This window comes from Hyla sarda, chromosome 1 (genome assembly GCF_029499605.1).
Source record: "Hyla sarda isolate aHylSar1 chromosome 1, aHylSar1.hap1, whole genome shotgun sequence".
In the NCBI taxonomy this organism is placed as follows: domain Eukaryota; kingdom Metazoa; phylum Chordata; class Amphibia; order Anura; family Hylidae; genus Hyla; species Hyla sarda.
Window position 1 is genome coordinate 94,814,834 of NC_079189.1, and position 72,089 is coordinate 94,886,922.

The window sequence follows — 72,089 nt, forward strand, 5'->3', positions numbered from 1 at the left end:
CAGAGAGTACGTTGTGTGGCAGATTTATATTCAGAGAGTACGGTGTGTGGCAGATTTATATTCAGAGAGTACTGTGTGGGGTAGTATTATATTCAGAGAGTACGGTGTGTGGCAGATTTATATTCAGAGAGTACAGTGTGTGGCAGATTTATATTCAGGGGTACAGTATGTGGCAGATTTATATTCAGGGGTACAGTATGTGGCAGATTTATATTCAGAGGGTACAGTATGTGGCAGATTTATATTCAGAGGGTAAAGTGTGTGTGCAAAGTGTGTGTATTCAAAGAGTGCAGTGTATAGTAGTATTATATTTAGTGTCTGGCAGGTTTATAATAATTATTGTTTTTATATAGAGGATCAGAATGTGCTGACATAGTGAGGAGCCATCTGAGCATCACATTCTGCAGAGAGAAGATTCAGCTGGAACAAGTCCTGGTGGTATGTACCATCTGAATTAGATAAGGGAAGACTATAGACAAGACGTCACCTGTAGTCACTGATATCATTGTACATTCTCCTCACTATGTCCTATCAGAGCTATAGTCACTTGTATGTTCTACAGTTATGATGAGTGAAACTACAACTCCCAGCATGTCCTCACTGAAAAGGGCATGTTGGGAGTTGTAGATATGCAACAGCGGGCATGTGGCATTTTTATGCTAGGGTGCCCCCAGCATTTGCTAAATGACATCTCCCATCATTCAGTGTAGGTGTGGAGCATTAGGTGGGATTTTGTTGGAATAGGAGCAGGGCAGTGGTGTGACCAAGGGCAGGAGTCTTGCTTCTTCTCAGGTGCCCTGAGAGTTGTCAGTCCGCACCTGGAGAGCGCCAGCATTGTTATAAAATTATATTAAAAAATACTGAATTTTGTAGGGGCTTTTATGGCGGCTGTAGTTTTTTTTTCTTTTTTTCTTTTCTTGTTCATTGGGGGGTAGCATTTTACTCTTGGACCCAGGCAGCACAATGCCTTGGGCCAGCCCTGCTCAGGAGCAACGGAGCGTCACATAATTAAATAAAAGAATACAAAATAAATAAAAGAAGACTGAGGATGAGGTTCGGGAGGGGAGGCTGGGGAGAGTAAAAATACAAAGATGGGGTGCAGGGGGGGGAAGCTATCAGAAGGTTGGGGGGTGAGGGTGAGGAGTCTGAGGAGGGGGAGGGGTTGTATATGTATGATTGATAAGGGGGGGAGACGCTGGGGGTTGTTACAGAGTTATCACTGTGTTATCTGCAGTGTTACATAGGACTGCAGGTCACATTTACTACATTATCTGTACTCAGAGAGTTATCACTGTGTTATCTGTGGTGTTACATAGGACTGCAGGTAACATCTGCTACATTATCTGTACTCAGAGAGTTATCACTGTGTTATCTGTGGTGTTACATAGGACTGCAGGTAACATCTGCTACATTATCTGTACTCGCGTGTGGGAGTTCTGGTGGCCGGGGGTGGAGGGTGGGGGTCGACGCGCCAAAATGGAGTTTCGCTTGTGTTGGCAGAAATAATTGCACCGGCCCTGATAGGGGCGGACCTGGATGCAAGCATTACACTTGCCTCCGCCACCACAAATACCCTACAGCAGTGTTTCCTAAACGGGGTTCCTCCAGCTGTTGCAAAACTCCCAGCATGCCTGGACAGTCAGTTTTGCAACAGCTGGAGGCTACGTTTTGGAAACATTGCCGTACAAGACGTTTTAAATTTTTATGGTGGGGGGGTACTATGTAAGGGTGTAAATATGTAGTATTTTACTCTTTATTTTGTGTAGTGTAGTGTAGTTTTTTTAACTTCACACAGGCGGGGGTTCACAGTGAGTTTCACAGTGGAAAATTTGCTGCAGCTCAAACTTGTAGGGGAAAACTTACTGTAAACCCCCGCCCATGTGAATGTACCCTTGGGGGGAGGGTTGCACAAATCTCTCCAGCTGTTGCAAAGCTACAACTCTCGGCATGGGCTGACAGACCGTACATGCTGGGAGTTATAGTTTTGCCACAGCTGGAGGCACACTGGTGGGGAAGCCCTGAGTTAGGTTCTGTTACCTAACTCAGTGTTTCCTCACCAGTGTGTCTCCAGCTGTGGCAAAACTACAACCACCAGCATGCACTGATAGCCGAAGGGCATGCTGGGAGTTGAAGTTATGCAACAGCTGAGGCACGCAACTACAACTCCCAGCATGCCGAGACAGCTGTTTGCTGTTTGTGCATGCTGGGAGTTGTAGTTATGCAAGATCTGGAGGGCCACAGTTTAGAGACCACTGCAAAGTGATCTCCAAACTATGGCCCTCCAAATGTTGCAAAACTACAAATCCAAGCATACCCAGACAGCAAACAGCTGCCTGGGCATGCTGGGAGTTGTAGTTTACCAAGATCTGGATGGCCATAGTTTAGGGATTCTAAACTGTGGTCCTTCAGATCTCCAGGCCACTTACTCAGATCGCCGCAGGTGAATTTCTGCGCCACCTTTGCCATGATGTCAGGATCATTGCCGCCATATTACGTCATCATTGCCACCAGGATCAGGTAAGACGCTCCTCCTACCATTCCCCTGCTCTGCTCAGACACCCATGGGTGGGCAGAGCCAGGGAACTGAACATTAACCCCCCACCCCCTTCTGCGATTAGTCGTTTCTGACCGATCAATCACATGGATAGGAGGGATGGCACCCCTGCCACCTCACTCCTATCCCTTGAGGATGATCACCCTTATTTTCCGGGTCACCGGACACCCGTATGACCCGGAATCACTGCAAATCGCTGGTCTTAATTGACCGGCGATTTGCGTCGATCGCCGACATGGGGGGGGGGGGGGTTGGTTCACGTCCTGAACAGGTTAAATGTCTGCCAAAAATAATGCGGACATGACCATATTTCCTTGTTTCTGCCTTTCTTTCTTATTCACTCCCATTATCATTTAAACATTGGCCCTCATTTACTATTCTAAACCCGACCTCTTCTGTCGGGTTTTTTTGGCGCATCTTTGTCTGCGCCATGTCGCAGATATCATGCGCCAGTCTGCGACACTATGCAACATTTTTTCCCGACGGACCCGATGTGGATTCTCCCAAACCCGAAAAAGGGGCGTAACCCGACATTTCTGAGCTTTCCCACGTATTTATTAAGGTTTCCAACCCGAATTTGTTGAATTGTTGTGGATTTTTTCCCGACAGCTCAGAGGAGTTGGAAACCAAAACCTACAAAACCCACGTGCGACAAACAGGATGCGACATAATAATAAATACCAGGGGAAAAAAGCAGTCGGGTAAGAAAGCAACATAGACTTACAACCCGATTTTCTTAGTAAATGAGGGCCATTGTGTGACAACCTGTAATACAGAAGCTATAGTAATACATAGGCCCAGATTTATTAAACTATGTGAGAAAAAAAGTGGAGAGATTTTTCCACAACAACCAATCAAAGCTCAGCTAATGAGCCCTGGTAAAGTGAAAACTGAGCTGTGATTGGTTGCTGTGGGAAAATCACTCCACTTTTTCTCTCACACAGTTTGATAAATCTGGACCTATATATAATGTATATTTACCTCATAATGGCCAGTAAATATTCAGCCAGGCAAGTAGACTCCCTGATATATAAGTATGTAAGTGAACTGTATACAGTGTATCAGCTGTATATGCTACCATCTATCTGTCTGTATATTCACTGTGTGTAAGGAGAATTCAGCAACTCAGCATGCCTGACCAGAAGAGGAAAACAGCATGCAGGACATATTCCATGGCAACAAAGCAAAAAACAAGAAATTAGTAGGGTCGCCTTTCCAGAATGATCGATTTCTAATAATTACTATTTGCAAATAATTTAATTTGACAAAATGCATCAGTTTAGACCAATTTATCTTCATGGTAAAACAATGGTGTAAGCGCAGGAAAAAAAACAGACACAGGAAGGAGAGGAGGAGGTGCAATGGGTCTTTACTGGGAGACTTGCAAAACTTCCAAAGCAATACAGCCTTTGTTGAAGTCCCATTCCTGGCGGCGTAGAAAGGATTACTCATGTTCAAGAGAGGTTCTGGTACCAAGAGTCTGTCACGAGTCGCTGAATTTTTCTGTCTTTTACTACCCTGAGGGGACCTTATAGAAAATACAAGAAAGTCCTCACTTATGTTACGTGGTCCGGCATTGCAATTTATGATGTGTAGCTTGGAAGGTACCAGTCCCCTGACCTGGCCATAGGCCTACAGTGGATCTAAGAATATTTGCTATGGAGCCCTTGCTCAGCGATTCTCTCCTCAGACTGGTCTAGAAAAGTAGTAAGGTTAATAAGGTGATGCCTTCCCTGAGAGTCTCGACTAGGTTCAAGCTTTAGGACTGTTGTTACTCTTACATAGAAGCCAAAGGCCTCACACTGTCCTGGGTTACAATGGTCTGTATTGGCTTAATTCTAGGGGTAACACCTAGCAGTACTTCATCTTTCCCTCACTCGTACAGAAAGACTAAAACTTTACTGAGTGAGCATACAGGTGAAACTCAAAACATTTTAATAATAGAGTTTTTATTTCAGTAATGCAACTTAAAAGGTGAAACTAATAAATGAGATAGACTCATTACATGCAAAGCAAGATAGTTCAAGCTGTGATTTGTCATAATTGTGATGATTATGGCTTACAGACTTCACGCCCCCTCCCATAGACTTGCATTGAGGGGGCGGGGTGTGACATCATGAGGGGGTGGGGCTATGATGTCACGAGCTCTTGGCGCTGGCTCCAGCTTTCGAAACAGTTTGGTCCAAAAGCTGAGCAGCGGAGTACCCCTTTGAGTCCAGGGTCAATGCATCCGTCTACCAGGAGATTTTGGAACACATCATGCTTCCTTCCGCAGACGAGTTGCATTACTGAAATGAACTTTTGCACAATATTCTAATTTTTCTAGTTTCACCTGTATAGTGGATAATTATCAGTCTCCTTCCTATAATAGAAACTTTTTTGTAACATACAATGAGAGCAATACAAGAAGATGGTAGTGTTGCCTACATTTTGAGGCTTAGTGTGTGTATGGTAACCATTTGCTGCTCGCCATGAATACTGATACAGTTAATAAAAAGTGCATAATGACAGAAAATACATTTGTTTGGCATATAAGCATGTAAAATACACGAGTGGACAGGAACCATCTACACTCCAGCCGCCAAATTGTGCTCTGGGACATCGTACTGTTGGAAACAAATATATAAATTTGGACCAATGTGTTAATTTTATTTAAGGTTCATTGTGCATTAAAGGGGGTATCATGTTCTGAAAAATGTATGCCCTATCCACAAAATAGGGGAGAAGTGTCTGATTGTGGTGGGGTTCTTGCACTGGAACCCCCACAATCTCCAGAATGGGCCCAGGTCTCCCCACTTAGCCCTCTGGCCCCCACCTTCTGAGACATACTAGTCTCAGCAGTGACATGTCTCAGAAGGTGGCGACTGAATTGCTTAGCAGGTAGAGCCGGTCCCGTACTGGAGAGCAGACACTTATCCCCTATCCTGTAGATAGGGGATACTTTTTTTAATAGCTGGATAACCTATTTACATGTATGTGTACATACAAGTTTTTATTTAATGTTTTAGTACCTTTCAACAATAAAAGCTTTAGTTGTGGGGTCACTTTTATTTTCCTGAATCTGACACCCTTAAACTTTTTCATGGCCAATTGAAGGCTTGCTTTCTTGCAGGATGAGTAGTATATTTTACTGGTACCATTTTGAGGTTATATAATTTATAAATACATTTTTGAGAGGAGGGAATCAGAAGAAACAGGAAATCTGTAATCTCTATACAATGTAAATGAAAATTTAATATTTATAATAGTGTATATGTATATATATATATATATATATATATATATATATATATATACGGGATGAGTATTTAACTCAGGGAGAGTTCACCACTCCTGGTGTGACGGAGCTTTCAAGGGCCACTAAGCACTCCGCAGGCATTCTGGGTAGGGGTGTTACGCCGAGTGCTCCGGGTCCCCGCTCCTCCCCGGAGCGCTCGCAACATCCTCGCTACGGCAGCGCCCCGGTCAGATCCACTGACCGGGTGCGCTGCGATACCGCCTCCAGCCGGGATGCGATTCGCGATGCGGGTGGCGCCCGCTCGCGATGCGCACCCCGGCTTCCGTACCTGACTCGCTCTCCGTCGGTCCTGTCCCGGCGCGCGCGGCCCCGCTCCCTAGGGCGCGCGCGCGCCGGATCTCTGCGATTTAAAGGGCCACTGCGCCACTGATTGGCGCAGTGGTTCCAATTAGTGTGTTCACCTGTGCACTCCCTATGTATACCTCACTTCCCCTGCACTCCCTCGCCGGATCTTGTTGCCCTTGTGCCTAGTGAAAGCGTTCCCTTGTGTGTTCCTAGCCTGTGTTCCAGACCTCCTGCCGTTGCCCCTGACTACGATCCTTGCTGCCCGCCCCGACCTTCTGCTACGTCCGACCTTGCTTCTGTCTACTCCCTTGTACCGCGCCTATCTTCAGCAGTCAGAGAGGTTGAGCCGTTGCTAGTGGATACGACCTGGTCACTACCGCCGCAGCAAGACCAACCCGCTTTGCGGCGGGCTCTGGTGAACACCAGTAGTGACTTAGAACCGGTCCACTAGCACGGTCCACGCCAATCCCTCTCTGGCACAGAGGATCCACCTCCTGCCAGCCGGCATCGTGACAGTAGATCCGGCCATGGATCCCGCTGAAGTTCCTCTGCCAGTTATCGCCGACCTCACCGCGGTGGTCGCCCAGCAGTCACAACAGATAGCGCAACAAGGCCATCAGCTGTCTCAACTGACCGTGATGCTTCAGCAGCTACTACCACAGCTTCAGCAATCATCTCCTCCGCCAGCTCCTGCACCTCCTCCGCAGCGAGTGGCCGCTTCCAGCCTACGACTATCCTTGCCGGATAAATTTGATGGGGACTCTAAGTTTTGCCGTGGCTTTCTTTCTCAATGTTCCCTGCACTTGGAGATGATGTCGGACCAGTTTCCTACTGAAAGGTCTAAGGTGGCTTTCGTAGTCAGCCTTCTGTCTGGAAAAGCTCTGTCATGGGCCACACCGCTCTGGGACCGCAATGACCCCGTCACTGCCTCTGTACACTCCTTCTTCTCGGAAATTCGAAGTGTCTTTGAGGAACCTGCTGGAGCCTCTTCTGCTGAGACTGCCCTGCTGAACCTGGTCCAGGGTAATTCTTCCGTTGGCGAGTACGCCATACAATTCCGTACTCTTGCTTCTGAACTATCCTGGAATAATGAGGCCCTCTGCGCGACCTTTAAAAAAGGCCTATCCAGCAACATTAAAGATGTTCTGGCCGCACGAGAAATTCCTGCTAACCTACATGAACTCATTCATCTAGCCTCTCGCATTGACATGCGTTTTTCCGAAAGGCGTCAGGAGCTCCGGCAGGATATGGACTTTGTTCGCACGAGGCGTTTTTTCTCCCCGGCTCCTCTCTCATCTGGTCCTCTGCAATCCGTTCCTGTGCCTCCCGCCGTGGAGGCTATGCAAGTTGACCGGTCTCGCCTGACACCTCAAGAGAGGACACGACGCCGCATGGAGAATCTCTGCCTGTACTGTGCCGGTACCGAACACTTCCTGAAGGATTGTCCTATCCGTCCTCCCCGCCTGGAAAGACGTACGCTGACTCTGCACAAAGGTGAAACAGTCCTTGATGTCAACTCTGCTTCTCCACGTCTTACTGTGCCTGTGCGGATATCTGCCTCTACCTTCTCCTTCTCCACTAAGGCCTTCTTGGATTCCGGATCTGCAGGAAACTTTATTTTGGCCTCTCTCATCAACAAGTTCAGCATCCCAGTGACCAGTCTCGCCAGACCCCTCTACATCAATTGCGTTAACAATGAAAGATTGGACTGTGCCGTGCGTTACCGCACGGAACCCCTCCTAATGTGCATCGGACCTCATCACGAAAAAATTGAGTTTTTGGTCCTCTCCAATTGCACTTCCGAAATTCTCCTTGGACTACCATGGCTTCAACGCCATTCCCCAACCCTTGATTGGTCCACAGGAGAGATCAAGAGCTGGGGTACCTCTTGTTTCAAAGACTGCCTTAAACCGGTTCCCAATACTCTCTGCCGTGACCCTGTGGTTCCCCCTGTAACCGGTCTCCCTAAGGTCTATATGGACTATGCTGACGTATTTTGCAAAAAACAAGCTGAGACTTTACCTCCTCACAGACCTTATGACTGTCCTATTGACCTCCTCCCGGGCACTACTCCACCCCGGGGCAGAATTTATCCTCTGTCCGCCCCTGAGACTCTTGCTATGTCCGAGTACATCCAGGAAAATTTAAAAAAGGGGTTTATCCGCAAATCCTCCTCTCCTGCCGGAGCTGGATTTTTCTTTGTGTCCAAAAAAGATGGCTCCCTACGTCCTTGCATTGACTACCGCGGACTTAAAAAAATCACGGTAAAGAACCGCTACCCCCTACCTCTTATCTCTGAACTCTTTGATCGCCTCCAAGGTGCCCACATCTTTACCAAACTGGACTTAAGAGGTGCTTATAATCTCATCCGCATCAGGGAGGGGGACGAATGGAAAACGGCATTTAACACTAGAGATGGACACTTTGAGTATCTGGTCATGCCCTTTGGCCTGTGCAACGCCCCTGCCGTCTTCCAAGACTTTGTTAATGAAATTTTTCGTGATCTCTTATATTCCTGTGTTGTTGTGTATCTGGACGATATTCTGATTTTTTCTGCCAACCTAGAAGAACACCGCCAGCATGTCCGCATGGTTCTTCAGAGACTTCGTGACAATCAACTTTATGCCAAAATGGAGAAATGTCTGTTTGAATGTCAATCTCTTCCTTTCCTAGGAAACTTGGTCTCTGGCCAGGGACTACAAATGGACCCAGATAAACTCTCTGCCGTCTTAGATTGGCCACGCCCCTCCGGACTCCGAGCTATCCAACGTTTTTTGGGGTTCGCCAATTATTACAGACAATTTATTCCACATTTTTCCACCATTGTGGCTCCTATCGTGGCTTTAACCAAGAAGAATGCCAATCCTAAGTCATGGCCTCCTCAAGCGGAAGACGCCTTTAAACGGCTCAAGTCTGCCTTTTCTTCTGCTCCCGTGCTCTCCAGACCTGACCCATCTAAACCCTTCCTATTGGAGGTTGATGCCTCCTCAGTGGGAGCTGGAGCGGTTCTTCTACAAAAAAATTCTTCCGGGCATGCTGTTACTTGTGTTTTTTTTTCTAGGACCTTCTCTCCGGCGGAGAGGAACTACTCCATCGGGGATCGAGAGCTACTGGCCATTAAATTAGCACTTGAGGAATGGAGGCATCTGCTGGAGGGATCAAAATTTCCAGTTATTATTTACACCGATCACAAGAATCTCTCCTATCTCCAGTCTGCCCAACGGCTGAATCCTCGCCAGGCCAGGTGGTCTCTGTTCTTTGCCCGGTTTAATTTTGAAATTCACTTTCGCCCTGCCGACAAGAACATTAGGGCCGATGCTCTTTCATGTTCCTCGGATGCCTCGGAAGTAGAGCTCTCTCCGCAACACATCATTCCTCCTGACTGCCTGATCTCCACTTCTCCAGCCTCCATCAGGCAAACTCCTCCAGGGAAGACCTTCGTCTCTCCACGCCAACGCCTCGGAATCCTCAAATGGGGTCACTCCTCCCATCTCGCAGGCCATGCGGGCATCAAGAAATCCTTGCAACTCATCTCTCGTTTCTATTGGTGGCCGACTCTGGAGACGGATGTTGTTGATTTTGTGCGGGCCTGCACTGTCTGTGCCCGGGATAAGACTCCTCGCCAGAAGCCTGCTGGTCTCCTTCATCCTCTGCCTGTCCCCGAACAGCCTTGGTCTCTGATTGGTATGGACTTTATTACAGACTTACCCCCATCCCGTGGCAACACTGTGGTTTGGGTGGTCGTTGATCGATTTTCCAAGATGGCACATTTTATTCCTCTTCCTGGTCTTCCTTCAGCGCCTCAGTTGGCAAAACAATTTTTTGTACACATTTTTCGTCTTCACGGGTTGCCCACGCAGATCGTCTCGGATAGAGGCGTCCAATTCATGTCAAAATTCTGGAGGGCTCTCTGTAAACAACTCAAGATTAAATTAAACTTTTCTTCTGCTTATCATCCTCAATCCAATGGGCAAGTAGAAAGAATTAACCAGGTCCTGGGTGATTACTTACGGCATTTTGTTTCCTCCCGCCAGGATGACTGGGCAGATCTTCTACCATGGGCCGAATTCTCGTACAACTTCAGAGTCTCTGAATCTTCTTCCAAATCCCCATTTTTCGTGGTGTACGGCCGTCACCCTCTTCCCCCCCTCCCTACTCCCTTGCCCTCTGGTTTGCCCGCTGTGGATGAAATAACTCGTGATCTTTCCACCATCTGGAAAGAGACCCAAAATTCTCTCTTACAGGCTTCATCGCGCATGAAAAAGTTTGCCGATAAGAAAAGAAAAGCTCCCCCCATTTTTTCTCCCGGAGACAAGGTATGGCTCTCCGCTAAATATGTCCGCTTCCGTGTTCCCAGCTACAAATTGGGACCACGCTACCTTGGTCCTTTCAAAATCTTGTGCCAAATTAATCCTGTCTCTTACAAACTTCTTCTTCCTCCTTCTCTTCGTATTCCTAATGCCTTTCACGTCTCTCTTCTTAAACCACTCATCATCAACCGTTTCTCTCCCAAACTTATTTCTCCTACTCCTGTCTCTGGTTCTTCGGACATCTTTTCCGTAAAGGAGATACTGGCCTCCAAAAAGGTCAGAGGAAAAACTTTTTTTCTGGTTGACTGGGAGGGCTGTGGTCCTGAAGAGAGATCCTGGGAACCTGAGGACAATATCCTAGATAAAAGTCTGGTCCTCAGGTTCTCAGGCTCTAAGAAGAGGGGGAGACCCAAGGGGGGGGGGGGTACTGTTACGCCGAGCGCTCCGGGTCCCCGCTCCTCCCCGGAGCGCTCGCAACATCCTCGCTACGGCAGCGCCCCGGTCAGATCCACTGACCGGGTGCGCTGCGATACCGCCTCCAGCCGGGATGCGATTCGCGATGCGGGTGGCGCCCGCTCGCGATGCGCACCCCGGCTTCCGTACCTGACTCGCTCTCCGTCGGTCCTGTCCCGGCGCGCGCGGCCCTGCTCCCTAGGGCGCGCGCGCGCCGGATCTCTGCGATTTAAAGGGCCACTGCGCCACTGATTGGCGCAGTGGTTCCAATTAGTGTGTTCACCTGTGCACTCCCTATGTATACCTCACTTCCCCTGCACTCCCTCGCCGGATCTTGTTGCCCTTGTGCCTAGTGAAAGCGTTCCCTTGTGTGTTCCTAGCCTGTGTTCCAGACCTCCTGCCGTTGCCCCTGACTACGATCCTTGCTGCCCGCCCCGACCTTCTGCTACGTCCGACCTTGCTTCTGTCTACTCCCTTGTACCGCGCCTATCTTCAGCAGTCAGAGAGGTTGAGCCGTTGCTAGTGGATACGACCTGGTCACTACCGCCGCAGCAAGACCAACCCGCTTTGCGGCGGGCTCTGGTGAACACCAGTAGTGACTTAGAACCGGTCCACTAGCACGGTCCACGCCAATCCCTCTCTGGCACAGAGGATCCACCTCCTGCCAGCCGGCATCGTGACAAGGGGAATATGCAAACCAGCTCATATCATCACCTTTTCAGGCGATGTTCCCTGATAAAAGCTTAGCTCCAGTTACGGAATATAAAAAGCTAATCGGGATTAATGCCAAGCCAGAACTCTCTCTCTCTCTCTCCAGAAGGAAAGAGCACCCATCTGCAGACAGCTGTTTCTGCAGATGGATTCTCTTTCCTTCTGGAGAGAGAGAGAGAGTTCTGGCTTGGTATTAATCCCGATTAGCTTTTTTATATTCCGTAACTGGAGCTAAGCTGATACCAGGGAACATCGCCTGAAAAGGTGATGTAATGAGCTGATTTGCATATTCCCCTACCCAGAATGCCTGCGGAGTGCTTAGTGGCCCTTGAAAGCTCCGTCACACCAGGAGTGGTGAACTCTCCCTGAGTTAAATACTCATCCCGTTTAGGAGAGGGAGAGGGAGAGAACAGCAACAGGAGAATACAGCAGCACACTGCTACCACAAAGATATAGATACAACATGAGTATATAGATAGAACATGAAAAGCTATACAGCTGTAGTGCAATAGATGAAAATATGAAACTATGAAATTATGAGGTACTTAGCTTGCAAATTTGGCGGCCAAATAGAGTGGACCGTCCCACCACGGTAAGGTGACCTCATTCTGGGACGGACCCTACACTATGAATATGCCTCTGTGTGAACAGTACAGCAGGCATTGCAAGGTCTGAAACATCCAAGGCACCTTATATACACCTAATAGAGGTGGGTTGGGTGCAAGACTTTCATATTTTCATCTATTGCACTACAGCTGTATAGCTTTTCATGTTCTATCTATATACTCATGTTTTATCTATATACTCATGTTGTATCTACATCTTTGTGCTAGCAGTGTGCTGCTGTATTCTTCTGTTGCTGTATATTTAGCCCAGCAGCCTGCACCTGTAAGCCAGGTCTTTACAATAGTTTGGAATCAATAGTGCTGGCCAACTTATTCTTTGGTTGTATTACACATACGGGGGAGTGGCTACCTTCATGTTGGCTCTTGCACCCCACCCACCTCTATTAGGTGTATATAAGGTGCCTTGGTTGTTTCAGACTTTGCAATGCCTGCTGAACTGTTCACACAGAGGCATATTCATAGTGTAGGGTCCGTCCCAAAATGAGGTCACCTTACCGTGGTGGGACGGTCCACGCTATTTGGCCGCCAAATTTGCAAGCTAAGTACCTCATAATTTCATAGTTTCATATTTTCATCTTGCACTACAGCTGTATAGCTTTTCATGTTCTATCTATATACTCATGTTGTATCTATATCTTTGTGCTAGCAGTGTGCTTCTGTATTCTCCTGTTGCTATATATATATATATATATATATATATATATATATACATTTTTTTTTTCTTTAGAAACTGCATTTATTTTTATATCCTAATAGTGAACTTGAAGATGAAATCAACTAGACATAAAATAATACTTTGGAGTCCTCATTGTTACTGATAACTGATCTCCTATTTCAGCCAGAGTTTATTTCAGCTGAGCAGCGATGCAAGCTCCCAGTGATGGATATATTTGTAGTTGAGCAGGGTTAAAGGGGTACTCCACCCCTTGACATCTTATCCCCTATCCAAAGGATAGGGGATAAGATGTCTATTCGTGGGGGTCCCACTGCTGGGTTCCTCTGCGATCTCCCTGCTGCAACTGGTGTTCATTTAGAGCATCGGGTGTAGTGCCGGAGGCTTGTGACATCACGGCCACGCCCGCTCGTAATGACAAAGCCACCCCAGTCAATTCAAGTCTATGGGAGGGGGCGTGACGGATGTCACGCCCCCTCCCATAGGATTGCATTGAGGGGGCATGGCCGTGACATAACGAGCAGGCTGAGGTTGTGACGTCACAAGCCTCCGCCCCACATTGCCAGTTATCCGGCATGGAGCGAAGTTCACTCCGTGCATCAGATGTCTGGGGTGCCACAGCCGAGATCGTGGGGGTCCCCAGTGACAGGACCCCCGCGATCAGACATCTTATCCCCTATCCTTTGTCTAGGGGCTGAGAACCCCTTTAAGATTGAGTGGGGTAAAGATATCTATATAAAAATGACATGAGATAGGTGTACTTTCCATTGCAGCATGACCTCACTAAGACATGTGGGCTATGGTCTTGAGCTCTTGTTATTAGTTATACAAGTCAAATTAAATCCATTGGCCGTTACTATTGGGCATATTGAAGGTTACATAACGTAGGTGTGGTGTGGTGTGGTGTGAAAACCATAAATCGTTCATATTTATGAATTTTGACAAGTTCTCACGGGTTGCCTTTAGTTTTGGATTTACACCTCATTTAAACTATGTAGCCTCTAAACTTGTACACGAGACAGAAAGCACCTTGAAGCCTCTAAATGTTGAAATTTTCTGTGAAAAGCTGTAAATAGTTCAAGTGTTCACACACAGGTTCAGCAGACGAAATATCGCAGCTTCAGGCAAATAAACCATCCTATATTATCCTGACACATATTAGGCCAGACAGAAGCAGGAAGTTGTGGGCCTGGCCTGTGGCCCTTAGGCATTTCTTCACACTTTTCCACTTTTAAGTGCATATTTAGTTCTGTTCCCTAATAAACCATTTTGCTTGCAGTGTTTCCATTTCAACATGGAACAAGTTCTAAAGTCTGTGAGAATCATTTTATATGTAAGTAAAGCAACAATTAGTTGATCTACAGACAGTATCTCACTTTGTGGCCGGACCATCAAAGTGTCTTCTATACACAGTAGTATCACGACTTGCAAAACAAAAAGATCACAGGAAATGCAACATCAGCTGGGAAATAAAAAGATCACAGGAAATACAAGAGCTGGGAAATACAAAGTACATGTGATAACATTGTTGCTAGATACTATAGTCACCAATCCTTGTCCATTAAGAAATAGTGGAAATGACTTGCCGAAGTCTACTGTATATAGTGTACATTGAGTCTGCTATGCAAGATCAAAGAGGTTTATTTTTTTTCTAAGTCCTTTTTCGGAGACAGTCCTGGCACCTGCTAGTATCTAAACATGCTCCAAAAGCAACTTTTCGCAACTATCCAGGAGCAATTTGGTGACGAACAATGCTGCGTTCAGCATGATGGAGCACCATGTCATAAGGTAAAAGTATTAAAGAGCTATTATAGGATTATTTTTTTTTGACTGTGCTACAGGGGCTGTAAAGTTAGTGTAGTTCATAATATAGTGTCAGTACCTGTGTTTCATGGTGGTCTAACAATTCTTCTGTGATTTTTGCCCCAATGATTATTTTTAACACCATACAAAATGACTGTCATCTCAGGTTTTCCCAGATTGCAGTGCAGCTTGAGACATTACATCACTATTCAGGTGCTCAGAGGAAGCTTATCTTTGCTTCAATGGGTGGAGCGATCGCTGGGTGTGATGGAGATCATTCTACAAGAATGGTAGTTTTGCAACAGCTGCAGGTACCCTGGTCAGAAAACACTGGTCTATTGCATGGAAAGGATCCCAGGTGTGTTTCAAGTGGTGGGGAGGCTGGTGTGCGGGAGGGAGAAAAGTGACCGCACACTTACAAACAAGGAATCATGGGACTTGCAGTTTGAGGGAATCAACTCCAACAGCAAATAGCCAGTTAAAAAAAAAAAGATCTCAGCATTATGGTAATCTCACAACATAGCCATTTAGCCCGAAGACAAGCACAAATCCTTCCTAAGCATGTCCATTACTGTCTGGCGGGTACATACTAGAATCACCTTATGGTGGAAAACCCTTTAACAAAGTGGCTCGGTGAACAAAACATTGAAAGTTTGGGTTCATGTCCAGGAAACTCCCCAGATCTAACTGAAAACCTGTGGTCAATCCTCAAAAGCAACTGGACAACAACAAGAAAGTACAAAAAGAAAGTTCATAGAAAGTAAGTTAAAGGTATTCTGCATGTTTCTCACAAAGCTATGACAGTAATCATTGCAATCTTTAAGAAAAAGCCTGGAGAAGTATGAGATGATATTACATCCTCTTGCCCGGTCACTAGAGGGTACTTTGTTAGCTTGTGGTTACAAGCTTCTCTGTATAACCCACACTTCAAGGGCAAATATTTTCTGCTGGGAAAATACATGTAAATTCTTTCTCAAGCCAGAAGAACAGTAAACTAGACTACCTTGGGGTTACCAGTTCACCTTATTGCTTTACACATAGAATTTCTTTCTCTCTCATGTCATGTAAGGGCATATTTTGGCTGAGTTTACAAATTTAAAACCTACATAAAACCTCAAACAATGTAAAAGAAACACATTCACATGAATAACATTTCCACTATGCTTGAACTCACCAGTAAAGTTACTGTTTGTTCTTAAATTGTTCCCTTCAGGATTATTTTATATTATTTATAGAAGCATTTACATATTTGTTGATTTTTACACGATTGTAATGCAAAATTAAATAATGGTACTTGTAACAGCCGCCATATTAGCTATTCTTTAATTTTCTCAGAAAGAGATGTACATTAGTAACTAAGGAGTGATTGACTGAATATTTTACAGTTCTTTAAATGGTCACTGTCATTTCAAACAACTTCCCTCCATATGATAGCCTATGTGATTCCTAACATTTTTGTACATAACTTGTAACAAAATTAACTCATTATCCCAGAAAAAAAGCCCTAGGGTGAAAACAAATCATCCGGCACCACATGTGGCCCAAATGCGTCAGTCAAGCATGAGTTTGCTGATAAACCCATGCAGTGATCAGCTGCCACATTTTGGCCACATACAGCACTGGACCATTTGTTGTTACTCCTAAAGTACTGGCCACTAAGTGTCTCACATCCCTGAAATCTGCTCTTCACTGTCTGTTGTTAGGGGAATTCTTCTTCTAATAACAGACAGACCAGGATGGATCACAGAGAGTGGAGGCAGAACTTAGCTGTTGCTAAGTGCAGGAGAGAAGAGAAGCAAGCCTGTGCTGTGTATCTGCCTTCTGTGAGCCTGTCTCCATCTTTAAGAGGGTAGACACTTTCACTGAACTGTAAATCAAGGCTTTCTACTCATCACAGCAGCAGCAATTCAGTGCTGAGTGTAACCTCTTTCTTGCTGTGCTGCTTTGTTCTTTCATTTCTGCTGCACTTTACAAAGCCAAAGCATCAGTGGCTCCCTTTTTCCTCCCCATGCTATCTATTGTAGTGTACTGTAAATTTTCCCACAGCAAAGTGCCACCCGGTTCAGTCCAGAGCACTTTCACCAACACTTTGTGATGACATAGCAGAGAGGGGAAGGTGCTGTTCTGAGAAATAGCTGTGCACCATTGAGGGGACAGCTTAATCTAACAAAACTATGTAAATGTTTAGAAACAACTTTACAAACTATTTATTTGTGGTAGTTTTGACTGTAATGAGTGGATCTGGTTCTGGCAAAAGTGTTAATTTCAACGCATAGCTGATGCATCCTGCGTTGCTGTTATGATGCCTGGGCCAATCAGGGGGCTTGGACGATGGGCCAATTACACCTGGCTTTCTTAAGTAGGATATTTATACTGATCCAGTTTATTACTTCTTGCCTGTGTTTTAGTTCTTTCTGTACTAGCTCATGAATTGCTACTTTCTTGATCCATCCTGTGTATTTTGACCCTTGGCTAAGTGACCCAACATGTCTTCTGTTTTCCATATTTGTACTGCTAGTACTCTAGGTTTGGATTCGGCCTGAATATATATATATATTTTGCCTTTTTCTTATTGCAAGTAATGAGATTTTTTTGACCATATGATTCAAGGATTTCCACATACACACACGTATCCATATATACATATCTGTTATTCTGCACTACACTATGTAAAGACTCGCTTAATTCTTTTCAGCCCCAGGCCCTTTAAAGTTCACATTTTCTCTAACGCTCACATATACTATGTGTATGTATGTATGAGAATGGCAACATACTTAATCTGCCATTGTTATTCTGAACTGTGATATAAAGCCTCCAGCAGAATAAATACAACATAAGGACACATTAATTACATTATATCACAATAACTTCTGTGGAACAGCGCTATGTTTCTATCTGATGCATATACTTCTCCTCCTATTTTTATGCAATGTAGCCCAAGTAGGTACTGAATCACTATATAAATGTGGTGTGCTGCATATATAAATCCCAGATCAATACACAGTTGCTCACATTGAATGCTTGACATTATGTTTAGTTGCAGTTGCAAAACTGCCAAATGCAGATATAGATTTAAAAGGAATCGGAAATATAAAGGATGGATCCACTTCGTGCTTTGGCCTAGTGTGCAGTGTGTGTTTCCAGCCTGGGGATGCTTACAGTACAGATGTCATTATACCCTAATAGTAGTGTGCAGTTAATTCTCTCAACATGACAAATGTCTTTATTGTCTTTACCTGTAGAAGTTAGTATGTGAGGGCCTTCATTACATGGTGAACGCTATGGATAGAATATTTCTGGAATCCGCTATGATTTATGGCTCTCCATGTAGGCGTGCTCTCATTTATGCAAATGGTGAGGAATTCACAAGTGAGCACTAGAAGTGAGCTGGCCATAGACATGATAATGATTTTTGAAGATACCACCAATACCGTTCCCCTATGACCATAATGATTGAATCTGATATGATCAAGCAAAATGCCTTAAAACTGTAAGAACATTCTTACGTACATTGGCCGACATTTATCATTGTGTTTAGACTCTTTTTTTGTGTCTACAAAAGGCGCAAAAAAGCGCAAGCAGGGTTTATTTGCGCCTTTTTAGCACCTTTTGGTTCACACATTTCTGCTGATTTGGAGTTGCAATCCACTGATTTTGGCAATACATATGATATGGAAGGGTATTATGAACTGCGCCTTTTTGTGAAAAGGCGCAAAAAAGGTGCAAAGCCACTGAAAAGTCTCTAAAACTACACCAGCCCAGACTTAGCTTAGCTTTTTGGTGTATGTGAAGAGAGAAATTTCAGAAAATGTGACCTGCACAAAATTTACCAAATGCACTGTGACCATTTAATAAATCTGGTGCTCCTACAAATTACCAGCTCACAAAAAAAAAAAGTGTAAAAAATGCTTCACTTACACTACAAGGATAAATGCTGGCCATTATGTCTAATATGTTTTAACTCTATTAATGATCATCATTGGATAATCGTGACGTGTTGCTAGTTATGAGCTAGGAGTCACTTATATGTACAATGGACGGAATGTCCACAAACTCTGTGTATCAGCTCAATTACAGGGTCGTCCAGGAGTAGAAAAAAATCACTTTTTTTTCCTAAGCAACCATTCAGTCTCCTTCTTTTGAATGGGATGAGTTCAGGAATCAAGTCCTGGAAAAAAAAAGTAAAGGAACTCACCCATGATTTCCACTCAAAGGCTGGTCCTGCAGGACTCCTCCTGCTAATGGGAATGGTGTTCCTGTAGTAGAGAAAGTGCAGGAACTCAGTTCCCATGCGTACCTGCAGGACTTGACCCCTGGATGAGTTGCAATACCAGACATAGCCCATGGAAAGAGGTAGTGCTGTTTATAGGAAAAGAAGAATCATTTTAACCCCTAGATGATCCAGGGTGCATTTACTGTATTTGAAGTCAACTTAACTAAATAAGTAAACAAAGCACCAAATCCACAGCAAACCTGTGAATTTGAGTGTATCCAGCCAGAAAAGTGCCTTCATTGCCCGTCCGATCACAGTGCAACTTATATAATACTGGAGCAGTGTCAGAAATGAATAGTGTGCTGTGATTGGTTGCTTTGGGCAACAAAGATAGTTTTTGGCTAGTCAGGGCCCAATGGTTCCGATTTTTTTGATAATTGAAAGAATTGTGTGTGTATTTGTGAGTGTGTGTGTGTGTGTGTTAGAGAGGAGGGGGTGGTCGACAAAGAAAATCTAACTATAAGGGCTGGTTCGCACTGTGGGAAACCAAGGTGTAATCCACAAAGAATTCAGAATGGGTTCTGCTTTTTCATCATACTCCCATTAACTTTAATAGGATTTTACTACTCGCAAGACCCAGAGCCGTACAATGTAATAGCCCAAAGTCTTGCATTGGGTGCAGTTTCACAGGTGACATTTCTGGACAGAGGGCTTATAAGATTTGACTGTTCCGGCCGTAACAGCACCTCAGAACAAGTATTTAGAGTGAGCATTAAAAGAAAACATGGATACACATTCCTATCGTGCTACAGGCTGCACAATTGTTAAAAATAAAAAAATATGGGGTTTGGGCTTTAACGCAGTTCCTCTTACATCTTATGTTTGTCTTAGGCAGTGATGGGCTCAAAGGTAAATTTAGGCTTCCTCTGGGGGTACTTCTCTCATTGGGCCCCCTAGGAAATGAGATGCCTGGGCAACTGCACTGTTTGTAATCCCCTAAATTTATCCCTGAGATCTATTTCATGCCACCTTCTCAGACTCGGAAAAGCCGGCAGGGTAAAAACGATCTCATTTGTACCACCAGCAAATATCTTTGCAACCAAACAGCATCATAAAAGCTACACAAACCTGCACTTAAAGCTTTTTAACCTGCTTGACAATCTCAGAAAGTACAACAGAATAGTGGTTATGGCCCTGACAGAGTCATATACAATGGCACGTCTATGATGTTGCCAATTAAAAACAAAAAAAATGAGCTGTGATGATATCTGTGTTAAGTGTTAACAAGTTACAACTCATTGTATGGAGATTAGGCTTATTGATCTGTTCATTTATGGCACATCAGTAAAAAGGATTCCTCAGACCAGACCACGCATGACAGCCTGTCAGCTACGTCTACTGATGGACCAATATAGCATGGTGCGTAAATATCCATGTAGATGCTGTCAACATCTGACAACTATGGAGATGTTTGACGGACTACTGATGTTCTATCATACAGATCCTGTGTCTTTCAGATATATTAGCAGAATGAGAAATAATGGTTGTGAGAAGCTTTTAAAAGGCAGGGATTGTAGATTTGTACAGTCTGGCTTCAGCTAGAGAGATGCATTTATTTATGTATTATTTAAAATAAATGAATGAATAAATGAATGAATAAATATAAAAATAAATACATAAATAACTAAATTGAGTAGTAATTATAATAGTAATAGCATTTCTAAAAAATAGCCTTGCATTAAGGGAACCTATCACTACATTTTGGGACACTAAACTACCAGCATGTCCTTATGCAGCTGGGATATATTGTTCTAAAAATGGCTTATATCAAATCTTCCCATTACTCCAATCTTATAGCTTTTTACATTTATTTTACTAGTGAGGAGCCCTGGACTCATATCCAGCGGCTTAGGGGGTATGTGCATTGCACCAATGAAGCTGTGGATGGTACACCTCAGTGAAGCGAGGTTTACACTGCTGAGTTATATCTCATGAAGCCATCTCCATGAAATTAATTGTTAAACGTAGGGATAATCAATACCATTTTTTTAAGACAAAATATGCATAGCGATATGCCCCTAGTAGTTAGGTAGGGAATCCTCCTCTATTAGGTAGAAGCCTGTATTAGGTAGGTAGATAGGGAATCCCCCTATTAGGCTGAAGCCCCCAGAAGGTAGGTAATACTCCCCTATTAGCTAGAAGCCCCCAATAAGAAGGTAGGGAATCCCCCCTATTAGGTTGAATTCCCCAGTAGGTAGGTAGGGAATCCCCCTATAAGGTGGCAACCCCCAGTAGGTAGGTAGGGAATCCCCCTATAAGGTAACAGCCCCCAGAACATAGGTAGGGGGGAAAATCCCCTATTAGGTAGAAGCCCTCAGTAGGTAGGTAAGTAGGGAATCTCCCTATTAGGTAAAAGCCCCAAGTAGGTAGGGAATCCCCCCTTTTAGGTAAAATAAGCGGAGGAGACATCCGCCACTTCCTCTGCTAGGCGGGCAAATAGTGATGAGGAGAGTGACGTGGGAGGTGGTGTTAGCAGCGTTCAGGGTCCTGAAGCAGACACTGTTGAGGGACCTGAGGAGGACATCAGTGAAGTGCAGACACTTGTTGATGATGATGATGATGATGATGATGATGATGATGAAGCTGATCGCAATTGGAAGCCGGGCGCAGAAGGGGCTTCATCGTCATCAGGAGAAGAGGGTTGCAGGCTGCCTGGGAGGCAGCAGCTGAGCCAGCAAGGTGGTAGCATGGTTGTCAGTCAGCATGGTGGCAGAAGTGGAAATTCTGGAGCCAAACGTGCTTGGGGGAGACCACCTGTTTCGCGGCAGCCTACCTTCCCGGGAGGTAGTGGAACAGGGGTTCCTGGAGACGGCGGCAGTAGCAGTCAATTAGTGCGGACTTTTGGTGGGAAAATCAGCTACTCAGCGGTGTGGCAGTTTTTCATCAAGCGTCCAGAGGAGGTTAACATAGACACATGCTAGATGTGTTGGCAGAAGGTGAAGCGTGGCGGGGTCCCAATGTCGGCACCACGGCCCTGCATCAACATATGCTGCACCACCATAAAGCGGCCTGGGAGAACCGTAGCTCCAATGTGGTTGTCCAGCCTGCTGCATCACCCAGTGACACGCTGCTCCATGTTTCAGCCAGCCAAGGCTCCACCACCTCAGCCAAAGGGAGCTGTGTGTCATACCCTCCTTCTGTTGCTCCAGATGCTCCTGCTCCTCCTACTTTGAGTCAGTCATTGCGCAAGCAATCCATCGGCGAAGCCATGTCCAAGAGACAACAGTTAGCGCCCACTCATCCAACGGCGCAGAAGCTGAATGTGCTCCTGTCCAAGTTGCTGGTGCTGCGGTCCTTCCCTTTTCAAGTGGTGGACTATACACCTTTCAGAGAACTGATGGCTTGTGGCGAGCCGAGGTGGAGAGTCCCAAGCCGTAATTTCTTTATGAAGAAGGCAGTACCAGCCCGGCACAGTTTTGTGGAATAGAAGGTGGGCCAGTCCTTGAGCCTGTTGGTGTGTACCAAAGTGCACAGAAGTGCCGACGTGTGGAGCTGTAACTATGGTCAGGGCCAATACATGACCTTTACGGCTCACTGGGTGAATGTGGTTCCTGCACAGCCCCAACAGCAACATGGACAGGTCACGCCGCTTCCTCTAGATTGTCACCATTCGGCAGCGGGATGACTTCTGGATCTCAACCTTATTGGACCCTCGCTTCTGGCACAAAATGGGGCCCTTTTTTACACCTACTGAGAGGGAGAACAAACTGACCTACTACACAGACATCCTACGTAGTCAGTTGGCTGATGCCTATCGGCGCCATTGTCCAACCCCTCCCAGGTCTGACTTGGGGTGCCCTCTGCGCTCACCTTCCATTGCCATGGCTGCTGGGGAGGGGTGAGGTGGCAGGAGCAGTACCAGCTCCATCAGCAGCAGCCTGAGTCTACAGTTGCTGATGAGTAGCTTTCTTCACCCGCATAGTGAAGCAACTCATCAGCAGCAGTTAGACCTGGAGCAGGACTTGAACCAGCAGGTGGTGGCATACCTTGACATGCCCATGCCAACACACCTTGAAGAGCCGCTGGACTTCTGGGCAGCCAAATTTGATTTGTGGCCGCAACTAGCAGAGTTTTTTCCTGGAAAAGCTGTCCTGCCTGGCCAGTAGTGTGCCATCAGAGCGGGTGTTCAGTGCGCCGGGGCCATAGTCACCCCAAGGAGAACTCGTCTGTCCATGAAAAGTGTGGAGAGACTGACCTTTGTGAATATGAATCAGGCATGGATCAGCCAGGATTTCCACCCACCAATGCCTGATGCATCAGAGTAGATTGACCATGGTGCCACACCAACACTTCACAAATATGGATAGTGCCAAACAGATTTAAGGTGCTGCTCCCCAGTTACAAACATTCCTCTGCATCAGACCTTTTTTCACCCATCTTTGTCACCGGGTACTGGTATTGCCACCCACCGCACCACTGTCACCAGGTCAATTTCCGGGCTCCTGATGCTGCTGCTGCCACCTTCAGGCTGTCTCATTCTGCCACTGTGGTGTCCCGGTACCGCATGCTATACGGTACCTGTATATAGGTCCCCATAGCCAGAGTCCCTAGGACGTCGGGGTCCTTTTTGTCTAGTCTGCCCCTTGTCACCTCTCATCTAGATTATGTCATTAGTCATTAAACTAATAGTTTATTCTGGATTTATGTAAATATAATAGTACTAATGTATATAATTAGTTAATTACCTGTACAGAGCGTAGCAGGACCTGCGGGTCACGTGATCAGGTAAACTCTATGGTTTTTGCTTAAGGCCCTTTGGAGGTCCCTGTGACGTATTGCACCCATCATTCTTTGTGACGGTGAGTGACAGATATTCGGACCAATCAGAACAACTCCGCCCCTGCCCATATACGGGAGCGGCGGCCATTGTTTGGTCTCTTGTTTCTGGGCTGTTGACAGGGAAGGATCTGCGCTGCTGTCATCAGTGAATTTTAGGCCCGAGCCTTGCGGCGACGGCTGATCTCTTCTAAACCGTGAGTGTATCAATCCCTAAGCACTCTGCAAGATCACCGGACCTTATCTATCCCCTAAATCCGGATGGATCTTCGCAATTAACCCTAAATTCAGAGACTTATATCAAAGTCAAGGTCCACAACAAATGTCAGTCACTGAAGTGTATAGAGACTGTATTAATGAGACTGTTACTGTTCATTGGATGTACCGCAAGCCTTTATCCAAGTTAAAGTTCAACTATCTCGTGGACCTTCAGTTATTAGGGCGGCGATAGGCTGGAGAATTATCTCAGCATACTAGCCCTCAGCCTGGCGTCACGAACTATAGGGTTAACCTTAACCCCTGATATACCAAAGCAATACCCTGACTGTACTACCCCTACCCCTGAGGCCTACCACAAAGCCTTTTTGGCGTTGCACGAACAGGATTCGGGTGTGTGCCTACTACAGTCGCCACTAGTGAGAGTGTACTCCCCCCAGAAAGCAAACTTTATTCATGTACTGTGACTTATACTCCGGAGTAAGGGGTTGCGCACATGGTGCTGTGTGGAGGAAGTGCGCATGTAAAGTAAGAGGGGAGGCGAACAGCACAGCGGAGCTACAAGCTGTGAAAGGAAGAACTGAAGTTAGCACCGGGCCTCCCTGCGCACGTGATCCAGAGACCCCGCCCACCGAAGTCCTCGATGCTGCGGCGTCCATTTTGTTGGAGTTTAGTGCCGGAAACCAACAAAGAGAGACAGTTCAGCGCGGGAAAAGGTGCAGAGTGCGACAACAGGCTGGAAGCTGTAAGGAGCCGGGACAGTACAGGACTCTGACACACCAGATTGCCGAATTGAAGTCCTATATAGAGTCACTTCAGCTGCCGATCAACGCACTCAAATTTCAATTAAAGGCTATTGAGTTTCAAGTCTCCGCTCTCAAATTTGAAATCTACGCTTTCAAGTTCCAGATTAGAGAACAACTGCGTATCTCCTTGGGACCTAGGAATTCAAGATCTATTTAATGGGCCAGCATACAAAATACAGAGATGTCAGAACCTGCAGCCCCACAGTCCCCATCTGAACAGCAAGGGGGCGATGCTCCAGTGGCCCCACCAATGGGGTCTCCACCCCAAGTCAGAAGGGCGTTGCCGCCTTTACCAACACTTTCTTCCTCACAAAGACGTGCTCTACCTGTGATTCCAGCAAGACCTCCATCACAGGCGGAGCAGGACCCAGCAAGTCTACCTTCAGTCTCTCCCTATGTGTTTGGAGCCCCTGTTGCTGTACCTGTCTTCTTGGGGAATCCTGTGCTTCCCACCTACAATGGTGACCCTTTTACATTGAGAGACTTTAAAGAAAAGTTCTACAACCTCTTTGGATTTTATGCATTACCCCCTCATCAACAGATACAGCTGCTTCTGGGACAGCTCCAGGGACCCGCCTTGGAAGAACTTTGCACCTTGCCAGCGGCTGATAAAGCCACAGTGGGACAGATTTTTGAAGGACTTTCTCAAGTGTTTGAATCTCATTCTCCTTCGGAGGTACGCCTCCGACTCTATGAACGGCGCCAGAAGCCAGGTGAGACTCTCCGAGCATATGCAGTAGCTTTACAGAGCGCATTAGAGGCGGTACAGAAGTTGGACGGCATCACGCCCGATCAGGGCAATCGAGTACTGATGGACCGTTTTATAGAAGGGGCACTGAACAAATGGGACAAGGCCCAACTTAGGATGCTAGCTGTGCTAAATCCCGACATGGCTTTCCCAGCTTTTAAGAGACTAGTGGTTAAAGTGATAGAATCAGGACCTCAGACAGAGGAAGCTAGTGTTCCCGCTACAGAATCTCCGGGGCCCTCGCCCCAGCCACCTGTCCCTTCTCAGTCTGCCCCGCCAACACCTTCTTCTAGCCCTTGGACAGCTGACCTACAAGACATTAAACAGGACATTGAGCAGTTAGCCAAGGCCTTTAAAGAAATGACGGTACAGCCAAATCCTTCTAGATCTGCAACCCCGCCACCTAAGAAACCTGACCCCCGCCCTGCCGGTCCACCTAATACCCCTCCTGTAAGACCACCTGGAAGTCAGAGACCTGTCTGTAGTTATTGTAACAAGAATGGACACTGGAAGAGCCAATGTTGGGCTTTAAACGGGCGTCCCCTGGGGTCGAGGACCGCAACCCAGGAGTAGCAGCTGAAGGTCCAGAATCAATCAGCGACAAGAAAGGACTGTCTATGTATGTAGCTTCTTGTCCTTATGTACAGGTGATAGTTGAAGGTAACTGGTTACAAGCTCTGCTAGATACGGGGTCTCAGGTGTCCACTATTCCGCAGGGGTTTTTCTATAAGTATTGGGGCCCAGAAAGGTTGTGTGAACCTCAGGAAGCGGAGTTTAGAGTAATTGCAGGGAACGGGAAACCAGTACCCAGGCAGGGCTACTGGGAGCCCACGGTGCAGGTGGGAAAGCATGTGTTGGAAAGGCAGGGTGTGATTGTCACCAATGTTAGGGATGAAGGAGCAGCTGATTTCATCTTAGGCATGAATATTATGAGGCACTGTTTTGATGATATTGTCTGTGCACTGCACGCATCTCTCCCTAACTTGTCACCCCCAGGCCGGCGAGATGCCAAACACCACCTCAAAGCCCTCCAAGCAGAACAGAAGTTCGTGAATCATCAAGGAGAGATCTGTCGAGTAAGGATTCAAGATATACGAGCCGTTAGTCTACAGCCACAGACGGAGATGGTTATTTGGTGTCGTGCTGCTAGAAGCATGGTAACAGTACGTAATGGGAAAGTTCCGGTGAAACTTATTAATCTCTCTCAAGTTGCCGTCCGACTACCCAAGTATACCCCGGTGGCTACCCTGCACTATTTAGACGTCAGAGATGTGGTCTCAAAGTCACAAGTGGTTCAACGAGGACCTGACCAGAATCCTGCGGAACCTTGGTGGAGCCAACTACAAATAGGAGGCAAAGATACCCCCAAGGAACAGGTGGAAGAAGTCATCCAGGTAGCTAAGAAATATCAAGAAGCTTTCAGCAAGTTCCCTACAGACTTTGGCAGGACCACCATGATCAAACATAGGATTCTCACTGGGGACAATCCACCCATTAAGGAGAGACATCGCCCCATGGCTCCTGGGATGTATCAGACCATAAAGAAGATGCTCGTGGAGATGAAAGAAGCTGATGTTATCCAGGAAAGCCAGAGTCCTTGGGCTGCACCTTTGGTCCTGGTGAAGAAAAAAGATGGAACTATCCGCTTCTGCGTGGACTACCGGAAGTTGAACGGCAAAACTCATAAGGATGCCTACCCTCTCCCTTGTATTGAAGAATCTTTGACTGCATTGGGGTCTGCCGCCTACTTTTCCACACAGGATCTGAAGAGCGGTTACTGGCAGGTGCCAATGGTGGAAGAAGACCGAGAGAAGACCGCATTTGTGACCCCCATGGGTCTCTTCGAGTTCAAAAGTATGCCCTTTGGACTGTGCAATGCACTGGCTACTTTCCAACGCTTAATGGAACGATGTTTGGGGCATCTGAACTTCCAGAGTTTTCTCCTTATCCAACATGGACTCAAGGTTAACCTTCCAAATGTCACTTGCTAAAGCCACAAGTACACTATCTGGGACATGTCGTCAGTGCTCAAGGAGTCCAACCTGATCCAGACAAAGTGAGTGCTGTGAAAGAGTGGCCTACACCCAGGACGGTACAGGATGTCCGAAGTTTCCTGGGATTTTCTGGTTATAACCGACGCTTCATCCCCCATTTTTCTCAAATTGCTGGACTCTTAACCGAATTACTGAGAGGGACTGCCCGGGACAATTATAATGGGAGGCTCCCCATACAGTGGGCTGAAGAACAAGAAGATGCCTTTCGAGCCCTGAAGTACCTCCTCACGGAACCCCCCATTTTGGCGTATCCTGACTACAGCCAGCCGTTCCATTTATACAAAGACGCTAGCTTCGAAGGTCTGGGGGCGGTTTTATCTCAGGTGCAAGATGGCAAGGAAAGGGTGATTACCTATGCCAGTGGGCATCTCCGAGTTGCTGAAAAGAATGACGCCAATTATAGCTCCTTCAAACTGAAGCTCCTTGCCATGGTCAGGGCCATTACTGAGAAGTTTAAAGACTATCTGGCTGCTACTCCCTTCACGGTCTACACTGATAACAACCCCTTGGCTCATTTGAACACTGCTAAGTTGGGAGCTCTCGAACAGCGCTGGGCCTCTCGGTTGGCTAACTATGATTTCAACATTAAGTACCGCAGAGGAAAAAACAATGTCGATGCGGATGTACTTTCTCGCATGGCCCCGGGAGAAGCGCCTCCTGCTGAAGATGTGTGGGAAGATGTAGAAATGCCTCCCTTCTACCAAAGGTTCATGAGCCAGAGTGCTCTAACTGCCCAGGAGGGTGACGGACCTGAATCTCCCAAAGTCCCTGAAGATTTGTCTACATGGAAGACACTTCAGGATGAAAGCCGGGTTATCGGGGACCTCGTAGACTATTGCCTGCACAAGCCCCAAGGGGACTTTGAATTGAAACGACTGTGGCGACAGAGGAATCGCCTGTTCCTGCACAATTCCCTGGACCCAGTCTCCGGAGACCATATACACCAGATTGTGGTTCCCAGAAGAGATGCAGCCATGGTCCTGAATGCCTATCATGATCAATCCGGACACTTCGGGGTCCATAAGACAGAGGCCACCGTCAGAAGGAGATTTTACTGGATTGGGATGCGGGGAGACATCGAGAAATGGTGTGCCGAATGCTCCGTGTGCAATGTGATCAAGAATCCCCGAAGGGACGCAAGAGCCCCTTTACATCCCATCTGTACGGAGAGGCCGAACCAGATTGTTGCCTTGGATCATGTGAAGCTGGCCCCCACTCGATCTGGCTATTGTCATGCTCTAACCATGGTGGATCATTATTCCAAGTGGGTGGTCGTGGTCCCTGTCAAGGATCTTACCGCCAAGACTGCTGCTCAGCTCTATCGTCATTGGATCCAACCTCTGCGGTGTCCCGAATCGGTCTTCACGGATCGGGGAACCGCCTTTGAAGCCCAGTTGTTCCAAGAACTTTGCCGTTTGCATGACTGCAAGAAGCTCCAGACGACAGCCTACCATCTGTCTCTGCTCTGCGAGAGGATCAATCAAGTGTGCATCCAAATGCTAAGAGCTGCCTCTGTCTTAAAGCACCAAAAGTGGCCTCAGTTGTTGCCTGAACTCCTAGAAATCTACAACAACACTGTCCACTGCTCTACGGGGTATACGCCTTTTTTCCTGATGATGGGCCGAAACGGCCAATTGCCAAAGGATCGGACATTCGGGCTGCAGGCACCTTTCAACAATTCCCCTAGGTTTCCCAAGGTTGGGTGTCAGAGCATCAACGAAGAATTGAGGAAGCCAAAGACATTGTCGAAAAGAAAATGGGTGAAGTTTATGAGCGCCAGCAGAAAGATTATAATCGACATGCTTCGGCTCAGCCCTTGCAGCGTGGAGATAAAGTGTGGCTCCGAAAATTCCCTAGGACCCATAAATTGGACTCATTGTGGGAAACGGAACCATACACCATTACTGCAGTCCCTTACCCCGAAACGGACGTGTACGAGGTACAGAAAGACGGGTTCGAGCCACAGGTGGTCCACAGAAATAGGATAAACGTGTGCCTGAAAGAAGATATGCTTGGCCCATCTCCTTCTGCTCCTCCTGCTGCTTCTGCTCCACCTCCAACAAGGCCAGTGAGAGAATACGTGCCAGGAGAAGGGATCCATCCCACTATGGACGTTCCTTTGTTCCCATCTCAGCAGATACCATGTATTGGGGTATACCGTTTCCAGCTCCATCCAGCCAGCCGCCACTGGTTGCTCCACCCAGACATTTGCCAGTAGCCGTTCCACCTAGCCAGTTGCCAATAGCTGTTGCTCCCTGTCAACCACCATTGGTTGCTACACCAAACATCAGTCCTGTTCCTGTGATTGCTCCAAGTTTTGATGCACCAACTCCACCTGTCTTCAGAGAACCTCCCAGTCCAACCGAACATAATGCTGCTGTTTCCAGCCCTCCAGCTGGTCCCTCGGGGACTGAAGCTCTTGAAGAATCCCCAAGTGAAGGAACTCCTGATGACTCAGAGGTGGTGTTGCGGCGTTCTCAAAGGACTACCCAGGGCAAACTACCCATAAGGTACCAAGACTCATATTTAGTACCTGTACACATAGTACCTTTGATAACCCACTTCAATACTCTGCCTATAACTTTTCAGTACTCTAGATTACTGACTTAAATGTACTAACTCAAGTTTCTCTAGTACATACACCAAAATATATATCTCATTTAAGAAAACACTTAGGAATTGTAGCATATTGATACCCAATTCCTGCCACTGTTAGGTACACTTCTTCTTCTCCTTCTTTGCGTGTGTGAGATGCTCTGCCTGGCCAGTAGGTGCTCTTGCAAATATAGAATTAGACACGTATTTCTTAAAGTAACCTAGGTAGGTTATGTGAAGTGCTCTAGGGGTAAGTAGCGTGTAGCCGATAGACCCTAGCAGCCAACCTTACTGTGACCTAACTTACGGCTAGCCAGTATAACTTTCATGTGCTAACAGGTAACTCATTGTTGTCAAAAAGAATAAAATGTGTGAGATAATAAAAATGTCTAGTCAGCTTGACGCTAAAGGTATATAGAGCTGTACTAATGTTTAGTTTAGCCTCATAAAAATGTGTAGAGAGCTAAAACAAAATGTTTTAGGAGCTAGCAACTAAATATCAGATAGCTGCCTAATTGTCTAGTAAGCTTTAAAGTGTATAGTAAGTTTAATAAAAATGTTTTAGGAGCTAGAAACTAAGGGTTAGATAGCTTCATTAATGTATAGATAGCATTAATGTCTAGATAGCGTTAATGTCTAGATAGTACCAATGTCTAGAAAGATTTCTATTGTCTAGTCCAGATACTAGTAAGAGTATCAGAGAATGTAAATGTGTTCAATGTTTACTTAGGATGTATAGCAAATTTATAGATCATCCTGTTCTAGTCCTAGTCCCTCTGTCTTAGGGGACAGACGTCGAGGTCGACTTATCTTAAGTAAGGGGGTTTGTGGTGTCCCGGTACCGCATCCTATACGGCACCTGTATATAGGTCCCCATAGCCAGAGTCCCTAGGACGTCGGGGTCCTTTTTGTCTAGTCTGCCCCTTGTCACCTCTCATCTAGATAGTCATTAAACTAATAGTTTATTCAGGATTTATGTAAATATAATAGTACTAATGTATGTTATTAGTTAATTACTTGTGCGGAACGTAGCAGGACCTGCGGGTCACGTGATCAGGTAAACTCTATGGTTTTTGCTTAAGGACCTTTGGAGGTCCCTGTGACGTATTGCACCCATCATTCTTTGTAACGGTGAGTGACAGATATTCGGACCAATCAGAACAACCCCGCCCCTGCCCATATAAGGGAGCGGTGGCCATTGTTAGGTTTCTTGTTCCTGGGCTGTTGACAGGGAAGGATCTGCGCTGCTGTCATCAGTGAGTTTTAGGCCCGAGCCTTGCGGCGACGGCTAATCTCTTCTAAACCGTGAGTGTATCAATCCCTAAGCACTCTGCAAGATCACCGGACCTTATCTATCCCCTAAATCTGGGCGGATCTTCGCAATTAACCCTAAACTCAGAGACTTGCATCAAAAGTCAAGGTCCGCAACAACTGTCAGTCACTGAAGTGTATGGAGACTGTATTAATGAGACTGTTACTGTTAATTGGATGTACCTAAAGCCTTTAAGTAAAGTTTATCCAAGTTCAAGTTCAACTATATCGTGGACCTTCAGTTATTATTCATATGCACCTGTCGTTACTGGGAAGGGCGACGATAGGCCGGAGAATTATCTCAGCATACTAGCCCTCAGCCTGGCGTCAGGAACTATAGGGTTAACCTTAACCCCTGATATACCAAAGCAATACCTTGACTGTACTACCCCTACCCCTGAGGCCTACCACACCACCATATGTTCTCCTCATGCTGCCGCTACCTCCAGGCTGTGTCATTCAGCCACCATATGGTCTTCTCATGCTGCTGTCACCTTCAGGCTGTGTCATTCAACCACAATATTGTCTCCTTATGCTGCTGGGACATTACCTAAACATTGGCTATCCCTCAACACTGATGTTAAAATTGAAACATTCGCCAGTATATCCTTATATGAAGGACATACCAGAGCCCGCACACCAACGCCAAGTTTTCTCAAATGGCACGGGACTTAGCGCTTAACCTACCTGTGTGTGATAAGCAAAACAGGGGCCAGTGGGCAATTATGGTAGCATTAGGTCGGCTCACAGAGTGATCCCAGGTACCCTCCAGCGTGGCTAAGCCCACATGCAATGGGAGGAGGGAGGCAAACTGCAAGCCCCACCTGAGTTGGCTAATATAGATGCATGGCCTCACAGGTGCTACCATATTGCTGCCTACAAAATGTTCAAGGTGCATTACACATGGAGTTTACACACCTCCAAGTATAAAATTTAAACAACAACAAAAAAGTGGTCTCAAATGGCTGGAGGTGCTCAACCCCAAATGCGGTTGTGCATTTATACTGGAGCAGCAGATCCTGCCCTTGTAGTCCGTTGCTAGGGGCGACTAAAAAAATGTAAATAAATTCAAGTAAAATAAAATAAAAATTACATAAAAATTATCTTTATTCTCTTCAATTTTGACACCATATGGTCTCCCTGCTGCCACATTCAGACGCTTTGCGGCAGTGATTCTAATAGTGATGCCTGTAATCTGCATGTGATACTGAATAACAGTATTATTTCACTAACACAGCACACTCCCTATGCGTGTTAGGACAAGGCAAAGTGTTCTACACCCCTATTGAGGCTATATGGTCTCCTCATGCTTCCACCACCTCCATGCTGTGTCATTCAGCCACTATATTGTCTCCTCATACTGATGCCACCTCCAGGCTCTGTTATTGTGCCGCTCTGCAACAGTGATTCTAATAGCGACGCCTCTGATCTGCATGTCAGACTGAATAAAAGTATTATTTCATTAACCCAGCACACACCTTATGCGTGTTACAGCAAGGCAAAGTGTCCTACATCCCAATTGAGGCTCTCTATGTTGGCCAGAAATAGCCATTTTTAATAGCGATTCACCGCGAATACATTTGGACCAAACCAAATTTTTGGGAAAATTCGGCAAATCGGCCGAATCAAATTTTTCAAAAATTTGTTCATCTGTAATGACAATCTGGTGGTTTAGAGTCCCGAAACATAGTGACAGGTTGTCTTAAATTGGCAAAAAATATTAAAAAAAATAACTATATTACCCACCTCCTATTTCCCAATGGTGCCCGCAGCTACTGTATGGCTTTGTTTGGTCACCCGATCAATCTTCCGTCTTCTTCCTGCTTCCAAGACAAGTGCTTGGTGCAGAACCTGTGCACTTAGCCAATCACTGGCCGCAGTGTTTTCCCATCTTGGCCAGTGATTGGCCGCGCAGGCAGACCCTTTACCGAGCGTTTGTCTGAACATGCTGGAATACCCCTTTAATGCTTTTGCTTGCCATATGGTCCTGTGGAGCATACAGCAGCTGATAAATACTGGAAGAGTTAAGATTTTTAAATAGAAGTAATTTACAATTCTGTTTATCTTTCTGGCACCAGTTGATTTAAAAAAAAAAAAAGTACCCCTTTAAATTTTAGCTTACTAAAGATAGATTTCTGCATATTCATGTAATAGAACAAAACATCTAAGAGGTAAACTTACTCTACCAACTTATCTAGAATTCAGTTCTGATTTATCTTTACAAGTGCATTTCATAGCTTGAAGAAAAACTAAGATTATTAAAAACAGAAACAATATTTTAATTGCTTACAGTTTTCTACCACATCTGTGTTCAGAACCTCCACTGTAGGGTCCACATAATAGTGACATCTGCAGCATAGATGTGAGAAAAGCCATAAACACAGCAACACAAGAACATGCCTGTTATACAGTCCTTTTCCCCAAGTTATTAAAGGGGTACTCCGCCCCTAGACATCTTATCCCCTATCCACTGGGAACCCCCGTGATCTCGGCTGCGACACCCCAGACATCCATGGAGCGATGCGGGGTTAAGGCTTGTGACGTCACTGCCCCGCTCGTGACGCCACAGTCACACCCCCTCAGTGGAAGTCCATGGGAGGGGGAGTGACTTCACAAGTCTCCAGCACTGCACCAGACGATCTAAACGAACACTGAGTGCAGCAGGAAGATCGTGGGGGTCCCCAGCGGAGGGACCCCCGCGATCAGACATCTTATCCCTTATCCTTTGGATAGGGGATAAGATGTCAAGGGGCGGAGTACCCCTTTAACCAACCCTCATCTGTTTTTTGGGGAAAAAAAATATATATTTAAGAATGTTACCATATAATTTATATTTCAGTAATCCTTGTGTTCATGTTAAGCATGCCATTTGTAGATGACACCCTAGAATATAAATAGTCTTGGAATTTTACAAACACAGTGAAGGACATATAGAACACTTCTGAGAGGAAGTATGGTTGAACATCAGAATTATAAAGGTTGCATTCCCCATTACATTATTATAGTAGATTTTCCACATGAATTGAGACTTGTAGAACAAACATAAAAGGAAACAGAAGTCACACATAAGCTTATTTCACTGTGTGATATATTAAGAGCAATTGTGGAGCCACAAGCAGCATCAATCTCATAAGCTAGAACCTACTGAATCTAGTCAAACATGAAAGATTGTTGGGATAAAGTTATTGGTGGATATTGGATACTCTTGAGATGACAGGAAATATGTTCCAAATATACATACATTTTATTACTATTTGATCTCATTTGATGTCCAGTTGGTGGTCCTAATAAAAGATGAAAATAAAACCTAAGTCGATGAAATCCCCATAGTGAGTCATTGGTGATCCCATGTAGGGTCACATTTAGTTTAAATTCAGCTTTTGGCAGTAAAGCATTCAGTATACTCCACTGTTTAGTTATAGGTTTATGTTAGGGATTGTTACGCCTAGCGCTCCGGGTCCCCGCTCCTCCCCGGAGCGCTCACGGCGTCTTTCTCCCTGCAGCTCCCCGGTCAGTCCCGCTGACCGGGAGCGCTGCTCTGTCATGGCCGTTGGGGATGCGATTCGCACAGCGGGACGCGCCCGCTCGCGAATCGCATCCCAGGTCACTTACCCGTTCCCGGCCCCTGCTGTCATATGCTGGCGCGCGCGGCTCCGCTCTCTAGGGCGCGCGCGCGCCAGCTCCCTGAGACTTAAAGGGCCAGTGCACCAATGATTGGTGCCTGGCCCAATTAGCTTAATTGGCTTCCACCTGCTCCCTGGCTATATCTGGTCTCCTCCCTTGCACTCCCTTGCCGGATCTTGTTGCCCTTGTGCCTAGTGAAAGCGTTTTGTGTGTTTATAGCCTGTGTACCAGTACTTCTGCTATCCACCCTGACTACGAACCTTGCCGCCTGCCCCCGACCTTCTGCTACGTCCGACCTTGCTCTTGTCTACTCCCTTGTACCGCGCCTATCTTCAGCAGTCAGAGAGGTTGAGCCGTTGCTAGTGGATACGACCTGGTCACTACCGCCGCAGCAAGACCATCCCGCTTTGCGGCGGGCTCTGGTGAAAACCAGTAGTGACTTAGAACCGGTCCACTAGCACGGTCCACGCCAATCCCTCTCTGGCACAGAGGATCCACCTCCTGCCAGCCGGCATCGTGACAGTAGATCCGGCCATGGATCCCGCTGAGGTTCCCCTGCCAGTTGTCTCTGACCTCCCTACGCTGGTCGCCCAGCAAGCCCGTCAGATCGCCCAACAAGATCACCAGCTGTCGTACTTGACCACCATGACACAGCAACTCCAGTCACAACTACAGCAAGTTCAGTCACAGCTACAGCAGCAACAGCCATCTCCTCCGCCAGCTCCTGCACCCCTTCCGCAGCGAGTGGCCACTCCTAGCCTCCGCCTGTCCTTGCCGGACAAATTTAATGGGGACTCTAAGTTTTGCCGTGGCTTTCTTTCGCAATGTTCCCTGCACTTGGAGATGATGTCGGACCAGTTTCCTACTGAAAGGTCTAAGGTGGCTTTCGTAGTCAGCCTTCTGTCTGGAAAAGCCCTGTCATGGGCCACACCGCTCTGGGACCGCAATGACCCCGTCACTGCCTCTGTACACTCCTTCTTCTCGGAAATTCGAAGTGTCTTTGAGGAACCTGCCCGAGCCTCTTCTGCTGAGACTGCCCTGCTGAACCTGGTCCAGGGTAATTCCTCCGTTGGCGAGTACGCCATACAATTCCGTACTCTTGCTTCTGAACTATCCTGGAATAATGAGGCTCTCTGCGCGACCTTTAAAAAAGGCCTATCCAGCAACATTAAAGATGTTCTGGCCGCACGAGAGACTCCTGCTAACCTGCATGAACTCATTCATCTAGCCACTCGCATTGACATGCGTTTTTCTGAGAGGCATCAAGAGCTCCGCCAGGAAAAAGACTTAGATCTCTGGACACCTCTTCCACAGTCTCCATTGCAATCTGCGCCTAGGCCTCCCGCCGAGGAGGCCATGCAAGTGGATCGGTCTCGCCTGACCCTGGAAGAGAGGAATCGCCGTAAGGAAGAGAATCTTTGTCTGTACTGTGCCAGTACCGAACATTTTTTGGTGGATTGTCCTGTCCGTCCTCCACGTCTGGGAAATGCACGCTCACACCCGGCTCTCGTGGGTGTGGCGTCCCTTGATGCTAAGTCGGCTTCTCCACGTCTCACGGTGCCTGTACGGGTTTCTACTTCAGCCAGCTCTTCCCTCTCAGCCGTGGCCTGCCTGGACTCTGGTGCCTCTGGGAATTTTATTCGGGAGTCCTTGGTGAATAAATTCCGCATTCCGGTGACCCGTCTGTTCAAGCCACTCCACATTTCCGCGGTCAACGGAGCCAAGTTGGATTGCACCGTGCGTTACCGCACGGTGCCCCTCCTAATGTGCATCGGACCTCATCACGAGAAAATTGAATTTTTGGTCCTCCCCAATTGCACTTCCGAAATTCTCCTTGGACTACCCTGGCTTCAACACCATTCCCCAACCCTGGATTGGTCCACTGGGGAGATCAAGAGTTGGGGTCCCTCTTGTTCCAAGGACTGCCTTCAACCGGTTCCCAGTACTCCCTGCCGTGACCCTGTGGTTCCTCCTGTATCCGATCCCCCTAAGGTCGTTAAGGACTCTGCCTGCCTCAGGAAATGCCTCTTCCCCCCTCCCAGTCCCATCAGGCAAGCCTCTGTGTCCCCTCATGGCTCCCGTCCTTGTGTCTTCCTGCCCCGTGCCAAGCTTCACCCTCTGCCCTCCCTCCCCATTCCTACTCCTGCTGTACTGCCTGCCATTGAGGAAACCGTCCATTCCTTCCCGGTGTCCTCATCCCAGGGGAGGCAGTCACCGGACAAAAAAAAGGGGAGACCTAAGGGGGGGGTACTGTTACGCCTAGCGCTCCGGGTCCCCGCTCCTCCCCGGAGCGCTCACGGCGTCTTTCTCCCTGCAGCTCCCCGGTCAGTCCCGCTGACCGGGAGCGCTGCTCTGTCATGGCCGTTGGGGATGCGATTCGCACAGCGGGACGCGCCCGCTCGCGAATCGCATCCCAGGTCACTTACCCGTTCCCGGCCCCTGCTGTCATATGCTGGCGCGCGCGGCTCCGCTCTCTAGGGCGCGCGCGCGCCAGCTCCCTGAGACTTAAAGGGCCAGTGCACCAATGATTGGTGCCTGGCCCAATTAGCTTAATTGGCTTCCACCTGCTCCCTGGCTATATCTGGTCTCCTCCCTTGCACTCCCTTGCCGGATCTTGTTGCCCTTGTGCCTAGTGAAAGCGTTTTGTGTGTTTATAGCCTGTGTACCAGTACTTCTGCTATCCACCCTGACTACGAACCTTGCCGCCTGCCCCCGACCTTCTGCTACGTCCGACCTTGCTTCTGTCTACTCCCTTGTACCGCGCCTATCTTCAGCAGTCAGAGAGGTTGAGCCGTTGCTAGTGGATACGACCTGGTCACTACCGCCGCAGCAAGACCATCCCGCTTTGCGGCGGGCTCTGGTGAAAACCAGTAGTGACTTAGAACCGGTCCACTAGCACGGTCCACGCCAATCCCTCTCTGGCACAGAGGATCCACCTCCTGCCAGCCGGCATCGTGACAGGGATCTCTTCCAGCTTATACAGGGATTGTGCATTTTATGAAAAAGATCCTAAGGGCTCATTCACACAAGGGCTCATTCAAACTCGCAGCGTGTTTCCCGCCACAAGGTTGAAAAGGGCAGGCTCTCTGGGGGCTGTCCGCTGCACATTTTCAGCAGTGAAATCTCTGCTATGGAAAATTCACCACAGACCCTATTGCCATTGAAGTCAGTGGAGATTCCACTGCTAAAAAATCTGCTGTGGAAAGCCTGTGCAGAGCCCGCCCCTTTAAAACTATCGGGTGAGAGTCGGGGGGCCCCCATACACACTAAATATTCAGCAGATCCCACCAAAATTGGCAGGTTTAGCCAAACTTTCACTAATATGTATGGGTTGGTTTAGAGATTGTTTATATATTCTACCGATTTTTCAGGAAATTTGAAACATGCTGAATACCTATGGGAAGATTTAGTTCTAAACAACTTCTAAACAAGATCCAGCATCATTTTATTTTATTTTTTTAAATATATAAAGTAACATACTATTGTATTTAGTAAAGCTAAAGGTGTTCAAAAATATATAGGGTACAATAAATGTAACACTTAAACACACTGACCTAGATCACCAGGCTCATTCCATGCAACAATGCATTTTCCATCAGCATGTGGTTAGCAGAGCAAAACAAGACAAGAGACTGAAAGGTAGGAAAATCTAGCTATGGCCCTCCGGCATAATAGCCTAATAGTCCTCAAGGTTTAAAAAAAGTAATTTTTTTTGTGCTGTACAATATTGTAAGTACATGTACATGTAATAGGATATATGCAGATGACCGTCAACAAAAATGATGATTAATTATATTCTACAAATGAAATTTATTATTTAGACGCTCCAGCTAGAAGTTCAGAAATACCAGGAGGTGAAATCTCACATCCGTGCTTAGATTCTCTGTCCAGTTATATATATATATATACATATATATATATATATATATATATATATATATATATATATATATATATTAGATTTCTTCACCCATCCAAAATACAATTTTCAATGTTTCGATCCTATGATTCAAGGCTACAAGTAAGTGATCTGCTTCATTTTTATACTGTTCTGTGTGTGGTACAAAATGACGTGTTAACTGCATTCCCCACTTTATATTTTTGTAATTTTTTTACTACAAAATATGAACCCCTTCATGGTCTCCTGATTTTTTATTTGCGGCTTAGGTTTTCTTCCTCCTCACCTTCTAAGCCCTATAACTTTTTTATTTTTCTACTGACAAAGTTGTATTAGGGCTTATTGTTTTGTAGGACATGTTCTACTTTTCATTGACACACTTTATTTAATCATATAATGTATTACAAAGCCAGAAAAAATTATATGTAAATGAAAAATAAAAATGGAATGGTAACTTTGTGGGGTAATGCTTTTTCCCAATACCGTAAAATCGACATGCTAACTTTATTCTATGGGTCAAACTTGGACAATTGCTGTTTCGTTTTATGGTTGAAAAAACATTTTTTGCTTAAAAAATAAAAAAAGTTCCCCCCTAAGGGCCAGTTATAAGCAGTCAGTCAAAGATACATGTAGTCATAGATAAATGTAATGCTTATGCATTACATTGATCTATCTTCTCTGTGCTTGATTGCTGAAGATTGCCTAAGGCTTTAACAATCACCAAGCCAGGTAAGACACCAATGATCAGGTAAGGCCTCCAGCTTCCCCAACAACCTATTGCAGGGCCGATGGTACCACTAGACACCAGCGATAACTGGGATTTAAAGTTTAAACACCGCAATCACTATTGACTTATCCATTGAAATGACAGACATCGAAGCAATCTCCGATGTCCATCATTACCGGCAGATGTCAGCTGCTGAGTTAGCTGTGGGCATCTGCTGATTACGGCATGGATCCTACTCCCTATATGTCATAGGTTAAGAAGGCGTTGACATTTTTTCCACTTTCATGCTGTCTCGATCACACTCTATCGGTCCAGCCAAGACATTAGAGAGAGTGTGATGGTGCAAGGGTTAAAGCCGCCAGACCTCTGGGTATCCACTACTAGTCCCAGCAAGTCACCAAATTAACCCTTAGATAAACGTGTTTCCACCAGAGCTGCCTTCAGAAAGGTGAGCTCATATATTTAGAGATCAAAGACCAGAGCTGATTAATTAAACATTTAATCTGATAAAAGGTATCACGGTGCTGACTATATACAAATACAGAAGCAAATGACATACAGGTATAAAAATATATTAAAGAGTTTAGCAAGGCAAGCTCAGAAAACTAAAGATGAAGTTCTTACAGCATGATGATATAGCCATCCTTGTCAGTGAGAGTTCAGCTCTTGTCAGCTTTTGGCACCGCCTTGAACAACCAGTTGAGTCCAGCATTTTAAATCTTATATCTGCTTCTTTGGAGGGAAACTCCATTTCCCCCCCCCCCCCCCCCTCCTCTCTGATCCCACTAGGTGGGGCATCTCTCTTCCTGACCTCTTATCTGTTTGATTATATGGTGGGACCAGAGTGCCCTTACATCCTGCTGCTTCAATGGGCCTCTGACTTCAAAGGAGATACAAACAAACAGCCAGACCCCCAATAAAATGCAATACACAAAAAGGATACACCTTTCTGAATGACCCCTCACCCATGTCTTGGATAATACATAGATACAATTTTAAAACACATGTATGTTTCCATAATCAGGCCTTGGGCCTGACACATGCCTATAAGGCTTGCACAATAATCTGTAGTTTTTATCAATACCATTCCGGAATTGATCAGACATTTTGGATGCTTTTTGTCTGGGATGTGATGTGACAAAAAAAATAACACAATTCTGACATTGACATAAATGACAAGGACTGTATAAATCTGCTGTATGAAACAGTATACAATATTTTAATAACTATATTTTAACTATAACTATATTTTAAGAGTTTGGACATTTGTGCATGCGGTGGTACCAAATATGTTTATGGGGATGTTTTGTATACATTTTTTTTATTAGAAAAATGGGAAAAGGGAGCTGATGTGAATTTTTATTATGAAGAGGATTTTACAATTTTCCCCTTAATAAAGCCCCCCTTGTTCAATTCAATGTATTGCTATTGCACTGCATTAAACTGATTTAGGGACCATCTACTGGGACAGGCTACCCATCTATCAGTCACGGTCCACAGAGAGGCCTTCAGAAGGCCACAGGCTGCCATGACAATCTGACCCCTGAACCACCAATATGGTAGTGTTTAACTGTTTAAAAGCTGCTTTCAGTTTTGATAGCGGCATCTAAATAAATAAAATAGATCACTCTATGCCGGCTATTATTGGTGGCCCTCAGCTGCTGTAAGCAGCCTGGAGCTGCCGGGTATGAAGCTGGCTTGAGTAATGTACACCTTAATGACCCCAGGATGAGTATACTCTTTCTTTGGTAACAGGTTAAAAAGTTTCCCCAGATTGGCTAGTATAGTCTAGTATGTTGCTGGTTGAATCATACATAAAAATTACCTTACAAAAGATTGATCAACTGTGTACTGGCCAACCCGAGCTGACTAGGCTAGTGGGTCAAATTCCCAAATTTAAATCATAGGAGAAAAATGAGAAAAAGACACATATGAATGGATGTAAAGCATAATTCTGGTGTAAACACATAAAAAAAACTTGTTCAGGTTTTTTTCTGTCAAAAAAAGGGTATGTTAGTATCACGACAAGTGCAATCCATATAGCAAAATTTCAGCCCATCCTAGTGTCTGGAACATGCTACACTGGAGAGTAACCCAACCCTCCTTTACATGCAGTAGCTTGTCTAACTATTAATTCATCCATACATCTATACAGCTAGAAAACTATTGCTATTCAGTCAGGGACTGGCAGCCATCTCCTTCCCTTGAAAGTAATGGTGGCACTTCAGCAATAAAATGCTGGTTTCTGCAAGAGCATATGGATCCATCATTGACACAAATGGGGGTAGGGCTTTTGCTATGCAGTCACCCATTAAAGGGGTACTCCGCCCCTAGACATCTTATCACCTATCCAAAGGATAGGGGATAAGATGTCTGATTGCGGGGGTCCTACCGCTGGGGACCCACGTGATCTCCCTGCTGCACTGGGCATTCGTTTAGAGCGTCTGGTGCAGCGCCGGAGGCTTGTAACATCACCGCAACAGCCGCTCATGATTTCACCTGCACACCCCCTCAATGCAAGTCTATGGGAGGGGGCCTGTCACGCCCCCTCCCGTAGACTTGCATTGAGGGGGCGTGGCTGTGACGTCACATCACATCTTGTGGCTGTGACGTCACATCACATGTTATCCTTTGGGTTAGGGGAGGTGTACCCCTTTAAGACTCAACATAGAAAGCTTATAGACAGTATAAATAATAATCTATTCAGTAATTCCAATGACAAGATAAGACACATTTTCACCAAAGTGGCCCTTTAACCTTACTTTTAAAGTCTATTTTTTTTTTCCTTTGGTTAAAGGGTACAGTGAGATACCAGGAACGCAATAGTGACTTTTTACATAATAACGACAGTAATTCAGTACTATAGGTAAATCACCTGGTAATGTGCAGTATGGAAAACAATAATCAGCAGGGGGTGTCGTGAGGCATACGCCATCAGTCTAATATTGATGGCTTATCTTAAGCTTTAAAAACTAGGATAACTCTTTAGGCTTTATCTTATCACAACACAGCAATGACTGGAGTAATAATAATAACCTATGCATACATTGTGACAGTTTTATTGGTTGTCACTCAGTTTTTCCAGACTGGATTTTTCAAAAGGAACTTGTCATTATTTTAATGCTGCCTGAACCACAAGTCATCAGGGTGGTCCTACCTGTGGCCTCTACCTGTCCTACCGGCCTTGACTGATAGATCTCGCTTTATACCCAAACAGGGAGAAATCTATCAATCAAGGCCGGTGGAGCAGGGAAAACCCTCTGGAACCACCCAAATGACTTTTGGTTCAGGCAGCATGAAAGTGATGGAAGATTACCTTTAAAATCACCCCTGTAAAAGGGTACTCCACTGCCCCAGCATCTGGAACATTTAGTTCCAAACGCTGGGTGCGGGCTGTGGGAGTGACGTCACGACTCCCGCCCCTCGTGGCGTCACCCCACGCTACCTCAATGCAAGTCTATGGGAGGGGGCGTGATGGTGGTCATGCCCCCTCCCATAGACTTGCAAGATGGGGGCATGGCATGACATCACCAGGGGCGTGGCCGTGACGTTACGACCCCCACAGCCTGCACCCAGCATTCGGAACTAAATGGTTCAGACACTGGGACAGTGGAGTACCCCTTTAACTTACTTACTTTTGCAGAAAGTGCCTTCTTCCCTTTATCAATCCATACCTAAATGCAACTTTGTTTTATCTATTGGAATGTATCAATGCTTACTTTTGTACTGTATTCACTATATAATTGATTGGTACATGGTTTTTAAAGTGTGGGATTCACATAGGACTTTTGTGATATTTGTGCTCTTTACATTCCATTGCATGTATGTTATATATACAGCACACCATCCCTCATACAATACAGAGATCTGTCTTTTTACATACAAACATAGTTCCTGTTTACAAATTGTGACATGAATGAGAACTACAATAAACTAACTTACTCACACAATAGATGGGGTATTCGGAAAATAGAGTTATCCGTTGCATTCTGTATTCCATGGTATCACTTGAAAGCATGTTTTTTAAGGAGACTGATAAAAAAACACATTTATCTTGACACTTGTGGTGTATTTCAGACATCTCTGTGTTCTTGTACAAGTTCAAAGTGATAAAGTATAATCTATATATCAACAGTTATTGTTGGCCGCTACATAGTGCTCTGAGGCATAACTGACATTTAAGCATGGAACATTACTACGAAGTTACGCCTCTTCTACCACTCATGCCAGCTCTGCTTTCTAAAAAAAAGTCTCCTGCTAATTGAACTACATTGGTTACAAATTATTTTACGTCCTGTATAAATATGATTTTAATTGCTCCATTAGTTCACTATTAACACTATTGTAAACATCAGGACAACTGCTTACTGTATTATGCATTTATTCTAATATTTTACTTTCTAAAGCACATCTATGCTCAAAGTTTAAAACCTCAATAAGCTCCATACCTTTTTGTTATATTACTATGTGCTGTGTACCAATTCAGTTTCTGACCTCTTCTAAGGCCATGTACCCACCGCGTTTTTTTGGCTTGTATTTTGGTGTGTCCCAAGGAAGGACGCATATGGCATTTTTGTTTACCCTTCTATGTTGGTTGGTTGATTTCTGGGGTATAAAGGCTATGCGCTCCAGTTTTATAGTGTTTTATGCCTAATTCTGGATTGGCGTACAAAACCACGACAAAATACACAATAGTGAGGAACTTGAGAAATGCTCGGCGAAAATCTGAGCATATGCCTTGGATTTTCTACTGCATATTCTGCAGCCTATTTCTGAAATGGAAAAACAGACCACAGGAACATTGTATTATATCATTTTTAGGATCTAGAGGGATATCATTTTGTCACGATGTAGGCTTTAAAGGGGTACTCCGGCGCTAAGACATCTTATCCCCTATCCAAAGGACCCCCTGTGATCTTCCACGCCACACCCCGTTAGAATCAGCCCCCCGGAGCGTGCTCGCTCCGGGTCTGATTACTAGCAATCACAGGGACGGAGCATAGTGATGTCATGACTCCGCCTTCGTGTGACATCATGCTCCGCCCCCTCAATGCAAGCCTTTGCGGGGGCGTGACAGCTTTGAATAGGGGATAAGATGTCTTAGCGCTGGAGTACCCCTTTAAAGAACTGAATAGTACCTGTGTGTTTCTCATCTTCCCACTTTTCCTCTCCTATCTGTCTGTTAAGTTCACACCATGATTTTCCCCTACAGTTTCCGTATACGGTTTCATTTTGAAAACCGTATGCAACTATACAGAAAACCGCATCCATTGACAAGCCATTATGCATGCGGTTACATCCATTTTGAAGTTCATAAGCTTTTTTGCTTTTTTTTCCCGAACTCATACCGTAGTCTACCACGGTTTTGTGTCTGGGTGACAAACTGTATTGTAGCCGTATACAGTTGTTTTAACATGGGATTCTATGAGAACTGAATGTGTGTACAGTTCATTCTGGTTTTCACTTTATGTTTTTTTTTTTTACTTTGCACATGCGCATAGCGATCCTAAAATAGAATTTAATTAGAACAATAGGAACTATATTTGAAAATGAAATAAATGTTAAAACCTGATTGGATTTTATTTTTAAAAACTGTATGCAACCACATGCAACCAGACACACATTTTCCAACCGTATACGGTTTCCTTTATCAGCAGACGGTTGCACACGGTTTGGTCAAGTTTTGAGGAACACGGTTTGGCTTAAAAAAACTGGTAGAAAGCTGTATGGCCAAAACATGATGTGAACCCAGTCTAACTCCTTCTATTAGGATTTATATTGAATTAAACTTAGATATATATATATATATATATATATATATATATATATATGCCCCAGAAGGGGCTATGATGTTGAACCTATGGTCAGGGCTGGCTTTAAGGAAGGGAAAACTAGTCAACTGCAAGGTCTTAAAGAGGCCCGATTTGGGATCCAGGGCACTGGACTTTTAGGCCTAGTTTCCTTGGGAGAACAACTGTATCTACATCCTCACATAAAAAATGGGCATTATTACTGTGTGGGGCCTAAAAGGCATACCATTACTGTTCTTAGGAACTAATAAGAGGGGGCACCATTACTGAGTAGGTACAAAAGATGCTCTTTTATTTTTGGGCATTTATGATTTCGAGTCCTGTCTGTATAGGGTGTAGCTACAGTTAGGACACCATTTTTGAAGTAAAGATTAAAAAAAACCTTACACTCTATCCTCAATTTAAAGGGGAACTCCGGTGGAAAACCTTTTTTTTTTTTTTTTTTATCAACTGGTGCCAGAAAGTTAAACAGATTTGTAAATTATTTCTATTAAAAAATCTTAATGCTTCGGGTACTTATTAGCTGCTGAATACTACAGAGGAACACAGTGCTCTCTGCTGACATCATGACCACAGTGCTCTCTGCTGACATCTCTGTCTATTTTAGGAACTGTCCAGAGCAGCATATGTTTGCCGTGGGGATTTTCTCCTACTCTAGACAGTTCTTAAAATGGACAGAGATGTCAGCAGAGAGCACTGTGCTCATGATGTCTGCAGAGAGCTCTGTGTTCCAAAAAGAAAATGATTTCCTCTGTAGTATTCAGCAGCTAATAAGTACTGGAAGGATTAAGATTTTTTTAATAGAAGTAATTTACAAATCTGTTTAACTTTCTGGCACCAGTTGATTTACAAAAAAAAAAGTTTTCCCACCGGAGTACCCTTTTAAAATAGTGACCATGTCAGGCCTTCTTCCTGCTCTATGATTTGACTCTAACAAGACTGGAGGTAGATAGATATAAGTAAAGAACCTCTAACAAAAATATACATCACATCTACTATATAATTTATATTATTTATTAAACAACTATTATTATACACTAAACATTCTTTGCACACATTTATAGATACATCTTTTTTAAATAGATGCACACAGTATATACTGTACATTCCTGTCACAGTCATCAAGGCATTCCGATACAGTGGATATATTGCTCATAGACCCCAATCTTGTGCTGATCACAGTACACAGGGTCTCTGGGGTCCCACAGCTCAGATTGATCTTGGACTTTGACAAGAAATGCTTTGATTTACAGGTCATTGTGACTGCGGAACTGCATCTTGGCTTCCTGGCTTGTGTCTTTGTCCTCTATAGTAACTTTGCTGGCTACAAGCCAGTGTGCTATCCAACCGGGGCTGAATACAGAATTAAAATAAAGAATTAATATTAGTGTGAATACACATTGGCTTCTGGGAAAAGAATATGGGCTGAATAGAACAAAGAATAGAGAAGTGACAGAACATACTGCATGCAATAAAATAAGGCCTTGTGAATAGCTGTATGAATGGTAGCTTCATTTTTGGAAACATTAGCACCTTCAGAAACATTAGTAACATGAACATTAAAGAGGTCGCATTAGATTAGAGGAAAATGTCTTCCTTTTACTCAGAAAAAAACACCACTCTTCTCCATGGGCTTAGCTCCATTCAAGTGAATTAAAACTATTATAGGGCACATAAAAATGGTAAGGCCCAGTTCAGAACTATTCTTAAGATGTCTGATCGCGGGGGTCCTGCCACTAGGGACCCCCACGATCTCGGCTGCGGCACCCCAGACATCTGATGAACTTTGCTACATACCGGATGACTGGCAATGCGGGGCGGAGGCTCGTGATGTCATGGCCCACCTCACTTGTGACATCATGGCCACGCCCCCTCAATGCAAGTCTATGGGAGGGGGCGTGACGGATGTCACGCCCCCTTCCATACACTTGCATTGAGGGGGCATGGCCGTGAGGTCACAAGCCTCCAGCGCTGCACTCGACGCTCTAAACAAACGCCGGGTGCAGCAGGGAGATCGTGGGGGTCCCCAGCGGAGGGACCCCCGTGATCAGACATCTTATCCCCTATCCTTTGGATAGGGGATAAGATGTCTATGGGCTGACTACCCCTTTAAGTACTAAGTTATCCTACAAAGGCCTCAGTATCACAATCACTGTTTGCGTGAATCAGCACTAACAGGGAACCTAGTTTTGCTATGGGGTCTTTTCCGCTCTTTTATACCAATGACAATTGAGTTTTTGAAAAAAATTTCATTATTTTTGCCTAAGGAAAGTAGTTCCAATGTGCCATCACATATCACATGCAGAGAAAATGTTTACCCTCTCACAGTTTTTATTTTTACAACCCCTGTAACTACAATTTCCCAATTTGCTACAAGCAATAAACTAGACATCTTGAAACAAGGCACCATATTGACCACTGTAAAATTTGGGGTCCATTTCCGCATTCTCATGGGAATTTTATGCACATCCAACAACAAAAAAGATTCTACAAGAGGGAAATGGGAATTCCAACAAAAATTGACTTTTCCGAGTATTATAGCTGAAATCAATCCTCCTTTGTGAGATCTGGATTTATGATTTCTTACACTTGTTGTCTGTTTGTAACCTGCATCGCTGCTGTGACAAACAGACATTCAAATTCGATTTTCTGGATACTGTGCTGTACATGAATGTCAAATGAACATTGCAAAAATCCAATAGCAGAAGTTTCAACGTTATGCTAAAATAGCTATGGACAGTGTCAAATTTTCTGAAGCTGGTCGATCAGCCAACAATTATGAACCCAATACCACTACTAAATGTATGTTGTTTGACTATACATGTTACTTGAAGAGTCTTGAAAAAGGTATAAAAATTTAAATTTTATTGATATTACATTAAAATAGCAACACACAGAGGAAAAACTGAACATCAAAAGATATATGATAAGATCATACGTTTCGTACGAAGGTCAGCTTGCCGAAACGTGCGTTGGATGGCGGGATCCCGGACGCTGCACTGCTGGAGTGACCATGTTGGTCTTTGGTTGTCTATATGTGTCTATATGTGCATTTACTGATCGTTTATACATACTTTTTGTTCATCTATACCCCCTTCTGATTACCATCTTGGGTGCAGGGTGTCTGGTGTTGCCGCTTTCTTTTGATGTTCAGTTTTTCCTCTATGTGTGTTGCTATTTTAATGTAATATCAATAAAATTTATATTTTTATACCTTTTTCAAGACTCCTTGTGGCTTTTGCTTGTTGGTTGGTTTGATTTTTGGAGTTTATTATTTAACTGTGGGCATACTAACTATTCCAGGGGGTGTAACAGTGGTATCATTATTACTTTTCAATACACAACTTCTTATGTCTATAATGTTACTTGAAGAGGAGAGGCCAAGATGTTTTTTAACTTCTGCTGTTGGGGTTAAAATATTTCTGGCAGTCACCAAATATATTATATGTCCTCTGACTATCTGCATGGAGCACTGGTGTTATCCGAGCAATGTAGAATCTATAATACTTAAAAGGGTACTCCATCCCCAGACATCTTATCCCCTATCCAAAGGACAAGGGATAAGATGTCTGATTGCATGGTCCCTCTGCTGGGACCCCGTGATCTCTGTGCATGAGAACGCTGGGAGCAGGCGGTGGGATCTTGACAGCACAGCCACGCCCCTTTATGATATCACGACCATACCCCCTCATGACGTAACGCCATGCCCCCTCAATGCAAGTATATGGGAGGGGGCGTGGCATATGACACGCCCCCTCCCATAGACTTGCATTGAGGGGGTGTGGTGTGACATCACAAGGGGGCGTGGTCGTGACGTCACGACCCCGCCGCCCGCTCCAAGCGTTCGGAACATTTTGCAGCAGAGTACCCCTTTACTTTGTACTGTATTACTGTTTAGTACTGTTATTTGGACATCATACATTTAGACTAGGTAAGGAATACTCTCTAACGCTTTGGCCGTCAATGTACAAAGAGGAATATTTCCCCATAATGTAGAAAATTCAAGTTGTTTTGCCTTCCTCTGGATCAATGCTGACGTAAAGGTTAAACAAGATGGATGAATGTCATCTTTTGATATTACTATGTTTGTACAGATGGACCTATACAAATACATTTATTTCAACTATTTTGGTTGAAGATAGTAAAGATAAACTTATTCAAGTCACTCTTTCCAGCTGTTGCAAAGCTACAACACCCATTATGTCTGGAGAGCTTCAAGCATTATAGGAGTTGTAGATTTGTAACAGCTGGAGCCTCAAATTGGGGTACAGTGTCATCCATTATTACTGCAAAACTTAGAAGTGACGAGAGATCTAATGGGACAGTCAGGAGAATACACAAACATAAAATGACTCACAGGAGACGTCTTCTCTGTTCTCTTTTCTTTTCTTCTTCATCTGGTCCAGACGCCAGGTCTTCTTCCAGCTCCATCTTCCTCTGTAAAGTTTGACGCCTGGACATCATTGGTTCCTCACTTTGCCAGCCGCTCCTCATCCTCTGTATAAAGACAACAATCATTATAATCCTTCAATAGACTGTGCTTCCTAAATATAATACTGCCAAACCCTGTGTACCCTGTATATTATACTGCCAAACCCTGTGTATTCTGTATATTATAATGCCAAACATCGTGCCCTCTAAAAATAATACTACCACACACTGTGTCTTCTGTAGTGTGCACAGAGCAGCAGCATCCCATTGAAAACAAGCAAAATTCTGCTGGCGGAAGTTCGTAGTGTGGAAGAGCCCTAATTCCACCAGACCCCTAAGTCCTCCTCCAGATTCCTGCTCCCAGAGACCCCTAAGGCTAGGTTTCCCCCTTTTTTACCTGCAAAAACATACAGAAAAACTGCTACTGCTTTTTCCTGTGTTATGGTAATTTTTTCCCCCCACATTATGTTGGCAGTGTCCCCCACAGACATACAGCCTCCAGCCATATACAGTGTATGGCAGGAGACTGTATGTTTGTGCACTGCCCCACCTGTATGTCTGTGCACTGCTCCGACCACCGCTCCTCTGGTCCGGGTTCATGATCTACTGCTATGGCCTAGGGGCCATAGCAGTAGGTCCCGGGACCGGAGGAGCGGTGGTCGGAGCACTGAAGATGATGTGTAGGTAACTTACCATGCATGCATCCTCGCTACCCGCTCCTACTGGCGCACGCACGGGACGTCAGTGATGTCCCTGCGTGCGCTACCTCCTGGTAACCGGGACATCCTTGTGTCCCGAAAAGATCTTTCAGGACACAGGGATGTCCTGCTAAATGTGAGGGGGGGAGGGGGAATTACAGTATTTATATGTGTATACCACGCACTGGCATATAACACGCACCCTCATTTTCACAGGAAAATTTGAGGGGAAAAAATAAATGTAAAATAAATGACTTGGAAGCTCTGAACTATATGCCTCATCATCCTCCCAACTTTGATTCCTTTGATTCTCAGTTTGCCCCCCTTCCTCCCCCTTTTATCAGCCCCTGTGCTATATTTACCCCCCCCCCCCCCGCCTCCTTTCCCGGGTTTTCCCCTGCTCATCATCCCCCCTGCTCATCATTCTTCCACCCTGCTCATCATTCCCCCCTGCTAATCATTCCCCCCTGCTCATCATTCCCCCCTGCTCATCATTCCCCCCGCTCATCATTCCCCCCTGCTCATCATTCCCCCCCTGCTCATCATCCCCCCCACAGCTCATCATTCCCCCCCACTTCTCATCATTCCCCCACCCACTGCTCATCATTCTCCCCCCTGCTCATCATTCCCCCCCACTACTCATCATTCCCCCCCCCGTTGCTCATCATTCCACCCCCTTGCTCATCATCCCCCCCCCACTGCTCATCATTCTACCCCCTGCTCATCATTCCACTACCCTGCTCATCATTCTCCCCCCCTGCTCATCATTCTCCCCCGCTGCTCATCATTCCCCCGTGCTTATTATTACCCCCCCTGCTCATCATTACCCCCCCTGCTCATCATTCCCCCCCCTGCTCATCATTCCCCCCTGCTCATCATTCCCTGCCCCTGCTCATCAAACCCTGCCCCTGCTCATCATTACCCCCCCCTGCTCATCATTACCCCCTGCTCATCATCCCCCCTGCTCATCATTCCCCCCCCTGCTCATCATTCTCCGCCCCTGCTCATCATTACCCCCCCTGCTCATCATTACCCCCCTGCTCATCATTACCCCCTGCTCATCATTACCCCCCACAGCTCATCATTACCCCCCCTGCTCATCATTATCCCCCCTGCTCATCATTACCCCCCCCAGCTCATCATTATCCCACCTCTGCTCATCATTACCCCCCCTGCTCATCATTATCCCCCCCTGCTCATCATTACCCCCCCAGCTCATCATTAGCCCCCCTGCTCCTCAATACCCCCATGCTCATCATTACCCCCTCTGCCTCATCATCCTCCCCCACTCATAATCCTCCCCTGCTCATTGCTCCCCCCTCCTTACCTGGCCATGCACGGCAGGCTCAGGAGATGCGTCGGGTCTTGTGGGATGTGTGTATAATATGACGAGTGACGTCTCCTGCGGCTCCTCTGCACGGCATCAGGGACGTCACTCATCATTTCCTGCAGCGCTGGGGTGTAATGAAGAAAACTGGGCCCTGTAGCGGCTGCGGCTACAGGAAATGATGAGTGACGTCTCCGACGCCGTGCAGAGGAGCCGCAGGAGACGTCACTCGTCACAGCCCACAAGACCAGACGCGTTACCTGAGCCTGCCGAGCGTGGCCAGGCAAGGAAATATGAAAAAGAGAAAAAGTAGGAGGAGTCCGGGCCCACAGGAGCCGCCGCTGGTCACTGTTTTAAAATGGCTGCGGCTGGGCTACCCTGCGGCCACTTTAAAACAGTCAACCCCCCCCCCCCCCCCCCGATCCGCTACTGAGCAGCCCGTAGGGATGTCACGAATGTGACGGGGCATCCTGCGGGCATGGGGCCCGGAGCAGGTGCTCCATGAGCGCCAATGATGATCCGGCCCTGGCAACAGGGCCCCATATGCCAAATATAATACTGGTCTCTTTTGGGGCAGATGTGCTTTGGGGCCCCTAAGGCACCAGGCCACTATTTCTGCACCCTCTATAGCTACGCCCCTGCATCTGGGAGTTATGGGGTGCTTTCTTTAAACTTTCTTAAATATATTCAATACTGTATTCAACAAGTAATATGATACACACTATAAAATTATAGAGCAGTCCTAATTTTATCATTTCTTTGTATTGTCCCATGAATGAATGATGTGACTGACATGTCCTTCTGAGGGATGAGGGCAGAGCCATCCACACTAACAGCCATAGGCGGCCCCATTTGATAACAGGCCCATTCATTATATTGTGTTTGCAGTTCGTCACCAAGAGGATCACATGATACCTTTGACAAAGCAGTTCACAAGATTTTTTTTTCATAACATGATGCCTCTTACAACCATGGAAAAGAACATGAAAAAGATGAAAAAGAAGGGGTTTATGAAAGCACTGGAACAGTTAGATGTTTTCACTGATATGACGTATGTAAGGGCTTAGATATAATATTACATTGTTATTTTTTGTTGTGGTTGTTGCATATACATTTTTATCACATTTGAATATACTTTTGAATCAAGAAAAACCTTTCCATCTGTGTACAATGATACATTTCAAAAATGTTGAAAGAAAAATTGTACATAAAAATGTAAAACCGTTTAAATAATCAGACAATATTAGGAATATATGGGACCTGAGGGCAAAAATTTGCTGTCCATAAAACAAGGAATCATTTTTTCCTCCCTGGTAATAATTTAATACAGCAAAATAATTTAACATGGTAAAAACTACGAATCCATTTACCATTTACATGCACATACAGCTCACTGTTCAATTTCCCTATTATTTTTGGAGAACAGAGGCAGGGGTATATTTAGAGAAATGGGGCAATTGCTTGTCCATCATCTGCCCTCATTTAGCACCAGTGATCACTATGTTTAAAGGGGTACTCCAGTGCTTAGACATCTTATCCCCTATCCCCATAGACTTGCATTGAGGGGCAGAGCGTGAGGTCACACGGGGGCGAAGGTGTGACGTCACACGCCGCCAGCCCTGTGATCGACAGTAATCAGACCCGGAGCGAACACGCTCCGGGGACAGATTACAAACGGGGTGCCGCGTGCAAGATGACGGGGGTCCCCAGCAGACCAGATGTCTAAGCACCGGAGAACCCCTTTAAGTGTAACTGCCCCAGCCCCCAGGCATTTTCAGAGTCTACCAATCCCTCTGGTATTTATTAAAGAATATGAACCAGTTGTAATAATTTGTTGCGCCAATGTATGTAGATCTACTGTGCTACCTAACAAATTTGGCTTTACAAACATAGGCACGGAATCTAAGTACCTTCTTGATTTTCACCCTTTATTCAACTCCTAGATGTGGGAGCTGGACTAAGCTTAAAGGGGGAGTCAGATCACTTCTCAAGAGTGGTCCCGGTGTGAGCAGTGACTAGCGCAGTAGATGAAAGGCACCATAGGTCAGACAAAAAGCAGGTCTGGGCCTAGACATAGGTCGTAGACTGGCAGCAAGGTATCACTGTTAGAGACAGGCAGAATGGTTGTGGCAGCCAGCTCAGCTTCATAGCCAACTGTCTGGGTCATACACAAGAGAGGCAACAAGGTACAGAGGATAGAGGAGAGGGGAAGCAAGGAAGCAGGCAGAGATCAAACACTGTAGCAAAACCGCATGCAAACATCATCACAGGAACACTAAGGAACCTTTGCTCAGGCAGGGTATGAGCACAAGCCACTGCCTTAAACAGGAAATGACCTGTGATAACTGGGCAGGGACTGGATCAGGTGTGTGTGTACCCGAATGGCAATGTACCCAAGCCAAGAACAGCACAAACAGGATCAGATACACAGCAGTGGGAAGGAGTATAGACCAAGTGGCATATACTGAAGTAGCTAAGAAAAAGACTGGAGACTCGGCACTGCCCACATGTTAGGGATATACTCCGGCAGGGATATGGGAGCACTGCACATACATGCAATTAAAAAGAGAAATAGATGAGTGCACTCACCCTGGACACAATCTTGCTTCAATACACGCTTTATTCTTCAATACACGGGATAAACAGTGCAGTGCAGGTGCATAGCCGAGCGAGTGGGGGACATTCACCTGGCGACGGCGGCCGTTTCATGCTAACTAGCGTTTCATCAGGCACCTGGTGATGTCCTCCTGTGAACAGGTACGTGCTCTTAAACAGTGAGTGGGAGTGTGGTTACCGTAGTAACTGGTATATACAACGGAAAAAAACATTGACAAGGGACACATTGGACAAACTCAATTTACACTGTTAAAACCAACATAACCTGGTTATTAGAGGAACACACTCAATTTGTTGTGCTCATTTAAGCCGAACGGACCTATTGCGTTCAGTTTCATTATTCACTTGGCTTCACTGCGCAACAAGTATCTACTCCTATCACCACCTCTAGGATGGACCCCTATTTTTCAATGCCAGCAAACCAAACTTCTTTTGGGCCATTATTGTGGCAAATTTTAATGTGGTTAATGAAACATGAAGCTCCTACTTTTGTTTGTAAGGAGCGGAGATGTTCCTTAACCCGCTTGTTAAGCTTCCTTTTGGTTTTCCCAATGTAGAAAAAAAAAACATATATATACATATACTATATGCATATACTACAAATGTGCTTTGACACATAATAAGTTGAAAAACTGTGATCTCTTCAGCTCCTAATCTAAAGCACTTCTCAGACAGATTTTGGTTGCAGATCGAACAGTTCCCACAACAACCAGTTGTTCTTTTTGGTTCTGTTTTTATTGTTTCATTTTTAATCCTTTCAAAGTATTACCCAAGGCATGATTCCTTTGATATGTAATTAAAGGTCTATTTATTTGTTTTACCATGAACCTGTGCCGATTAATAATGCTTTTAATGGTGTCATTTATAGCTGTATTATTAAATGAAAATACAAACCTTTTATATTTTTTCCTTTTTCTTTCTGTACAATAAGTCATACCTTGATTGGCTCTCCACTTTTTTAAATGCTTGCTGTACTAGCGGTTCAGGATACCTCCTTACTAACAGTCTGGACTTCAGATCCATTGCCTGGCATATGAAGGAGTCATGATTATTATTAATGTGCTTAAGTCGTACAAATTGACTGTACGGAATGCTCTTCTTCACATGATAGGGGTGAGAACTACCAAAATGAAGATGAGCATTCTGTGAAAACTCCTTCCTATATCCGGATGTCACCAGATTACCATCCTGAACCTGAATATTAATGTCAAGGAAATCAAAAGATTATCCCTCAAATTGTTTTGTGAATGTCATGTTCATATCATTTGTTTGATTTAGGAATGACACAAAGTCAGAAAATGACCCCTCGTCACCCTTCCAGATGACAAAAATGTCATCTATGAAACGAATAATCATTTTTATGTTTTTAACAAATGGGTAAATACTTGTAAAAATATATTTCCTTTCAAACACAGAGAGGAAGAGGTTGGCGAATGTGTAAGAAATGGGCATGCCAATGGCTGTTCCATGCGTTTATCTATACCATCTTCCTCCCTGTTGAAAGTTGTTATTCTCAAGAATTAAAGTGAGAGCATCTTTGACAAATTCAATTAATTCTGGGGTCCTTTCTGTACTTAATAGAATCTCTTGGATAGCCTCTACACCCGCATCAGTGGGATGTGGGTGTAGAGGCTCTCCACATCTATGGAAGCTAGGGAATATTGGGGCTGCCAGTAGAAATCAGAAAGTGCTTGAATCAGGTTGCTAATGTCCCTCAAATACGTCGGCATTTCTTTTAACAAAGGTGACAATAACCAGTCTAAATAGGAGGACAAAGATTCAGTCGCTGAGCCAACCCCCAAGACAATGAGATGTCCAGGGGGCTGGCGCAGCGACTTATGAATCTTCAGAAGTATATACCAATATGGGCACTTAGGGTCAACAGGTATCAATTTATCTGCAGTGGCTTCAGAAATAATCCCTTTATCTGTGTATTTTCTAAGGAGAGGTCTAATTTTAGATACTGTATTAGTAGTGGGGTCACCATGTAGGGGCTCATAAACCATAAGGTTTCCCAATTGGTTGAGCATTCCTGATCGTGATCCCTTTTATACCAGATGACGACTGCGCCGCCTTTGTCAGCCTTTGACACTAATATCTCTTCCTGAGACGACAATCACTGTAGGGCTCTTTTTTCACCTACTGATAAATTAGATTTGGGATTGGGGTACACAAGTGCAATAATTTCTTGCTGTTTTGTAAAAAATATGCAAAACTCCAAACGGTAAAGGGGGGGGGGGGGTGTCAAAATTTTGATTTATTGCCCCCTGTAAATGGTTCTTGTGTAAATTTCCCCAGCTAACTCAGCTAATGCCTGGGTTGTTACCACTTCTTCTTCAGAAAATTCTAAAACTACAGAAAAACCTAAAGGCCCAATCCGAAAAAATAGGGGTCCATCATAAAGGTGGTGATAGGAGTAGGTACTTGTGGCGCCGTGAAGCCAGGTGGATAATGAAACTGGATGCAACAGGTCCACATGGCTTAAACGAGCGCAACAAATTGAGTGTGTTCCTCTAATAACCAGGTTATGTTGGTTTTAACAGTGTAAATTGAGTTTGTCAAATGTGTCTGTTACGCCGAGCGCTCCGGGTCCCCGTTCCTCCCCGGAGCGCTCGCCTCATCCTCGTTGCTGCAGCGCCCCGGTCAGATCCACTGACCGGGTGCGCTGCGGTCCCGCCTCCAGCCGGGATGCGATTCGCGATGCGGGTGGCGCCCGCTCGCGATGCGCACCCCGGTCCCCGTACCTGACTCGCTCTCCGTCGGTCCTGTCCCGGCGAGCGCGGCCCCGCTCCCTAGGGCGCGCGCGCGCCGGGTCTCTGCAATTTAAAGGGCCAGTGCACCAATGTTGGTGCCTGGCCCAATCTTCCCAATTACCAATTAGTGTGATCACCTGTGTACTTCCCTATATTACCTCACTTCCCCTGCACTCCCTGGCCGGATCTTGTTGCCTTAGTGCCTAGTGAAAGCGTTCCCTTGTCTGTTCCTAGCCCGTGTTCCTGACCTCCTGCCGTTGCCCCTGACTACGATCCTTGCTGCCTGCCTCGACCTTCTGCTACGTCCGACCTTGCTTCTGCCTACTCCCTTGTACCTCGCCTATCTTCAGTATCTTCAGCAGTCAGAGAGGTGAGCCGTTGCTAGTGGATACGACCTGGTCACTACCGCCGCAGCAAGACCATCCCGCTTTGCGGCGGGCTCTGGTGAAAACCTGTAGTGGCTTAGAACCGGTCCACTAGCGCGGTCCTCGCCAATCCCTCTCTGGCACAGAGGATCCACCTCCTGCCAGCCGGCATCGTGACAGTGTCCCTTGTTAGTTTTTTGTTTGTTTTTTATATTGTCTTTATTCAACGTTTTCAAGGTAAACAAAAAATTGCCAGTTACAATGATATGTTTGGACAACGACAAACATAAGTGGTGTATACATTAACACCTGAAGGAGTACGGCTCCCCACAAGTAAACATATTGCACATAGAAGCAATCTGTGGGCACTCAAGCAATCTGTGGGTAAAACTATCAGAATGTAACAAACAAAACTTTCATCTTGTGATAAATCCGTACTGGGTGGATCGGATAGTGTTGGGGTTTAAACTCCCTCTTTTACTCAGTATATGGAATAGTATATAAAACATTAACTGTATCTTAAGTCAAATAAAAACGAAAAGGAAAAGGCAATATATAGGAAAAGGGGGTAGTAGGGTGATGGGGAGGAAAAGGAAGGGAAGACAGGGAAGGGGTTAGGGTACTTCAAGAGTGGAAATAAGGGGTGGGGTGAGTGAGAAAAGGGAAAATGGAAGAAAAAGACGAGGAAAAATAGGGTAGGAGAAGGGATAGGCCATTTAATGAGCGGTAGGAAAGGAATAGGGTGCACGTATCTCACAGGCTGATCCACTCCCAAGGCATGCTCTCCTCAATTCTCCAGGTGGCTGCTCTCAAATTCAGGTGAGGCCACGTAAGTCAGCCAGGGGGCCCATGTGGCGTAAAATTTGGAATATTGATGCCTAGAATCGGCTAGAAGTTCCTCCATTCTACATACATGAGAAACTTCATTGAGCCAGGAGGAGTATGTGGGAGGTGTTGTTGCCTTACAAAGTCTGGGGATAACTGTTCTGGCTGACATCAGCAAGAAATGTGTCAGCTTCGCTGTTAATTTAGGAGTACCACTCGGTAAAATGGATAATAATAAAGTGGATGGGTTTTTTGGGAGGGATAGGGAGGTGAGAGTATGTATTGTGTCAAGGACCGATGACCAGTATCTATTTAGTAGTGGACAAGTCAACCATGTGTGGGACATGGTGCCTCCTGGGTTTCCACACTGCCAGCATAAATCAGGGACAGATGGGTAAATACGGGAAAGAAGGGCAGGCACCCTGTACCATCGGGATAGGATTTTGTAATTTGTTTCATGTGCTTTACTAGAGATGGAGGATTTATGGCACAGGGTTAAGGCCCTCCTCCAGTCCTCCTCCGTAATTTGGCAACCGATTTCCCGTTCCCACGCTAAGCGAAACGATAAAGGCTTTGAAGATCCTATATCTAACAGCAAGGCATATACTGCACTTATGGCATGAGGAGACGCCGCACTTGCAGTACATAGGTTCTCAAATGTAGTTAATGGGCGGTGTAGATTGAGGCGGTTTTTGTGTGAGGTATAAAAGTGCCTCAGTTGATTGTATTGAAAAGAGTGTAGGATAGAGTGAGGGGCATCTCCTAATATATCTGGGAGGGGTTTTAAAGTATGATTAGATATTAAGGAATGGAAGGTAATTCAACTCCCACGAGGAATGGAGAGAAAGGTGGGTGAGGAAAGAGCAGGAGGGAAAGCTGTGTTACCAAAGATAGGAGTCAATGGACCATCAGACTTCAATAGAGGCAGACGGTACAGATAAGTCACATATGTCTTCACCATTGAATCCATCACCGGTGGTAGGGGTGCTGAGAGGTGAGCGGCAGAGGGCAACCCTAACGACCACAACAGGTTTTTAGGATGACGTCCACTGGATCGACTTTCAAGTTTGATCCATTGTTTATCCAGCTCCTCGTGAAAGCTGTCTAAAACTCAGACAAGGACTGCTGCCAAGTAATAGGAAAGGCAATCCGGCATGGCCAAGCCTCCCTCCGCCTTTCGTCTGAACAGAACACCCCTAGCTATGCGTGGTCTCCTACAGGCCCAGATGAAGCTTGACTGGAGCGCAGAGACCTCTCTAAAGAAAGAGCGTTGAATATGTTTTGGAATTCCGGCAAATAGATAAAGGAGTCTGGGAAGGACATTCATCTTAAAGATGTTGATCCGACCCAACCATGAAAAGTCTCTGCGCTCCCATCTTGCCAAATCTGATCGCGTTAATGTTTTTTTGTTGTTGTATATACCAGTTACTACGGTAACGATACCCCCACTCACTGTTTATGAGGACGTACCTGTTCACAGGATGACATCACCAGGCGCCTGATGAAACGCTAGTTAGCGTGAAACGATCGCCGTCACCAGGTGAACGTCCCCCACTCTCTCTCCTATGCACCTGCACTGTTTATCCAGTGTATTGAAGAATGAAGCAGTTTGAAGCAAGATTGTGTCCAGGGTGAGTGCACTCATCTATTTCTCTTTTTACCTGCATATACTGAAGTAGTCCAGTGGCTGTGCATTTTGCGAGCAGTAGTACACTGGCGGTAGCAGACCACCATTGGCGTTACACAATTCCATAGAATATGCTACAGCAAAGCATGAAATACCCCATCTCTAATGTAGATAAAACATATGAAATACATGAACTGTGGTCCTCTAGCTGGAATTGTCTTTTTAATACCCTGTTTATCCTGGTAACAGTTCCCTCTCATGTGCCTCATTTACATTTACAATAGACATAAAGTCAAGTGCAAACTATTATCTCTGGGGCTGTTAAGAAGATGGGGTCTAAATAGTTCTGTGACTAGTTCCATAATAGTCATGACTTGGCTCCATTCTCAAGAAACGTTGGCCCTGGCAATACATTCAGAGAGAGATACTTAACAAATCTAATGATACTTGAATAGACTGAGTGAGTTAATGGCTCCTCAGTACAGTGTAATATTTACTCTTGAATACTCTCAGGGAATAATTGTTGTAAATGATGGCATTCCCTATGAGCAATGAGGATTGATTCCACTACAATTATTGCCTGGAATACACTTAATGACCATACTGCAGAGCAGATCAGCAACTTCATCATTTCATATCTGTACTTCATTGATTCAAGGTTAGTAGTTAATACATCCCTAAGTGATTCCTGGATGTAGTGGCGTTTGTTAACTCTTCATTTATATCACTTGGTAATGCAGAATACAGGGTTATATCAACTGTTGTTAACACTTTAGCTTTTTGTTGTATGGAACACCCATAGATAGAAACACTTATATTTGTCACAAGGAAGTCGCAGGAGTTAATAAAAAGGTTTGTTTTAGAGATCTTAAAGGGATACCCATTATTTACACTTAAAGGGGTATTCCAGGATAAAGCTTTTTTTTATATCAATTGGTTTCAGAAAGTTAAACAGATTTGTAAATTAAAACTTGATAGAGGAAATTAAAAGCCGGCGACTCACCGTTCTTCCAACTTCAGCACATTTATTTGTACATACTCACAGCAATCAGTACATCATGGGGGAGACGCATAGATGTTATCGGGGGGTACCACTGAGAGGCGACACCGATGTTTTGCACCGTTTGGTGCTTCGGCGGGCCTGACTCTAGACCGGAACATGTCACCTTATATACAGGTGGATAATTACTGCTACCAATCGCTGTTCTTTACAACGCTGACGTCACTTAAGATAGGAGAATTACTAATTATCTACTAAAACCACAGCGAACAAAGAAACAAACATTCAGCTTTTGATACAAAGTTTCAGAAACAGACTGATACATCTACTTTGTCATTGAGCCCGAAGATGCCTGTTGCATCGGTGGCTATGATCCAGTGAGTGTCTCTTCTAAGGAGATTCTTGTCGGATCTCCTGCCCGGTATGGCTGTAACCTTTACGATGCCGGCAAACCTTAGTTGTTCATGGCTTCCTCCATGCACTTCTATTATATGGGATATGAACCTGGGGGCACCCTTTTAGTGCGGAGAGAATAAAAGTGTTCTCTCACTCTTGCGCACAGTTGCCTGATCGTCTTCCCAATATAATAGAAGCCGCATGGGCAGAAAATTACGTACACAATGTTTTTAGATCTGCATGTCATTAGTTCTTTCACAGTGTGTGTAATTGGACCTATCCTAAATGTTTTTTGGTTCAGGTTGTACTTACAGAAACTGCAATTTTTACATTGATAGTTGCCTATAGGAGTTAATTCTGTGAGCCAGTTTTTTTGAGTTTTTCTTGTCTCTTTTTTATTTTATTGTTTAATTGCGTCTCCTATTGTCCTATTTTTCCTGTATGAGATAAGTGTTTTTTTCTCGGCTATGTCTTTTATGTCCTCATCTGTTTCTAAAATGTACCAGCTTCTTCTTATAGCTCTCTCCAATATATTATTGACGGGTGAATTTTGGAATGTGAACGTGAATCTATTTAGATGTGCGACTTTTTGACAGTTTTTACTCAGCAATTCAGTCCTTTGTTTGTGATCTGCTTTTTCTTAACTTTTTTTAATAAGTGTAACTGGATATTCTTGTTCCAGTAACCGCAGCTCTAATTCCTTTGCCTGTTTTTGGTAAGTAACATCTTTTACATTATTTCTTTTTAATCTCAAGAACTGCCCATACGGAATGCCATTCTTGACTGTTTCCGTATGGGAGCTCCTGTAATGAAGGATTGTATTTTTCGCTACTTCTTTCCTGTAGCCTTCGCTAATCAGTGTACCATTCTCCAATCGCAACTTAATATCCAAAAAATTCGAGCTCCATGCCACCATATTGTTGAGTAAACTCCATGTTATATCCTTGGACATTGTTAAGGTAGAGAACAAACTCTGAAAATTGGGTAGTGGTCCCCGACCAAATCAGAAGGACGTCGTCTACAAATCTGACTTATGTCCTAATGAATTGGACGAAGGGATTTTTGGAGGTATACACAACATTGTTCTCAAAATTAGCCATAAATAGATTTACGTATGTACAGGACACCGGTGTACCCATCGGGGTACCGGTGTCCTGTCTATAACATTTGTTTTCTTACATAAATGTACTGTTATTAAGTATGAAAGTGAGAGCTTCTTCTACGAAATCTATATGTTTTGATTTGGATGTTCTTATTAGGATTCTACAACTGCCTGTACTCCTACTGTGTGAGGAATTCTGGTGTAAAGACTAGTAACGTCTATCGAACATAGGCTCCATCCCTCTTCCCAGCCTATATCATCTAAAATAGATAATAAATGACCTGTGTCCTTTATATAGGCTGGGACTGATGGTAAGAGGGGGGATAGCAGATAATCAATGTACTGGGACAAGTGTTCGGTCACTGACCCGATCCCCGCCACAATAGGGCGTCCAGGGGTTCGGCTCAGTGACTTATGCACTTTAGGGAGATGGTACCATTTTGCTGGCTTGGGACAGTTGGGTACAAGTTTCTCTGCAGTTTTTTTTTAGAGATAATACCTGAGAAGACTGATTTACCCAGAAAAGCTTTAAATTTTTCCAATATTTTTGTGGTTGGGTCACTGGCAAGTGGTGTGTATGTACTGTGGTCGGACAATTGCCTTTCGGCTTCTTCTCTATATATTTCTGTTGGTACCACTACTATACTCCCTCCTTTGTCAGCTCTTACTACCACAATATCATTGCGTTTTTTCAATTTTATTAATGCGTCTTGTTCATTCCTAGGCAAACTAATGTTAGCTTTTGGATACAAAATAGACCTAACGTCTTTGAGGACCGCTTTTTGGAATAAGTCAACGCACCCACCCGGGGCAACCAGGGGTGAGAACGTTGACCTCTTTCTTTTTGAAACGCACCCACCCGGGGCAACCAGGGGTGAGAACGTTGACCTCTTTCTTTTTGAAAACGCAAGAGAGCTATTGTCTTGGGTAATGTCCTCTTTATCTCTGAACTCTGTCGCAAGCATAGCAATACATTTTCTTTCTATATCTGTGAAGCCTGTTGGTGTTAGTCCCAATGTCCCGTTAGAAGCTGCTATTTCTCCTGGGAGCCATGTTTGTTCTGTTATAGGCTTAATAGCAAAAAACTTTTTCAAGTTAATGTTCCTAATAGATCTCTCCAAATCTATTTCAAACACTGTAGGGTTACATTCCTCACATAGTCCATAGTTTAAGCCTCTGGATCATAAAGATATTGTGTCATCGTCAATAGGATCATTGGTTAGGTTGATGACATTTACTGTTGCGTTTATTTCCTCCATGGATTTATTTTCCTTTTTCTCTGTTCTCTCTCTCCTCTTTCTCCTGCTGCATCTTGTTCTGCTCTTCCTAAAGGGACGTCATTGTGAGCGGTATTAGAGGCTGATTCACACTTGTTGCTGTTAGATTGCGGTATTTGGTTCTTAAATGGCTTGCGGGTATTCTTTTTAGTAAAAGCAGATTCACTTTTCTTGGTTTTTTGATGCCATGTGTAGATTTGGTCGTTTGTATAATCATTCTTGTCGCGTATGAATTTCTCCCGTTTATTGGATTTTGTCTCATCTTGTAAGGACAGGAGTTTAGGTTAAATTTTGGCAAAAAACGCATTCATGGTTGTAATGTCAACTCTATTTTTGTAAATGAGTTTAGCTTTCTCCAATTCATCAGACACTCGATTGTATTCGATTCTATTTCTAGTGAGGATAAGATGCAATAGTTTCAGTGCGTGTTCATTGTGGGCTTGTTACCACATTTCCATGAACACTAAGTCATGACGCTGGTGTTTTGAAGGATCTCAGTCCCCTTGGGACCCGTTCACACTGGGCATATGACTGCAGAGAGTTGACAGTCCAAAACACTGTCAAAGAAAAAGCCAAAGAAATGGTTCGGTTTTCCAAAGATTTAACGCTGATGAGTTCTAAGTCGTCTGTGGTGTCACATTCCGTAAAGTACCCCCCTGCGTCTTCTCTAAAAAATCTTAATCCTTCCAATAATTATCTGCTGCTGAAGTTGAGTTGTTCTTTGCTGTCTGGCAACAGTTCTCTCTGCTGACATCTCTGCTTGTCTCGGGAACTGCACTGAGTAGAAGAGGTTTGCTATGGGGATTTGCATCTACTCTTGACAGTTCCCGAGACAGGTGTCATCAGAGAGCACTTAGACAGAAAAGAACAACTCAACTTCAGCAGCTCATAAGTACTGAAAGGATTAAGATTTTTTAATAGACATAATTTACAAATCTGTTTAACTTTTTGGAGCCAGTTGATACATAAAAAAAAGTTTTTTCCTGGATAACCCCTTTAACCCCTTAAGGGCTCCTTCTAAAAATCATACTGCTTTCAATTTTGCACCTACAGACCCATATAAGGGCTTGCTTTTTGCATCACCAATTGTACTTTGTAATGACATCACTTATTTTATAACATAATCTATAGTGTTGAGCGGCATAGGCCATATTCGAATTCGCGAATATTCGCGAATATATGGACGAATATTCGTCATATATTCGCGAATATTCACATATTCGTTATATCCTCGTTTTATTTTCGCGTATGCGAACATTCACGTATGCGAAAATAAACATATGTGGAAATTCGCATATGCGGAAATTAGCATATGCTAATTTTTCGCATATGCGAATTTTCGCACGCCAGTCTCACACAGTAGTATTACAGCCTTCTTTACACCACACAACCTGGAAGCAGAGAGGGGTGATCACTGTGATGTGTACTGTGAAGAAAAAAAAAACAAAAAACGAATATTCGTAATTACGAATATATAGCGCTATATTCGCGAAATTCGCGAATTCGCGAATATGCGATATTCGCGAATAATATTCGAATTGCGAATATTCGTGAGCAACACTAATAATCTATAGTAAAACAAAAAAAAATATTTGTCGGGTGATATTAAATAATAAACAACAAAAAAAAAGCTATTAACCCCTTAAAGACCCAGGACGTACTAGAACGTCCTGGCACCCTGGGCTTTAAGGACCCAGGACGTACTAGTACGTCCTGGTGTTTCTCCGGTCTCTGCCACGCCCCGGGCAGAGATCGGAAGCGGATGCCTGCTAAAATGCTTCAGCAGGCATCCAGGGCAAATGCTGAGGGGGGCCATGTAGGCCCCCCATGTCGGCGATCGCCGCAAATCGCAAGGGAAATCGCCCTTGCGATCTGCGGCGATACCGGGCTGATCGGGTCTCTGGGACCCGACCGCCCGGTAATTTTGCATGATCCCGGTTGTCACAGACAGCCAGGACCATGCTAAAGAATAGGAGCGAGGTGGCAAGCCTGCCACCTCCTCCGATCCCCTGCGATTCTTCGGTTAGTTAACCGACCAATCGCAGGGGGGGGGGGGTTACTTCCTCCCGCCCTGCCCGGCCCCTTGAAGTCCGGAGAGGACGGGAGGAAGACCCGAGGACGCAGCGGTGGGACGGGGGAGTGCTGGGGACCGGCCCCGGTACTTACCTCGTCCCTGAAGACCCGGATCCCGGCGATGAAGACGGCGGCGGCGGCGACAGCCGCGGTCGGGCCCTTTACAGCAATGCACGTCGCCGTAAAGCGACATGCATTGCTGTAATGGGACCCTGTAAACTACAACTCCCAGCATGCCCAGACAGTCCTTGGCGTCTGGGCATGCTGGGAGTTGCAGTTTTGCAACATCTGGAGGTCCACAGTTTGGAGACCACTGTGCCCTTCCAGATGTTGCAAAACTACACATCCTCAGCATGCCCTTACTGTCCAGGCATGCTGTGAGTTGTAGTTCTGTAACATCTGGCCCTTCAGATGTTGCAGAACTACAACTCCCAGCATGCCTGGACAGTTTTGACATACTGGAAGTTGTAGTTTTGCAACATCTGGAGGGCTACAGCTTGGACACCACTACACAGTGGTCCCAAACTGTTCTCCTCCAGCTGTTGCGTAACCACTACTCCCAATATGCCCTTCGGCTGCCTGGGCATGCTGGGAGTTGTGGTTTTGCAACAACAGGAGGCACACTGGTTGGGAAACATTGTCTGTTTCCTAACTCAGTGTTTCCCAACCCGTGTGCCTCCAGCTGTTGCAAAACTATAACTATCAGCATGCACTGATAGACTGTGCATGCTGGGAGTTGTAGTTTTGCAACAGCTGGAGGTCCCCCCCCCTGTGAATGTACAGGGTGCATTCACATGGGCAGGCTGCAAGTTTGCGATGCAGCAAATTTTGCGCGGCAGCTCAAACTCGCAGCGGGAAACTCGCTGTAATCCCCCGCCCGTGTGACTGTACCCTAAAAACACTACACTACACTAACACAAAATAAAATAAAAAGTAAAAAACACTACATATACACATACCCCTACACAGCCCCCCCTCCCCAATAAAAATGAAAAACGTCTGGTACGCCACTCTTTCCAAAATGGAGCCTCCAGCTGTTCCAAAACAACAACTCCCAGTATTGCCGGACAGCCTCTGACTGTCCAAGCATGCTGGGAGTTTTGCAACAGCTGGAGGCACCCTGTTTGGGAATCGCTGGCGTAGAATACCCCTATGTCCACCCCTATGCAAATCCCTAATTCAGGCCTCAAATGCACATGGCGCTCTCACTTTGGAGCCCTGTCGTATTTCAAGACAAAAATTTAGGGTCACATATGGAGTATCGCCATACTCTGGAGAAATTGCCTAACAAATTTTGGGGGTCTTTTTCTCCTTTCACCCCTTATGAAAAGGGGAAGTTGGGGTCTACACCAGCATGTTAGTGTAAAAAAAAAAATTTTTACACTAACATGCTGGTGTTGCCCTATACTTTTCATTTTGACAAGAGGTAAAAGGGAAAAACACCCCCCAAAATTTGTAATGCAGTTTCTCCTGACTACGGTGATACCCCATATGTGGGCGTAAAGTGCTCTGGGGGCGCACAACAAGGCCCAGAAGGGAGAGTGCACCATGTACATTTGAGGTGATTTGCACAGGGGTGGCTGATTGTTACAGCGGTTTTGACAAACACAAAAAAAACAAAACCCCACATGTGACCCCATTTTGGAAACTACACCCCTCACGGAATGTAATGAGGGGTGCAGTGAGAATTTACACCCCACAGGTGTCTGACAGATCTTTGGAACAATGGGCTGTGCAAATAAAAAATTTTGTACAGCCCACTGTTCCAAAGATCTGACAGACACCAGTGGGGGGTAAATGCTCACTGTACCCCTTGTTACATTCCTCAAGGGACAGTTCATATAAGAAGTAGCACGGCACTGCGGTATTGGTGGAAATAAACGTTTTGGATATGCGTTGGTGTAGCTAGGTGCTTCTGGTGGTGCTCTGACACAATGAGACATTCATATATTCCAAGAGATTGACGATTTCTTTCTCTTCTCTTGGAACATTCCTCAAGGGGTCTAGTTTCCAAAATGGTATGCCATGTGGGGGTTATTTTGCTGTCCTGGCACCATAGGGGCTTCCTAACATGCCGACATGCCCCCCGAGCAAAATTTGCTCTCAAAAAGCCAAATATGACTCCTTCTCTTCTGAGCATTGTAGTTCGCCCGTAGTGCACTTCAGGTCCACTTATGGGGTACCTCCATACTCAGAAGAGATGAGGTTACAAATTTAGGGGGGTATTTTCTGCTATTAACCCTTGCAAAAATGTGAAATTTGGGGGGAAACACACATTTTAGTGAAAACATTAAAAAAATTTTTTTACATATGCAAAAGTCGTAAAACACCTGTGGGGTATTAAGGCTCACTTTATTCCTTGTTACGTTCCTCAAGGGGTCTAGTTTTCAAAATGGTATGGCATGTGTTTTTTTTTGCTGTTCTGGCACCATAGGGGCTTCCTAAATGCAACATGCCCCCCAAAAACCATTTCTGAAAAACGCACTCTCCAAAATCCCCTTGTCGCTCCTTCGCTTCTGAGCCCTCTACTGTGCCCGCCGATCACTTTACATAGACATATGAGGTATGTGCTTAATCGAGAGAAATTGGGCTACAAACATAAGTATACATTTTCTCCATTTACCTCTTGTAAAAATTCAAAAATTGGGTCTACAAGAAAATGCGAGTGTAAAAAATGAAGATTGTGAATTCTCTCCTTCACTTTGCTGCTATTCCTGTGAAACACCTAAAGGGTTAAAACGCTGACTGAATGTAATTTTGAATACTTTGGGGGGTGTAGTTTTTATAATGGGGTCATTTGTCGGGTATTTCTAATATGAAGACCCTTCAAATCCATTTCAAACCTGAACTGGTCCCTGAAAAATAGTGAGTTTGAAAATTTTGTGAAAAATTGGAAAATTGCTGCTGAACTTTGAAGCCCTCTGGTGTCTTCCAAAAGTAAAAACACGTCACACGTCAATTAAACACGTCACATATCGTATATGTGAATAAAATAAAAAAATATTTGGAATATCCATTTTCCTTACAAGCAGAGAGCATCAAAGTTAGAAAAATGCTAAATGTTCAAATTTTTCATCAAATTTGGGGATTTTTCACCAAGAAAGGATGCAAGTTACCACAAAATTTTACCACTATGTTAAAGTAGAATATGTCACGAAAAAACAATCTCGGAATCAGAATGATAACTAAAAGCATTCCAGAGTTATTAATGTTTAAAGTGACAGTGGTCAGATGTGCAAAAAATGGCCGGGTCCTAAGGTGTAAAATGGCTGGGTCCTTAAGGGGTTAAGTAACTTTTGTGGTGTCTGTTTCTACCCAGTGCACTTTTCGGAAAAAATGACACATTATCTTTATTCTGTAGGCCCATACAATTACAAGGATACCCAATTTATGTAGGTTTTATTTTATTTTACTTATAAATACATGCACCAAAATTGGTATGTTCAAAATTGTCACAACTTTTTTATAGCATACAGGGCTATATGAGGGCTCATTTTTTGTGCCGTGGTCTGTAGTTTTTATTGTTACCATTTTTGTTTTGATGGGACTTTTTGATTGCTTTTTGTTAATTTTTTATGGTATATGAAGTGACCAAAAATGCACAAGTATGGACTTTGGTATTTTTTTTACGTGTACGTCATCGACCAGGCAGTTTAACTAACCTTATATTTTAATAGTTCGGACATTTACACATGCAACAGTACCATATGTTTATGTTCATTTTTGATTACATTATTTTATTTAAAAAATGGTTAATGGGGGCTGATTCTAATTTTTATTAGGGGAGGGGCTTATTCACATTTAACTTTTAAGTTAGCTCTGTTTTTCTATTTCTTGATAACCCGGTCTTCAGCTCACACTGAACCAGGAGCTGGTGAGTGATCAGGAGAGGGTGTTCCCCGGTATGCGCAACTTTATCTGAAGCCATGCTCTCACTCTTCTATGCTGCACTCACACTAGGATAATAGAAGAGACAGCCAATCACCTCAGGCTGTTCTCTCTTCCCTCCTCTCTGCACTTGGATTACAGAGAGGAAGGGGGATGAGAGCAGACCTGCAGCGATTGGCTGCACAGAGCATTTGCTTTGCCCTGCATGATTGACAGGGCAGAGAGTGAATGCAGTGTACAGCTGATGTCCCGCCCTCACTTTGTGACTTTAGTCACATGCTAGGCCGGAAGACATAGAATGAGGCCGGCACTAGGAGGGAGACCCCTAGTGGCCGGAATTTCAAAGTTATAAAAAATGTAAAACAAGTGTATTAGAAACATTAATATTTTTAATTAAAGGAACGCAATACAAAAATGTATTTTAATGACAGTGGCCATTTAAATTTGAGCTAAAGAGTCCAAAAAGGAACAAGATGAGATATGATGAATAAATTATGAGCATATGAAGCAGCATACATCCCAACTGTGACCCTACTTAGCCCCTTACATCTTTGTACTCTTTGACTTCCTTCTTTGAGGAGTCATAGTGTGAATCAGATAAGGTTAAGTGGATGCAACTGCGCCTACTAAGGGTATATTTACACGTACAGCATCCTGCACATTTGATGCACAGGATTTGAAGCCGCAGATTTTATGCTGCATAGTTCAATGTTAACCAAATGACTAAACACAGCTTCAGATATGTGCAAGGAGGACCTGTAGCACAATCCCCAAAAATTTTACTTTTCTATTATTAAATAGCTTCACAAGGGGGGGCATACGCAGTATTAAGCAGGTGGCTTTAATGTTATGGCTGATTAGTATGTGTGTGTGTGTTGGCTGCATAAACTTGTTTGTCATTTAATGATATTATCTGTATTAAATTTATATATATATATATATATATATAATATATATATATATATATATTAATTTAATACAGATAATATCATTAAATGACAAACAAGTTTATGCAGCCAATCTTTTTCATAAAGTCAGTACCAAAATAACCGAGCCGCATCTTTATAATAGACTGATTATTACACATTCAAAAAAATGTGCAACTTTAGTCAAGGATTAGACAGATAACATTATAAATATTAATGAATTCATTTGTACACGGACAGATAATTTTCTTAGACGTTCAGTCTAGACAAAATTGGAAAAGTTTTAATCTTATATGAATAAATTAAGACTCAGAGGTTGAAGTAAAGATAATTTTTTTCCTCCATTGCAATCACTGTAAGTATTGGTTTGTCACCAGGGCTAGAATTAAGGCTGAACGGAAAGGGACTACTAATCATCCCTGGCAATTGATGAAACATCTCTGCACTTATCTGGGCAGAGTTCTTGTAATTATTATTTAAGGCACATGTCAATGAGGTCAGATTAACCTTATTTTTTTCTATTTTTATTTTATGTGTTTACTAGTTTTTATGTTATTTGTTAGTACAAATACTATACATGGAAATCATTGATAACAGTACACATAAATAGTTTTTATATAGCAAGCATGAAGAAAATCCCCTTTACTCACAGTGTAAAGAAATCTTGCAGAAAACACAGAAGGGTTAACTGACTACCTTAAAGGGGTACTCCACTGCCCCAGCATTTGGAACATGTTTTTCTGAACGCTGGGTGCGGGCTGCGGGGGTTGTGACATCACGGCCACGCCCCTCTTGACATCACGCCACGAGGGGCGTCTATAGGAGACTTGCATTGACGGGGCAGTGGAGTACCCCTTTAAGGCCATATTCACATGGCCAAAAATGCGCAGAATGTTTGCCGGAAAATAGTTTGTTGAACTAGGACAAATCGGTAACTGGTTCAATGTTTCTGTGGATGCCAGAATCAGGATTTCTGCCGAAGAAATTCCGCCATGTGCACAGTGCAGCAAAGTCTGAATTAAATCAGTGGGACTCTGCTGCAGCGGAATTTGTGCAGAAGGTCCCCCCGGAAAACAGGGTGGACCTTCGGACCTTCCATGCATTTTCACAATCTGACAGGCACTAGGACCACTTGGGAATAAGCCGTCTCATTGATGGCAATGCATTTCTGAGTGGAATCCACAGAAATAATTGACATGTCTATCTTTTCTGTGAATGCTGGAATCAGGGTTTC